Genomic DNA, 52,492 nt, shown 5'->3' on the forward strand with positions numbered 1-52,492 from the left:
TTATAAATTAATTTTTTAATTATTTTTAATATTTTATTTTAATTATATCAAGTATTTAAAATATTTTTTATTTTAATAAATAATAATATATACTATATCTAAATTTATTTCAAGAATATATGTTAAGAATAAGACTGGACATGCTGACACGTGATGGTATTTAGGTGTGTCCAAGCGTGTCCGGAGAAGAATTTTTTTGCTTTTTATTAAGACATGGTTAGACACAACAGACACGCGTGTCCGACGAGTGTCGGTGAGTGTCGTTTTCGAAATGTGGCCGACACGCAGACACAACAACTTAGCAAAGTGTCCGTGCTTTATAGAGATCAGTTAATATCATTTACATTTATATAGCATAATTGTGTATTTATTATAGGATTTTGTATTTTTATTACTTTAATTCTTTTAAGCACGTATATATACTCTTGTATATTATACCATTCGATTCACCCTTAATAATACATTTTTTAAATTATTCTTTTATTTTTAACACTAGTTAACTGATTATTCAAAAAAAAAATTTGTTGTACCACTAATTATAAACCTTTTGTGGGACGCTTTTTCCAGGTTGCTTCTTTCTCCAACAACCACAACCATGTCTTATTATCACTCCACCTTACTGTATATAATTTTTTTACAAGTGTAATTTTAATACTGAAAGTAATTAGTATTATAAGTATTTTATATATTCATTTAATGTAAAAAAAATCATCTGGCCTTTTTTTTCTTTTAAATAGCCCTTTAAAGAGTATATGAAAAGACAGTTACACCAATATATATATATATATATATAATGCTAAAACAGTAAAACTAAACAATTTTCTTGTAACACATATTAATATAATACTACAAATCTCTTTTTTAAGTTATACAAACAACTACTTTCGACTTTGAAGTTTGAAAAATATATAAGTACATAAAATTAAAAAAAATGTATATATAAATTCTTAATAATAAACTCAAAACAGATTGTTTGCTACTTTGCTCCGGTGCCTCCTTTACCAATACTCAAACCTACTCCAAACCCTGAATAATTGCTCTCTCTCCGTGCCCTTCGAACCCTCCAATAATATAATTCCGACACCACTCCTCTTCGTGTTGGAGGACCCATCTATAATACAACATCTCGTTGTCATTTATTGTTTGGACACAAGAACCTATATAATTTTTTTAGAGTATATACTCATTTTGGTACTCAAAAAATTTAGATTAGACATTTTAGTTCTCAACTAAAATTAATTACTCGATTGGTCCATAACAATTAATTCCGCCAATTACTTAGGTCCTTTATTCCGTTAACTCTAACGGAGAATAAAATAGTCCCTGACAACTCTAACAGGGGACAAAATAGTTCCTGATCTCCTCTGTTCAGAAATGACACTATTCTCTCCCAATTTCCATCATATCTCGCATAACACTAGCAGTCTAACACTGTAACTTCAAACTACACAATGCACACTATAAATTTAATGTTCACAAGAAAAAAAATTCTCAACTTCTTCTCAACCAATTCATACTCAAAAAACTAATGCCTATGTCTCTCAACTAGTTATCGTCTTTGATGGATCCCATAAATCTAGACAGCAAATCTGATTTGTTAAGACCTGTCGTCGTCGTTGCCATATCTCTCCTCCTCTGCCCTATCATCTCCATAACCACATTGTCCACCACTCCGATCGCTTCCTTCAGCTTCTTTTCCAAACCAATGTTCAGTAATCGCTTCAGTTTCCATATAAGCGGCAATGACGATATTGCTCGTTGTACTGATAGCTTGAATCCGAGGTCGAAGCTATCTGCCAACCTGGACTCTGGAAAAGAAGGAATGAAGTACTCGGTATCTATTTCAAATGAGAATTTGCATATGATGTCAAAGGAGAATCTTCTCATGATGTCCTAATATCCAACAATCTATATTGCTTGCCAGAGAGTGGAGAAATGTGTGCCCTTGGACTAGTTGTGGAACTTGGTCTTGAGGATGTCGTGGACGTGTCGGGGTTGGAGGTGATGTTATCAAAGACGTGAAAGTGGATGCTTTTGGTGGGTGAAGTGCAGAGGAGGTGGATGTACCAGTCACAAAGATTTAGAAAGTGTGTGGTCCATGACATGTTGAAGTAGGTGCAACACGTGTGACAATTACACCATGGCTTAATCTTGGAGCTAAAAAGGAGGAAGGAAAAGATGGAAAAGAAGACTATGAAGGTAAAGAAGGAGAGTATGAATGTTAGGGTTATTCGAGATATGATAAAAATTGATGAAGAACAGTGTCATTTTCCAATAAAGAAGTCAGGGATCACTTTGTCCCTTGTTAGAGTTATCAGGGACCATTTTGTCCCCTATTAGAGTTGTCAGGGACTATTTTGTCCTCCATTAGAATTAACAGAGTAAAGGACCTAAGTGACAGACGGATTTAATTGTTAGGGATCAATCGAGTAATTAATTTTAGTTAGAGACTAAAGTGTCCAGTCTAAAATTCTTTGAGGACCAAAATGGGTATATACTCTTTTTTTTAAATAATTTATTAAAATAATACTAAAAAATTCAATCATTCACAAAAAATAATTTTAAAATATGTTAATAATAAATAAACTTTTAAAAAATTGAAAAATAGGATAAAAAATTAAATATTAGATATATATTTTAAAAAATAATTTTAGATATTAGATTTTGATATAAATTTTTGTAAACATTATTAAAAAAATAAAATCGTTTTATTCTTAAATTTTTAGTAGTTTTATCTCAAGTAATTTTTTTAAAAAAATTATTGTCAATAATCACATTATTTTAAAAATAAAAAAATCTAGAGATCAAATTTTGTCCTAAATTTTTTTTTGTATATTTTTTAAATATTTATTTAAATATTGTCACAAAAATTCAGATAAAATAGATAGGTACATTTGTTAAATATGAAATTTTTTTGTCACTTATAAAAATATAAGATTTATTAATTATTTTTATCGTATTTTCAAATTATTCAAGAATTGTTTTGTCAATAACATTTTTTAGAGACCTTTTAATAAGCGTTTGAATCTTCGGATACCAAATTAATAGTTAACTCTTTTTTTTTTAAATAAAAATGTAATATTCATCCAGAATTATTTAAGTCATTTTTTATTATCTCAATATATTTTATAATGTAAATTATATTTATATAACGTTAAATTGTTATTTTAAATTTTGGTAACTTGTATGTTTTAAAGTTCTCCAGACTCTTCTCACAACTATTATATGATTTTCAAAAGCAAGTTTATTGTGAGAATATATCTCAGTTGAAAGTTGAAACCAGTCAAGTTATAAGGATATTGATAGTTCTGATACAATTAATAATTGGACTAAATTTCTATAGTAATTTCTGATATTCATAATTTTTAAGGATTAAGTACGATTTTGATCTCTAAAGTATAGGTTGAAAATTTTTTTAGATTTCTAACCTTTTTTTGCATACAAAATCGTTCCTAAAGTTTAACTTAATTTTAAAATCGTTCTTTTTATTTAAATCTTAAATTTTATTTCCAAAATTGATTTGTTGATTTTGTTAATCACATTGTTTCTGATTCTGATTGTAACACCCTACCATACAGAATCTTATGCTTAAGTCATAATTCAGACATGGCAAGGTATTACGACCTCTAAAATAAAAATTTAGTACGAATAGTATAGTGAAAAATGATTATAACTAGGAGCCTTTTTAAGAAAAATGGGTAAAACAAAAATCGTAACTCGAAAAACGCAACACTCCGATCGATAACGTAGCGAACAAGAATAAACTAACGTGGGATTATATATATACAAAAGAGTGTCAAAAATAGGAATATCAAAACTCAAAATCCGGTTGCGAAGATAACCGGTCCGAGCATAGCAACATATATATACAAGTAAATAAAATAGGAAACCCCAAGGAAAACCCAAAGGGGCACAAGAACTGAGAACCTATTCTCCAAAATGTAATGTCCCAACTTTTTTTTACTACCATACCCTCTAATTTTATCAAAATTCCTAAATTACCCTTATTCTTTCTTTCCAACCCTAACCCTAATTTTTGTTCATTCTAAACCTCTTCTAACACACACAGTTGAGAAGGAAAGAAGGGAAAACAGAGAGGGGAAACGGAGAGGGAGAAGAAAGGAAGAAGAGGGGGGAGGAAGACGACGCCGGTTAGGGCCACACTGTTGTTGCTGTCGTCATGGTGGCTGCGCGAGGAAGACCGTCGCCGTGGTTGAGGGGAACCTGAGGAAAGAGAAGAGAACACATGGGGAAGAGAGAGACGTGACGAAAGAGGAGGGAGGTTTCGTCGCCGTCACGCCGGAGCCCTAGCCGCCGCCGTTGAAGCTAGCTTCGCCGTCATCAAACCACTGTGCCACCGAGGAGGCCGGAGAGAGAGAGAGAGAGAGGGACTTTGCGAAGGGGAAAGGAGAATGTGGCAGAGCTTGTCGCCGGAAAAAGGGGTACCGGTGGTGCATGTTGTCGCTGCTGCTGTCGTTGCTGGGGAAGGAGGCCACCATCGAGCTGTACGCCGCTGCTGGTAGAGTTGCCTCTGCTTCCGATTTAAACATCCTACCGGAACTTATGTTGCCGTTACTGTTGTGGTTTTTGAAAAAAAAAAGAGAAAGGAAGAAAGAACGCCGTTGAAGTGCCTTTATTCTGTTCTAGGTCATTTCCTTTAACTTGCCTCGTTTTCACTTTTGCTCTGCTACTATTCCATTTATGCTACCTTGTTTTCATTCTATTCTATTTCAGCCGCCATAGCTGTGATTATTGCAATGTTGCTGCGGGATTAGTTCGAGTTGTTGCCATCACTGTGTTCTTTCAATCTATTCTATTCCAACCATCCTCATCTTTTAATTTGGCATTCCGGATTTGGTCTTTTAGGTCCTTCAGGACCAAGTTGTGAGTAGGCTTTACATTTATAATTATTTGGCTTTACGTCTATAATTATTTTAATATATGCTACTTGAATTTATGACTATACTTACAAGTTATTAACAAAGGATTTGAATTTGATTTTAATAATGGATTTATTAGAACTAAATATTATTTTTGTGAAATTCGAACTTTTAATCTGCACATGAAACTATATACATGTTTGATGAAGTTTTGTATTATTTTAGAATATTCGATTTTATTGAATATGTGTTTTTGAAACATTAAAGTATTGTGAATACTCACTCATATACTATGAATTTGTAAAGTATGAAAAGGATTTTTTTATAAGAGAGTATTATTTGATTTGATTTGATTTGATACTGAATATATTTGAAAGATCAAAGATTCGTTGTATTTGAAATTATATGTTTTGAACTGGTTTGGGAGACTCGTATTAAAAAATCGTATTTAACGGCGGTTATGACGTTAACCTAGATGCATCTGACTCAGACCTCAGCTAGCAGGGGAGTTGCTAGCCTAACGTGTAGGCCACACGTTGGATCTGTTATTCCGTATGGACACACTAGAGGAAAGGGCTACCCTTAGAGGTGAAGCCGCCCAAGTGTGGACTGTTTGATTTGATTTCTGTATGAGAACTCCCTTATTAATTCACTTATTCATATAAATTATTATTTTCTAACTAAAATTATTTTCATAATAATGTTTAGTTGGTCTCATGTGAATTATAGATGTACTGTCTAGTCACTGAGTTGCAAAACTCACCCTTTTTTTTAAAAAAATATTTTTCAGGAATAAGTATTTGATTATGTGAGCCTTTTTATTCATGTGTAATGATCTGCAATGGGTTCTATTCTTTGTTGAGTTCTTAGACGTCATCTGCTCCATATGTCACAGGCAGGATCCATCTATATTTATTTATTTTATTTTTGTTCAATTGTGTAATTATTCATTCTAGAAAGTGTAAATTTATCAAAAATTATTTGTAACATTTTTCTTTATCTGATATTCGAATTTGTTAGGCTTGTTAGGGAACTTTTTTTCTTGAGCGCCAGTCATGGCTCATTTTGGGCTGTGACACAAAATCTCCTATAAGAGGAGTCATCACAGTTTGTATTATTCAATGGAGATAAAAGTTTCTAAGAGAAAATCATAAAATCAAAACAGAGTCCCAAGAACAAAGGATCTTCGCTAATCCGGAAATCTCCAGCATGCCTCAACGAGAAGCCTCGCGTCCTGCATCTGAAAACCACAAAATCCGCATGGGTGAGAACCAGAGGTTCCCAGCATGGTAACAGCTTCCACATATATAATATATAATAATAGAGAAAAGTCGAAGGCAATTTTAGAACTTCCTCCAGATAAAATCAAAGCTTATAAACAAGCTAAACCATAAAAGGGCATCTGACTAAAGATCCTTCAGTCTAACTAATACTTCCCTTTTCAATTCCTTCAAACCTCCCAACCACCAGCAGGAGTATAATATGGCAAACACAGTTATTTCAGACAAGAGATATACAAGTATGAACAGATAAGACATTTAGACAGATAGCAAGTTATATGCAGTTAAGTAGGCAATCTCAAACAATTCACATAGTATGCATATGATGAATGTCTGTCCCTAATGGCTGATGATATCATCTGTCGGTTATAGAGCCAACCCGACAAGTCTTGGTAGTTAACCATTGGACTGTCCCTCTGTCGTGTCTCCCCAACTCGAGTTATACTCAATATAAACTTGATCATAATCATGATCCATATCCATCACCCTCACTGGTGAATATTTATGAGGGTGAGCTCATCCGGGGCTTTTACAGTGCCCGGCCACCCTGACGACATAGGGTCAAAAGAGCTTCGAGTCTCAACCTGAAGCACGTGGTGGCTAGCCACTGCTTTCTCCCAGGAAAACTCTCATCTCCGATAGTGGAAGTGCAACATTCACAATTCATTTAACAACATATATGCATTTATACTTAGCCATAATCATGGCTCCGTCGTAACACGGTAATAATCCACCCATCCGGCTCACGGTTAAATCCATAACCAGCCAATTCATTAACAATTGCAGCCCTTCGGCCCACGGCATAACAAGCACTTTCACCGCCATCCTCCGCATCTCACATAATCATCTTTGATCCTCATTGATCATTCATTTTTCCCTTACTTCACTCGCAAGTTACCACATCTCCTAGCTCCTTTTCTCATTGCTAGGCATATCATAATGATTTAAGACACAAATGTTGAGATCGGAGGCTTAGAAGTGTGAACTTTGGCTTTTAAAACTCAAAAATTAACTTTGGGATGAAAACAAGGCCACGCGTACGCGTACTCCACACGCACGCGTGGATGGCCACAAAGCTCATCGGCACGCAAGCGTCATACATGCGGACGCGTGGGTTGAAAATTAGCCAAACGACGCGTACGCATCAACCACGCGTACGCGCGGGTACATTTGTGACCCAGGCACAAAACCGACACAACTCTGGCACAACTCTCGGGAAAATGGCTGGGCATTGGGTGCATCACATCGACGTGCACGTGTGGATGGTGCCTTTTTGAAAAACGGCACGTACGCGCCAAGTGCGCCTACGCGCGGAGGGTCATTCTACTAAAAATTTTCTAAGTTAAAAGCTGCAGAATTTACAAATTCAACCCCCAATCTTCCGACGGACATAACTTTCTCATTTTAAATTGTTTTCCGCCCGTTCTTCCAACGGCATGAACATCCCGGATCTAATTTCATTTCTAAATGAGTTTGGTACAAAACGGGGATCCGTAGTCCAAGTTATATCCTGTCAAAGTATGCCCAAAAATCGTGTTTTCATACAAAACCACAAGGTGCCATTTTCAAAACAAGCCATTTTCAACTCTTTTCAAAATCAACCAAAACATGCCAATTTCAACCCTTTTTGAAATCAATCAAAATGTACCAAAATCAACATCAAGCCTCCTCAACTCACACATCAACACTTCACCACAATTCACAAAGCATCATCCCACTAATTTAACACTTCTCAATCAAATGGCTAAGAGACAACACATAAACATGTCATACATACTTTCTCATCCCCATTTTCCAATAATACCATTTCCAATTAACCATTATTACACATACTCAATATCATACTCACCATCAACATGGTGTCACCCACAATTAAACCTCAATTACTCATCAAGCATATATCACAAACATGCATAATTCTCATACATCATACCATCAAGGCATCAATAATCATCATCACATATATGACCACATCATGTATCTCAACCATTCAATAACATCAACAATTCAATGCCTATCTTAGGGCCTCTAGCCTAAGTATTTCCCACCACATTACATATTAGATACGAGAAACTGAAACCATACCTTAGCCGATTTTCCAAGCTCAACCGGAGCACTTCCAAACCACTTGTCCACAAGCCTTCTAGGTTTCAACACCTCCAAGAACAGATTTTTACATACAAAACCCTCTTTCAAGCTTTACAAAATCACATAATCAAGCTCCAATATTCACATATACACAACCTAAGCCACAATCATCATACCCATACACAACATCTCAATACCCAAACATCATATAACAACAAGTTACACTAGGGTTGAGAATCTTACCACACCCAAGGTCCAAGGAGACAAGATTAATCTTCTCATTCAAGAGAGTTGGGTCCTATAACATCAAAGAGCCCAAAATCTCAATATTTTTGCTCATGAAACTTGAAAACAAGGGCTGAAAATTCAAAGAGTAAAACGTAGCTTACTTCAAGATTGGTTGTATGGATTTTGTAGAGCTCTCCACAGTGAACGCGTGGCCGTAAACGGTGTGGCAATCGGAGCTCTACATCAAAAGTTATGGTGGTTTGAAGATCAACCAAGGGAGAGAACTTGAGAGTGTGTTCTTCCCTTCCCCTCCACCATTTCAGCGTGTGTGTGTAACAAATGAGGAGAGAGAGTGCTAAAAACTAGGGTTTTGGTTTAGTTTAGTTGGGCCAAGGGCCCACTTTGGGTCTGGTTGGTCCAGTTTGGCCCATTCGGTCCAATCTTGGTCCGATTTCTATAAAATTGGTACTGAAATTCTCGTCTCAATCTCCTCTATCATATTAAGCTATAAAAATCACATTTTTGGCTTTCTAGAATAAATTTTTATTTATGGGTTAATTAGCCATTAATTAACCGGGTTTTACACTGATTCTATTGATGTTGTTCACTCTGATTCCATTCTGATTTTACTGTTCTTCGATTTCTGATTTTAATTCTATTTTGATTGTTGCTGTACTTCTGATTATTGTACTTCTAATTTTATTGTTCTTTGATTTTATTATTCTTTGATTTCTTGTGTTCTTCTGATTTCTTCTGATTGCGCTATTGATGATGAAGAAGAAGAGATGCTGCTGTGATGGAGAAGAAGAATTAGGTATTTTGGTGAAGAAGGAGAAGGGTATTTTGGTCCGAAGGACGATTTTAAAACTAAGTTAATCCTTAGGAACGACTTTGTATGAAAAAAAAGGTTGGGACGGAAAAAAATTTTCGGCCAATACCTTAGGGATCAAATCGTACTTAACCCTAATTTTTACTATTTTAGTCTTTATATCCAAAATTTATTGTATTGGTTCTCGAGATTCTGCTCTAGGCACCATATTAATCGTTGGACCCTTTTTGATGTATGTTCGACACATGGCTAAATAAAATTGTTTTATTTTGATGTTTAAACAAGACATAAACAAGATCATTTTGAAAAAAGAAATGAGATAAAACGATTTGTACATCATATGAATTTTTCTTGGTTTTTCTATTTTTGCCTATTTTAAGCATCGAAACAAAATTGCTTAATCTTGTGTCCACAGTGGCAGAGCATCCTCAGTAGTCTGTTTGCCAACTTAGCACTAGAAAAAATTCAAGGACTAATATAGTGCACGACGTTGGATCTCGAGAACCAAGTTCACTACGAAAAAAACACCAAGTGCTGTCAAAGTTACCGTCGGATTTACCAAAAAAAATTGCTAGTAACCTGTTTAGCGGCGAAATAAATTCGACCATATAAACCTTGTCGGTAACTATTTATCGTCAGACTTTTTTGTCTGCCGCTAATTACCGGCAGATTTTCGGCAGATATAAACCTTTGATTGCGAAATTCTGGAGCTCGTTACCGTCAAATTTTTTTCACGATAAATTCGACGATAATATATTATTTATTATTAACAATTAAATTAATAGCTACCGGTGGATTTAATCGACAGTAAACTTAAATTCTAATTTTTTAAAAAAATTATTTGAAAAATCCCAATATAATTTTAAATATTTAAATCTAATCATTTCTAAACTAACAATTTAACAACTTTTAGTTGAAAATTCACAAACACGTTTAAATATCAAATTTTATTATTAAGACAAAAAAAAAGAATTCAATTCAGAAGTAAAATCAGATTTAAAATGCACTAAATCCTCAATTACAAAAATTGAACAAAATTAAATTAGAAATCGAAAGAGCAATACTCATGAGCATTATAAATTAGGTTATACTAATATTACTACATTACATAAAGAATAAAAAATACCAAACTATTTATGATATTAACAATTAATTAATTTATCATATACAACATCAACCATATATTGTCATAAATTAAGCCAATATAATGGCCAAATCAAACACCAATTCATAACCAATAAAAATTTTATTGTCAATTATTATTAATATTAATCATCTGAGATCATTTTAAAAGTTAAAAAGTAAATAAGTTTTCTTAGTTACCCAAGGTGTCTTGATTCTTCAATTAAGTTTGATGGAACTTAACCTGTCAAGTTGTTGTTTTTTAGAAATATGCAACAGTCAAATAGAGTCTGAGTCTAATAAATAACTTAAAACAAAAAATCTGCACCGTCACCATTAATATTCAGTCATAAGTTCACCAACCTTACATGAACCAAAACCAAACAAACACCAAAAACACCCAAACTATAAAAGCTTTGCAAATCTATTCACCAAATCTAAAATCCACAACATCAGCCAAATACAATCATATACAAAATTAATCAACTAGCCACATCAAACAATAATTGACATTTAGCCACCATTAATCCAGAAACATAATTTAAAATAAAAACATAAATCAATAATTAACTCAGAAGATAAACAAGTTAAGATCAACTCTGACAATTAACAACAATCAACTAATTAACCCAGATAATAATAAATTTACAAAATTAATAACAATAAACAATGAGTCAATAATTACCTCAAAAATTAAAAAAATTAATATTAACTCAAAAAATTAACAGCAATCAACTAGAAGAACATAAATTAGAACAATATAGTTGGGGATCTTACACTTGTAGAAAAATAAACAAAAATTAAAGCAATAAACAAAAATTAGAAAAATAAACACAGAATTATAAAAAAAATTAAACATAGAAGAATCAAAATAGAATTTTAAAAAATCCTAAATCAAATTAGAATTAAAAAAAAAAACTAAATCTAAACTAATACATAAACTAAATCTGAAAAATAGTTAAATTTCTAATACAGACATCCTAATTGCAAATTTTCTAATAGGAACAAGGAGAAGGACAACATACCTAGAGGGAGAAATGAGGCAGCTCCGACGACACAAGAAGCAGCGGTGACAATGATGGCAGCAGTGGCAGAGCGACAAAAACAGCGGCATAGAGCGACCAACACGACGTAAGGAGTCCACGTAATCTTTGAACGCTGTTGGTGGTGGTAGACGATGGTGGAGGCGCTGTTAGAGGTGGTTTGTGGGGGAGAGCGAGTGAGGGAGAGAGAGAGAAAGGAGAAGGTTAGATAGAGAGGGAGTAGTTCAGAAATGAGAGGGAGAATGTTCATGATTCGAATTTAGGACAAGATTACCGTCAGATTTATCGGCGGATGAATCCGACAGTAATGCTTTGCGAATGACCAAAATACAGCGTCCCACTAATTCAAATCTGCGGGTAAATTGGACGGCAATGATCGCGCTAATTTTTCTTTTTTTTTCCAATTATTACCGGCGAATTTACCATCAGAAAATCAAATCTAACAATAATTTTTTTATCCAACGAATTTATTGCTGAATCCGTCGGTAAACCACCGCTTCTTTGTTAGTGGCAGAATGTGATGACCTAAAATAAAACTTTCAAAAAGAACAAAATTAAAAGTTAAAAATAAAAAGTAAAATTTACTGTATTAATTTTTTTCTTGTTAATTTATAATCAATGATTATATTATATAAAACTCAAATATTTTAGAATATTTTCAAAAGGTACATTTTAACTGTATTTATGAATAAATAATTATTTGTAACTATCAAAAGATAAATTATATTTGACAAAAATACCCAAATATTAAATTTTTACTTATTCGATTAAAAGACACATTAAATTCTTAAAATACCATTACTATCGTCATCTTCAACCTCTTAAAGATTCAACCCAATTGCATTAAAAAATAAGCATTTCTTTGGGGATAAAAATAAACACGTCAAAATCAGAGCAATAATGTTAAAGAATTATAGTAGTGTAAAAGAAATTAAAAAAAAAATTGAACCGTCGTCGACATACAATTAAGCACAAAATATGATTATCTAATTCATCTCTGAAAGAAAAGAAAGAAGAAAGGGAATGAGAATAAAATAGGCTTGGATAACAATAACAACTAAATAGCAACTCAAGTTTTGGGAAAGATAACAATAACAAAGAAAATAGAAACTTATGCCTAGATCTGATGAGAAAATAAAAAGAAGCAAAAGGACATAAAATAGCCAAAAGAACACTTGAATGAATATTCCTCCAGTGTGTGTAACAATAGCAGACGCGGCGGCAGGAAAGGAAAACGATAGCGAATCTAGCTAGGTAGCAATTAAGAAAGAGAAGAGGGAAGAGATGAAGGGAGACAAAGATGGATGTATAACGGCTTCATTATGCTTCTACTTGTTAGACGGCGATAACTGTTGTGATCTCTTTTGTCGTTGCCTTTTCCACTTTCCTTTCTTCTGCTTTTTTTTTTTCCTTTCTTTCAGTTTCTCTCTGTTTATTCTTTGCTTTCGATATGTCTCTCATCCCAGCATCCCTTTCTCTCTCTTCTTTGTTGTGGCAGGGACAACCACTATAAGAAAAATGCTAAATACCGTTGGATTTAGTGTCAGAAGTTAGCGGCGGATTTACTGGCGGATTTGGCACTAAATTTGTTGGGTAAAAAAGTTACCGTTGGATTCAATTTTCCAACGGTAAATTCGTCAGTAATAATTGAAGGGAAAAAAAAAGAAAAATTGGCACGATCATTACCATCGGATTTAAGGAGAAAAATCCGACTGTAAGGTAATTAAATAAAATGCACCACTTTGGTCACAGGCTGTGCATTATCGGTGGATTTTTTCGATGATAAAATTGACCCTAAATTCAAATTTGCGAACCCTTCCCTTCCACTTTTGCAACATCATTAACCTCACTTCTCTCCCCTTTTCCTTTTTCTTTCTCTCTCACCGCCAGCTCCCATCACCACCATTCGCTGTCATTTCGTAGTTGTTGACTGCTTTCCACGACTCCAGCCATCGTTGGCGTTGAGGAGCGTCCACCTGAAGCTTGTTTCTGCCATCGAGGAGCTTGTTTCTCTCCTGCGAGTTGCTGCCTCCATTGTTTGCCGCCGTTGCCGCTTGCCTCCGTCAGCTGTGATGTTAACCTTGTCTTTTATTCATGTATGTCTTCTTTCCTTCCTTTTTTTTTGACATTGTTGACATTTACTAAACCCTAATCCTACATTTCTCATCTCCCGATTTTATCATGTTAATTAGTTTCTTTGTTTCTTTAGATTTCATTATGATTCTACATTTGTAGATTAATTATAAAATGTTGGTGTTTAATGTAATTATCAGAGTCCATAATTTTTGAATGCATTGATTTATTGACATTGAAAGGTTTTGTCTTAAATTTTTTATATTATTATCAAAAAAATTTTAATTGATTATCCTCAATAAACTCATTAATTAACATTAAATATGTGAAAATTGGATAAAATTTCATACCAATCTCACACCATCAAATCATCATTGATGGCTAGTTGATGGCTAACAATTACAAAAATTGCTGACCCCCTAGCATTGCTCTATATATATAATCAAATTAATCAATTCAATCAATGATTCAACAATTGGATCAGCAACTCAATGATACAGTATTTTAGTTGAGTTAATTATCAACTCGATTCTAATAACTATATTCCGAAGAGATCAGTCTAATTATAATTAATAAATAGAAAAGTATAGGTAACTAAATATGCTAAAGAAAAGAGTAAAACAATTGAGCAAAGCCACAACAAAGGTTACATGGTACACAGCCAAATATGACAATAATTTTCTCTATAAATACATCCACTCACACATTGACCATCATTCATATATTAAACACACATAACACTCTTCCTTTAGCTCAGTGAAACAAAAACCACAAAACTCAAATATGGCTATAGATTTGTTATCCCCTGGCTTAATTCCAACCATAGCAACAATATTAACCACTTTCGTGGTCGTAGACATCCTCCTGCGCCATATTCGTGGCCGCCGGTATAATCTGCCACCAGGCCCAAAACCATGGCCCATCATAGGGAACCTAAACCTCATTGGATCCCTTCCTCACCGGTCCATCGACGATCTCAGCAAAAAATATGGGCCCATCATGCATCTCTGGTTCGGCTCCCACCCTGTAGTTGTGGGTTCATCCGTAGAGATGGTAAGATCTTTCCTCAAAACCCATGATGCCGCCATAGCCGACCGACCCAAATTCTCCGCCGGAAAATACACGACCTACAATTATTCCAACGTATTATGGTCCCAGTACGGCCCATACTGGCGGCAAGCGCGAAGAATGTGGGTAATGGAGCTCTTCAGCGCAAAATGCCTCGAGTCATATGAATACATAAGAAAAGAAGAGATGCGCAACCTGTTGAGTGATCTTGCCAACTCTACTAACACAACGCTGTTGTTGAAGGACCATCTTTCAACAATGAGCCTCAATGTCATAAGTCGCATGGTGTTTGGGAAGAAATACTTGGACAAATCGGAGAACGCGATTATATCCCCGCATGAATTCAACAAGATGCTAGAGGAGTTGTTCTTAATGAACGGTGTACTTAACATAGGGGACTTCATCCCCTGGATTAACTTCTTGGATTTGCAGGGATACATAAAGAGGATGAAGGCTGTGGCTAAGAAGTTTGATAGGTTTATGGAGCATGTGTTGGATGAACACATCGAGAGGAGGATAGCTGTAAAGGATTATGTTGCTAAGGACATGGTAGATGTGCTTTTGGAGCTTGGAGAGGATCCTAATCTTGAGGTCAAAATTGAGAGGCATGGGATCAAAGCATTCAGTCAGGTACATACTCCCTTTATCTCTTTCTCACGTAAATAGTAAAAATCACTCATGTGTATTAATTATTTTTAGTAATATCAAATAAGTCTCGATTCTTTACTACTTTTTTTTCTTGGCTTTCTTTTTTCATTGTTGTTCACCAAAAAAACTAGTCTCGCTTGGTTCTTCTGCCAGTTTAATGGTAAAAACTAATTTAATTTATGATTGTATTTTTTATGACTAATTTGTTATATTAATCTTTTAACAAATTAATTAACGCAAGTGTGATTTTTCAATCACTATTTTTAGCATTTATTCTTTATTTTTTTCTGCACAACAAGTCAACAACAGTCCCTCACTTTATTTCCAAAAAATAAAATAAAATATCTTTTTAAATTAGAACAAAATTACAAAAAATAACCAATTAGATAAATGCAATGAGTTATAATTCAAATGGCATAATCTTTCCATATTCATTTAGAAGTCGCAGATTCGAGTATTCCCATCTTTAGTAAAAATTAAAAAAAATTAGCTAAACATTATAGTTTCTCGTGAATCAGCAGAATTAATTAAAAATAGTTTAAATAAAAACTAATATAAAAAATATTAATTACATAATATTTCTTTTAAGAAAATTGTGCAACTTTTTTTTTTAACTACTTTAAAATAGAAATGATTGCATCACTTTGATATATATATATATATTTATCAGGATTTAATAGCCGGTGGAACGGAGAGCTCTGCAGTTACTATAGAATGGGCAATCTCGGAGATATTGAACAAGCCAGAGATTTTCAAGAAAGCAACAGAAGAGCTAGACAGAGTAATAGGAAGAGAGCGATGGGTTGAAGAGAAAGACATTGTTAATTTACCTTACATTAACGCCATCGTTAAGGAGGCAATGAGGCTACACCCTGTGGCACCAATGTTGGTGCCACGGCAAGCCCGCGAAGATATTAAGATCGACGAATACGATATCCCGAAAGGGACACAAGTGCTAATCCATATTTGGACCGTTGGACGAGACCCCAAGATATGGGACAACCCAACTGAGTTTCAACCGGAACGATTTCTTGGTAAGAATATTGATGTGAGAGGCCATGACTACGAGTTGTTGCCGTTTGGTGCTGGTAGAAGAATGTGCCCGGGTTATCCTCTTGGACTCAAGGTGATTCAATCAAGTTTGGCTAATTTGTTGCATGGCTTTAATTGGAGACTACCTGACAATATGAAGAAAGAAGACTTGAATATGGAGGAAATTTTTGGGCTTTCAACCCCAAAGAAATATCCTCTTGAAGTGGTCATTGAGGCTAGACTTCCTAGCCATCTTTATTCCATCTGAGTACTACGATTAAGTGTTTTGGAATAATTGTGAGCTTTGTGTGTTTTTATGAAGTTTAATTTCATGATGTCCCCCTCCAAAGAAAAATAGAACTACTTTTGAGTTTTGACCATATTGTTAGTATATTGTTAGTATGAATGTTTAGTATGATGTAACCTTTATCTAAATTCTATGTCTTAATTCAAAGTTAAATAAGCTAATGCACATTATGGATTTTCATCTTGGATAATGCTAGGTAAACAATTATTTTTTTAAATAATATGAACAACGGATGTTCAATTGACTGGGTGTGCAGATGGTTATCTTAATATTAGATTTAGACGGGTAATTTAAGAGTATAATGTATTTTTCCTTTATTGAATCCATTGTTCACAAAAATTATTGTTTACCTATACTTTTCATTTTCATCTCATCTTTCTTTTTAATGTTTTGTTTAAGCTTGCGACAAAAATAATACCGAACAGGTTGAAGATCATCTTAGAAAGATTGTTGGAGACTTTCAGAGCACTTTTGTCCCTAGTAGTTGCCTTCGAAACATTCCATTATATGCATAAGAAGAAGATGGGGAATAAAAGATAAATGAGGCTGAAGTTAGACATATGGCAAAGGCTTACGACCGTATAGAATGGCAATTTCTAATGATGGTTCAGCAAGCTATGATTTTGCAAGCTACACATATATCAGTACTGTGTCTTTCCAATTACTACTCAATGAATGCCTCTCAAAGGAGTTCAAGCCATCAAGAGGTCTTAGGCATGGTGATAGTCTCTCCCCCTATTTATTTATTCTATGTGCTCAAGTTTTTTCAAGATTAATGATGCAAGCTTAGGAAAGAAAGGCCTTACAATGAATCAAAATTGTTTTAGCACCCTAGATTTCTTATTTGTTTTTTTCATATGATAGTATTATTTTTATTAAATCTAGGTCAAGCAAAGCAGAGTGGGTCATTAGGCTTTAGATGTTTCAAAGCCTTCAACTATGCACTTTTATCCAAGCAGGGATGGAGATTAATTAAGAAAATGGAATCCCTGGCAAAAAGAACGTTAAAGGCTTACCAACTCGAATGTCGGGTACACACCTAGCTATATATGGAGGAGCATCTGGGGCACTAAATGAGTGTTGGAACTAGAAGGATTATGGATGATTGGCACATGGAGGAACAAAAAACTCTTTAAAGTGTGGAGCTCTCGGACTAGTTTTGGTCAAAAGCCACAGTGGACATCCTAATTGATTTAGAGACCAGAACATAAAAACATGCTTTCATATAGAATATATCCTACCATTTGAAGCATCACATATCCTAGCACTACCAATTGATATCCAGACACAACCAGACACATTTTACTTGAGACACAATAATGAAGTGTGTTTACTATTTAATCAAAGCAAAATTCCAAGAGGCAACCCAGAACAATGGAGTTCAAAGCCAGGAGGCAATATTTTAGAAATCATTTTGGAAGATAAAAAGAGGGTGGTCAATTGTATCACATTGTGTCCTAGGTGTTAGGAGTGGGAATAATTAGAATCACATCTATTCAGGAACGGTACCTAGACCAAAAAATTTTGGTTTTGCTTCCCTATTACATTGTGAACTAAGGCGGCAGGAGAAACGCTATTGAACCAATGGATCTTCTCCATTTTGGATCAAATTAAAAAACAAAGGAAATGATTATTCTTAGTTTGCTTAAACTTCATTTGGATTCCAAGGAATCATTTAATTTTTGATGCAAAACCTTCGTCGTAGCACCGCTTCTCGGAGAGCCTTACTGCCTTGTCCACTATCACGCTGGTAGTCGCAGGCTCCCTACCACCACGATCCCACAACCCATTGTTCTGGATCGGGCCTCCTCCTGTGTTTAATAAACTGAATGTTGATGCATCTTTGCTTTTGGGTACAGCGATGGGAGTTGCCATCGTCATTAGAGACTATGATCGAGTGGTTGCAGCAATGGCGACAAAGGAGATCCCAATGGTTCTGTCTATTCATGAAGCAGAGGCTTTCGCCTGTTTTCTGGGTTTGAAATTTGGACTTGAAGGGTGCTTCTTTAACACTGTTTTGGAGAGTACTGCTCTATTGTTGTAAATGCACACTTAGACTCACACGCTCAACATGATAATTTTAGTCTTCTATTTTCAAATAATAAAACCTTTTTACATAGGTTTAAGTCTTACCATTTTTCTCTTATCAAAAGAGATGATAATGTAGTCTCACATACTCTAACTTTTACCATGCCAAATATTTTGTGGCTAAATGATATCCCACTAGATATAAACACCAAAACATATATTATATTAGGAAGATATACACACAAAATACATGTATACATATTTTATTTTTGACAAATAAATACACAAAATACACAAAATATTAAAAAATCCATAATACCCCCATTTTCTACCTTCACCACCATCACCACTAAAACTTTTAATTTACCACCACCTAATTTTTTTTTTCTCAATCACCATCCATAAAACCAAAAATAAATTATCCATATATCGAAAAATTCTAATAATTTCAACAACAAATTCAATAATATTAAAAAAAACAACAAAGATGAATAATAAAAAAATTGAACTTTGTATTAGAAAAAAAAAATAAAAAAGTGGTAGAAAGAATGGACAAAAAGTAAAATTAGAGAGAATGCTTAAATAATGTATTCTTTTATGCTTAAATGGTATATTTTCTTGATCTATTGATTTTATAAATTTTATAAGAAAAAAGTGAAAAAAAAGCAAAATAGCACAAAATCAGCTCAAAAGAAGAAAAGAAGGATTTTCGGGTACACTTTAAAGTTGAGCATGATGCCAGGGCATCTTAGGTGAAGGAAAGAGGAAGGTTTAAGCCTGAGCATATAACGATGGAGAAGAAGCAATGTTGGTGGCCAAGTTGGACCACTAGCGTTGACTCAAACTTGGAAGAGAAACAGAGCACTCCGTTGTAAACAATGCTGATGCTCACGTTTGAGGCAGCGTTGGACGTCCAACGTTAACCCCAACGTGGTAAGAAGGACTTCAATTCTAGAGCTGCATGCAATTTGAGTGGCGCGTACGCGTCTATGACGCGTACGCGTAAAAAAAGCAAATTTTGGCATCCGGGCGGAAGCGTGCAGCACGCGTACGCGTAAATGAGTGTTTTTCACTCATTTACGCGGAAGCGCACGGTACGCGTACACGCCACAACCGAACGTTGGGAGTCCAAAGTTACCTCAAACGCGGCCTCCAACGTCTGCGATGCCAAACTCAGAAGTTGGAGTTGAGAAATTTGAATCGACGCGAACGCGTCAATGCCACGTACGCGCGGATACAAAAATAGCAATGGGTGCCTAAGCACACGGTACGCGTACGCGCGGGTTGGCTGACATTGGCCCTCCAACGTTGAATCAAACGTCAATAACAGCAAGCTTCCTGGTTTCGCTGGTTTATTCTACATGGCGTTTGAGTCAACGTTGACCCTCAAACGTTGACTCAAACTTGAAGCATTAGTATTCAAATTTTGCACAGATCTCTTCTCAACACAAAAGGGCAACCAATTGGAACCATCCTCAACCCAATTCCATCAAGGCAAAATCCAAATCAACAAAAGCCCCAAAGCAAGCAGAGCCCAATATTATCACTCAAAGGCACAAGAAACAATTAGATTAGGAATTTCATTTCATTTTGTAATTTGTTTTTAATTTCATTTTTGAAAAAGCCTATAGAAAGGCATCTGTTCCATTTTAGAAAGGAAGGATGGCTATGCTAGAGAGCAATAGGAATAGGGTAGAATAGAAAGTTCTCTTTGAAACACTTTAATTTTTCTGCACTTTTACATTTCAAGTATTACAATTCAATTTCAGAGTTTCATTTTCATTGAGCTTGATTCACTCTTCATTGCTTGCTTCATTGCTTTCTTTAATTTTCAGCATCCAGCCCCCTTTTACATTTTGCTACAATTTTACTTTTCTTGCTTTTTAAGTTTTGTACCCATTTACATTCTGCAATTTTAAATTCTTTGTTATTTACATTCTGTTGCTTCAATTTCACTTCAATTCACCAATGTTAGCTTGACTAAACTAATCACCCACTAAAGTTGCTTGATCCATCAATCCCTGTGGGATCGACATCACTCTTGTGAGTTATTACTACTTGATTCGACCCGGTACACTTGCCGGTGAGTTTTGTGTGTGAAATCTAATTTTTCACCTCATCAAGTTTTTGGCGCCATTGTCGGGGAGTGATTTATATCAACAATGATTAAGTGGGTGAGAAGTATAGATTAAGCATTTTCTTTGTTTTGTTCTCTGTTTTAAGTTGAAACCAAGGTGTTTGTGTTTTTGCCTCACTAAGAAATTTCAGTAATATTTACACTTAAGTAATTAAATAACTAGAACGAAGAAATAATAATGAAAAGGGTTAAGTATGATTTTGATCTCCCAACGTAGAGGCCGAAAATTAATTTCGTCTCCAACCTTTTTTTCGCTACAAAATGGTCCACAAAATTTCAGTTTGTTTTAAAAATCGTCCTTTGGACAAAAATACCCTTCCTCTTTCATCCCCAAATCAACCAAACTCAACAGAAGCAGAATAGAAGCCCAAGCCAAACCAGAACCCACCACCATTATCATCATAGTCATCATCATTATCATCAGAACTTCCCCTAAAATCAACCAAAATCATCCAGAAGTCCAAGTTGAACTAGAACCCACTACCATTATCATCATGATCATGATCATGATCATCATCAGAACAACAAAATCAACCAAAATCAACCAGAAGTCCAAGTTAAACCAGAATCCACCACCACCACCACAATTATCATCATGGTCATCATCATTAGAAGAAGAAGAAGAACAACAACAAAACTCAAAACCCACCACCACCACCCTCACCTCAGAAAATCAAAACTTAAAAAATCAAAACAATCAAAACTCAGAACTATCAACAAAATTCAAAACTAAAACTCTTCATCTTTTATTAATAAAACTCAGATGCAATTATAATAATAAAAAATTCTGAAATTCATCTTCAATTACAAGAACAAAAAATCCATAAATATAATTACCGAAACAAACGACGAGACGAGGTGCGACAGCGAGAAAAAGGTGCGGCGAGACGAGGGCAACAGTTAAGGCGAGGCGATGACGTCGGCGAGGGCGAGGAGGAGGAGCAGAAACAGCTCGTAGCGCACGGTGACATCTAGTGGCAAGGACTGAACGACGAGGAGTAGGAGCTGCGGTGGCCCTTAGCTTTCTCCCTTCCGATCTCTCTCTTCTCTCTCAGCTTTCTCCTCTCCTGCTCTCTATTTTTCCTTCCGATCACAGGCGGCGGTGTGGCGGTGCGGCCTTTCCTCCCCTCTCCCCCGGATTCTCTTTCTCCCCCCTCCCCTTCCTTCTCTTTCTCGCTCCCCCTCCCCCGATTCTCTTTCTCCCTCTGATGCCTTTATTTCTTTTTTATTTTATTTTATATTTTTTAATGAAGAGTAATTTAGTAATAAAAAAGGGTTAATACTCAAATTCGTCCCTGAAAGGTCACTCATTCTTCACATTAGTCTTCAAATAATTTTTTTTAGTCATATTAGTCCCTGAAAAATAAAATGTAAGTCAAATTAGTTCTTCCATCAGTTGGATGATGACGTGTCATGCCACGAGGCAGGCCAGTGACACGTGGCACGCCACGTGGCTGCTCAGTGACACGTGGCAGGTCAGTGACACATGGCAGGTTAGTGACACGTGGCATGCCGCGTGTCACTTGACATGTAAAAAAGTTTTTTATAATCAAAATAGTTCTTGAAAGTTCAGACGTAAGTCATTTTCATCCCTAAAATTTTAAAAATTAATCAAACTAGTCCTTATATAATTTTTTTATAATATTAAATTTAAAATATTTTTTGATACTACTAATTTTAATATTATTTTTGAAACCTTAATAAACAAAATTCTCTTTACATAAAATAATAAAAATAACTAAATTTTTTTTTTAAATTATAATTTTTATTATTATTTAATTTATATAGTAAAACTCAATAATTATTGAAAAACTAATTTATGGAATCACTTTTTGAATTTTAATATTCTCATATAATTTTTTAAATATTTTATTTAAAACACAAGAAATTTTATTTTAATACGAAGCATATCAATTTATATAATGTACTAGTGCGGAGTAGCCTATGTTATGCATAGGTATAATGTTTTCTATTTCATTTTTGAAATTAAAAGAAAAATTATATAATCTATCTCAAACATATGAAACACACAAAAATTTATTATGATCTTTGCACATATTACGCTTAAGAAGCAATTCGTTTAGCATATATATTAATAATAAAGCAACAAATAAATTTTCAATATTTTGTAAAGTTTGGAATTGAAGCAAAATTTGTGGATCTTCTTAAATTTTGACTCTAAATATCACTACCATTACATCTTATATGTAAGTAATACCGTAATGGAAAAAAAAGATGTAGTAAAAAAAATAGTGGTATAACTTTGTTTAGGTTAACATATATAAATTTTGATTTTGAGCATATAATAATGTAATAATGTAAGAAAAAGGTTTTAGAATAGAAAAGAATAAGAGAGATTTTTCGAAGAATTAAAGGAGAGAGATAATTTTATTGAAAAAATTTTTAAGAAGAAAAGATACAATTACTAATGTTTTGTTTGTCAATTACATTTTTATTAAAATTATTAGTATCAAAAAATATTTCAAATTTAATATTATGAAAAAAATAAAATATATATATAAGAACTAGTTTGATTAATTTTTAAAATTTTAAGGATGAAAAAATGACTTACGTCTGAACTTTCAAGGACGATTTTGATTATAAAAAACTTTTTTAAATGTCAAGTGACATACCACGTGGCATGACACGTCATCATCCAAAGGACAGAAGGACTAATTTGACTTACATTTTATCTTTCAGGACTAATATGACTAAAAAAATCATTTGAGGACTAATTTAAAAAATGAGTGATCTTTCAAAGACGAATTTGAATATTAACCCAATAAAAAAATAAAATTGATAAAAATGACGATTTTAAAACAAACTGAAACTTTGGAGACTATTTTTTAGCGAAAAAAAAGGTCGGAAATGAAATCGATTTTCGGCCTCTACGTTGGGGACTAAATCACACTTAACTCTAATAAAAAAATAGATAATATTTTAAATAAATCTGTGACTTATTTATTTAATTACAGTTTAAAAAAATAATATTCTAATAACATATCAAAATTAAACTCTACAATTTATCATCTAATAATAAAAAAATATCTTCACATAAAAATAATGATAAAATCTTGGGAGTCACTCACATAAAGACGTTTAAAACGTCTTTTTTTAAAAGACGTTTAAAACGTCTTTTTTTAAAAGACGTTTAAAACGTCTTTTTTTAAAAGACGTTTTTTAATAATTAAAATTTAACTTATATAATCAATCAAATTGTGTTATTTTTATCAAAATTAGACCAAACAAATCAATTTGACTGAAAAATCGATAAATCAAATCTTGAATCGATCTAAATTAATATTCTTTTTATAGAAAATTATTAGAATACTCTTATTATAAGAAATGACTAAAATATTTGTATTATATATATTAATTTTAAAAGTTTTAAATTCTAATTCTATGATGGCATAGAGAGAAGAGAAAGATTAGAATTTAGAGTTTTAAAATATATATTAGAAATATTTTAAATCATTTTCTATAATAGGGGTATTATAGTTATTTTTATAAAAAAAATATTAATTTAAATCGGTTCAAGATTTGATTTATTAAATTTTTTGTCAAATCAATTTATTTCATCTAATTTTGACAAAAATAACACAGTTTGATTGATTATATAGGTTGAATATTAATTATTAAAAAAATATCTTTAAAAAAATGTTTTAAGCGTCTTTAAGTCTTTAAATGAGTAGATCTTTAAAATCTTTATATTTGTAAACATTTTGTGAGACGCTTTTTCCAGCAAAACATCATTGGTTCTTTGACTTCTTTGACTTCTTTCTGTAACAACCCCAACCATGTCTTATTATCCCTCCACTCTACTATTATATAAACATGTTATTTATAAGTTTAACTAATACACTAAGTCACCAGTATTATAAGCATTTGATTTAATTCTCATTATTCGATGTCAAAAAAGAAAAAAGAAAGCAAAACATAATCATCTAACCTTATTTTTCTTTTAAATAACCATTTAAATAGTATATGAAAAGATAGTTACACCAATAATATATTGTCCTAAAATTAAATAATTTTCTTGTAACACATGTTAATATAATACTACAAATCTCTTTCTTAAGAAAAATTGTTATACAAAAACAACTATTCTCGACTTTGAAGTTTAAAAACTATACAAGATAACTACATAAAAATTTAAAAAAGTATATTATAAATTCTTAATAATAAATTCAAAACTGATTGTTTGCTCCAATCTCCTTTACCAAGATTCAACCCCACGCCAAACCTGAATAATCGCTCTGTCTTGGTGCCCTTCGGACCCTCCAATAATATAATCCCAACACCGCTGCTCTTCGGGTTGGAGGGACCAGCTACAGAACATGATGCCGTACTCGTTTGGTCACACAGGAATTAAAATTTGGTATCTTTTATACTGTCTACATTTTACTGGCAGAATTCAAACATAAAATAGTGTATCTTATCATACTTTATTTTTACTTTTAGACAAATTAGACACCATATTTATAAACATCAAGAATATTTTCTTAAATTTTTTCCCAACATTGAGAAATATTTAATAGTTCTTTCTCTTTTATTATCTCAATATATATATTTTATAATGTAAGTAAAATTATTTTTATATAAAGGCTAACTTGTTATTTTATATTTTGGCAACTAGCATGTTTGAAAGTTCTCAGAACTCTTCTCAATCACTATGATATTTTGAAAAGCAAGTTTAAGAACTGCGAGGAAACATCCAAGTTGAAAGTTGAAACTAGTCAAGTTATAAGGATACTGACAGTTCTTTTACAACCAAAATTGAGTTTAAATTGACTAAATAATTCTCTATTTAGGTGGCAAATATGATAAAAATAAGACTAATTTAAAAAGAAAAAAAAAATAAAAATTAAAATTAAAATTAAAAAAGAAGTAAAATCATTTAAATCTTCTGCCATTATCTTGGATAATAAAACTGTGAAAGAAATAAAAAAATGCATTTATGTCCGAATATTACTAAGGTCTTGTAATGATTAGATCAACTTTATTTTTTTAATTATTGTATTCACACTTAGACAAAAATTGTGTTTATTACAGCCTTATAAGGTCAGTAGAAAGAAAAGAAATTATCCAAAAAAAATAGAACTCAAAACGAAAGGACCAGCCAATGTTGAAGCAATTTCCTACTACTTGCCTTTCCTCTTTATTCATGAAGTCAAGGTCAAGCACTTGAAACGAAAAGAGTAAAATAATGAACAAGTCTACAAAGAATCTAAGGTTACACAGTACACACATACACAATAACACAACCAAAGTTAGTTAATTAGGATTAAGCATGCATCACACGGCAATAATTTTCTCTATAAATACATCCACTCACACATGTACCTTCATCATTCATATATTAAACACATAACATTCTTCCTTTATCTCAGTAATCCAAAAACCACGAACCCAAATATGGTTATAGATTTCTTATCTCCTGGCTTAATTCCAACCATAGCAACAATATTAGCCACTTTTGTGGCAGTCGACCTCCTCCTGCGCCATATTCGTGGCCGCCGATACAATCTGCCACCAGGCCCAAAACCATGGCCCATCATAGGGAACCTAAACCTCATTGGATCCCTTCCTCACCGGTCCATCGACGATCTTAGCAAAAAATATGGCCCCATCATGCATCTTTGGTTCGGCTCCCACCCTGTAGTTGTGGGTTCATCAGTAGAAATGGTCAGATCTTTCCTCAAAACCCACGACGCCGCCATAGCCGGCCGACCCAAATTCTCTGCCGGAAAATACACAACCTACAACTATTCCGACATAACATGGTCTCAGTATGGCCCGTACTGGCGGCAAGCGCGAAGAATGTGCTTAATGGAGCTCTTCAGCGCGAAACGCCTAGAGTCGTATGAGTACATAAGAAAAGAAGAGATGCGCAATCTGCTGAGTGATCTTGCCAACTCTAATAACACAACAGTGTTGTTGAAGGACCATCTTTCAACTCTAAGCCTCAATGTTATAAGCCGCATGGTGCTTGGGAAGAAGTACTCGGAGAAATCAGAGAACGCAATTATATCACCGGACGAATTCAAGAAGATGCTGGACGAGTTGTTCTTGCTGAACGGTGTGCTTAACATAGGGGACTTCATCCCTTGGATTCATTTCTTGGATTTGCAGGGATACGTAAAGAGGATGAAAGCTTTGGCTAAGAAGTTTGATAGGTTTATGGAGCATGTGTTGGATGAACACATTGAGAGGAGGAAAGCAGTGAAGGATTATGTTGCCAAGGACATGGTTGATGTTCTTTTGGAGCTTGCAGAGGATCCTAATCTTGAGGTCAAACTTGAGAGGCATGGCGTTAAAGCATTTAGTCAGGTACATATTGTACTCCCCAATCTCTTTCATCCTACTTTGTCCCCTAAGATAATGGATTAGAAATAAGGAAGGGAAAATGACATTTTGTTGAATTATTAGTGTTTTTAAATCATTGTCATAGTGGTCATCCCAGGAAAGTTGTCCAAGTTAAACTATCTTAACAATAAATAAATAAAAAATAAATGATAGTGGGCGGATATAGTAAACTTTGCTATGAGGTTAAGCAAACTTTTCTATTACCAAAAAAAAAAAAATAAATCTTAAAAAATAAGACATTGTTAAATCTGTAACTTTTCTTAATTACTTTCAAAAAAGGATTGATTGGATCATATGTGAAACGATTAAAATTGTGACCAGTATATATTTCATGCATCAAATATGTAGAGGTTGAAATTGAGACTAAGTATAGCATCTTTTGAAATAAAAGGGGGTAATATTTGCTCAACGAACTTTTTTAACTATGAACAAGAAGAAGCAAAAACAAATTTAACAAATATTCATGCTCAATTCGGAGTTACATTGTGTGTGTATATATATATACACTTAATAACACGATCTCTTTGCGCATTGATTAGAATCACCTATTTCATTACTTGCACCGTTGATACTAAAAAGTTTGATTGAATAATTTGTTGATCCACTTTGATATAAATATTGAGTAGGATTTAATAGCTGGTGGAACAGAGAGCTCTGCAGTTACTGTAGAATGGGCAATTTCGGAAATGTTGAAAAAGCCAGAAATTTTCAAAAAGGCAACAGAAGAACTAGACAGAGTGATAGGAAGAGAGCGATGGATTGAAGAGAAAGACATTGTTAATTTGCCTTACATTAACGCCATCGCTAAGGAGACAATGAGGTTACACCCGGTGGCACCAATGCTGGTGCCACGGAAAGCCCGCGAAGATATTAAGATCGACGGCTATGATATCCCGAAAGGGACACAAGTGCTAATCCATGTTTGGACCGTTGGCAGAGATCCCGAGATATGGGACAACCCAACTGAGTTTCAACCCGAACGATTTCTTGGTAAGGATATTGATGTGAGAGGCCATGACTATGAGTTGTTGCCATTTGGTGCTGGTAGAAGAATGTGTCCGGGTTACCCTCTTGGACTCAAGGTGATTCAATCAAGTTTGGCTAATTTGTTACATGGCTTTAATTGGAGACTACCTGATAATATGAAAAAAGAAGACTTGAATATGGAGGAAATTTTTGGGCTTTCAACTCCAAAAAAATATCCTCTTGAGGTGGTCATAGAGGCTAGACTTCCTAACCGTCTTTATTCCGAGTACTAGGGTTAAGTGTTTTGGAATAATTGTGAGCATTGTGTGCTGCTATGAAGTTTAATTTCATGAACTCCCTCTCTCCTTTCCCCAAGAGAAAAATAAGAACTACTTTGGATCATATTGTTATGATGGTCAATAGGACCTCCAAAACTTGTAAGAGATGGTTATGATTTTTTATCTATAATCATGGTTGCAGTATCTAAATTCTACCATTTTAGATTATATCTTTTTTTTTCGTGATCATTGATTATTCTATGTTACGCGTAAAAATTATGACCATACCTTAATCTATAGTCACGATTTTAGTGTGACCATAGCTTATCTATTGTCATTCTATTTTAAAACCGTGACCATAGATTAGGCTGTAGTCACCTTTTTAAAAAACTGTGATCATAGTCTACTCTATGGTTACTCCTGTTTTAAACTGTGACCATAGCTTATTCTGTGGTCACTCTTTTATATAATAGTAACCATAGTTTATCTATGATCATCCTTTTTTAAAACTTTAACCATAGCCTTCTCTATAGTCATGATTTTAGCATGATCATAGCTTATTTATGGTCACTTTATTTTAAAACTGTAACCATAACCTATTCTATGGTCACTCCTGTTTTAAACCGTGATCATAGCTTATTCTATGGTCACCCTTTTATATAACCGTGATCATAGCTTAATCTGTAGTACGGTTTTAACATGATCATAGATTATCTATGGTCATTCTATTTTAAAACCTTGACCATAGTCTTTTCTATGGTTTTTCTTTTGTAAAATGGTCACGGTTTGAGCGTGACCATAACTTATAATTCACTCTATGATCACCCTTTTGAAAAATCGTGACCATAACCTTATCTATAGTTACGATAAAAATCGTGACCATAATTTATCTATGATCATCCTATTTTAAAACCACGAGCATAACTTACTCTGTTTTTTAAGATTTAATTTTTTTAAAAAAAATATAATCATTCTAGAATTATGATCATCACAAAATAAGTCTAAAAAGGAGAAATTCAAGAAATCTAAATCATAAAATTTACATTATAAGCTAAATATGTTTTTAGTCCAAATAACACATTAAAATATGACGTAATTTATTCATTACATATAATACGAATAAAATCTCTTAAAAAAAGTACAGAAGACATAAAAATATTAAATTTAGATAATTAAAATGTATATGAGACCCATCCTGTTTCATATGAAACATAATATTTTTTCATACCATATCTTCTTGTTAGCAAAAGAAACAAATATATTAAAATAGAACAAAAATATTTTTAATGACACAGAATAATTGAGTAATAAATATATGACATAACTTTAATAAGTCAATCAATATTAAAAAAGACTATATTAACAAGTCAATTAAAAATAAAAAGGTACCCGTGAAAAAAAAAATTTTCAATGACAATGAGGGAAGAAAAAAATATTTAAGTCAACTAATGTAGTTGTGTCTTACTCTATTTAAAATCCGATACCAATATTCTAAGTATACCATCCTTAATGAGCTTCTTAGTTGGAGAATTGGATTTGGAGGGAATTGGGAGAAACGATGCTGTTTGGGTGAGGGGTTTATAAAAAAAAATTGAAAAACTGTGACCACAAATATGTTTACCTCACTCCTCAAAATTTAGTGACTATTTTATAAAATCGTGAATATAAATTTTTTTAGGTCATTTTTTTTTCAATTGTGATCATAAATTTTTTTAAGGTATTCTAAAATTGTAATTATAAATCTTTTTAAGTCACTTCTAAAATCGTAACCATAAGTCCTTTTAGGTTATTATTTTTTTAAAAACTATGATTATAATTTTTTTTTGTTACCTTCAAAACCGTGATCATAAATTTCTTTAGGTTACTCTAATATTGTGATTATAAATCCTTTTAGGTCACTCTTATTTAAAATATCGTGATTATCTTTATAAAAAATTTTTGTTGGGTCTTGATTCTTCGATATTTTTATAGTCGAATAAATTTTTAGCACTAAATTAGTTTATAATTATTACATTAAATTTTGTTACAATATTAAATAAATTGATTGCTATTATTATTTAATAAAAACATAAAATTTTAAAGAATTTTAAAAATTTTCATATCAATTTTTTATATATAAAAAATTGATGTAAGAATAAATTTGTGTAATATAATAAAAATTTAGAGACTAATTTAATTAAAATTTGTAAAAATTTAAAGTATCCGAATATAAATTTTGTAAGAATTGATTTGTGATATTATTATTATTGAATTTTAAAACAGGGTCTTTGCTCTATGAAAATTGTACTAAAATACAAAAAGTAACATCAGCCAACAACCTTAGACAAGACAAGGTCATCAAGCATATCTAAAAATTCGAAGGCTTAAAAAAAATCACATCAATAATGCAGAACTAGTTGGACCCCATGTTCAACCAATGATTTATCTCGTACATTTTCAAATATATATATATATATATGGGTCACACTACGGTTTGGCAAACTTCGGTAGCTTAAAAAGTTGGCGGCTTGGTTAGATATAAGGAAAGAAAAATCATTCATGTTGGACCTTCTTTGTATATAGGGGGTTGGTTTTTGACTCCTTAAAACTTTTTTTTTTCTTAACGAATCCTGCAACAAAAATAGAGAAAGAGTTTTAATACCAATAACAATATATTAATTAACTAAGACAAAACAAAATATTAATTAGCTAAAATATGGATTTAATTGATATAATTATTTTTTAAAAAAATTATGGCATATATGCTTTTTAATTGATGAAAAAAATTGGTAACTAATTTCATATATTATAATCAAAGAGAGCTTTTTCTTGTATAATTCAAAAAGATTAAAATACTAAATTGGTTTTCTACGTTTGGGTGAAATTCTGTTTTGGTCTTTAAGTCTTAAAGTGTTCTACTTGAATTAAAAAAAGTTTCATTTAGTTTTAATATAATCCTACTATGAGGTCAAAGTTAAATAATGAACGGAATGTACTACATAATAGCAGTATAAGAATAAGATTGATAATATGGAGAATAAGTACAAGCTCCAGAGTCACAAAATCAACCGTGAATGTCTCAATACATTTATTTATCATTCTTCTTACAATTTAAATAAAATATTTTCTATAAAACTAAAGAGAATGATAAATGAATGTATTGATGCATCCACGGTTAATTTTGTGCCTCTAAAATTTATACTTGTTCTCCAGATTATTGATCTTCTTCTTGTACTGCTGTTATGTATGATATTCTATTAATTATTTAATTTTGATCTCACGGTGAGACTACATTGAAGCAAAATGAAAATTTTTTTATTCAAATAAGACACTTTAAACTTTAAGGACCAAAATAGGATTACGTCCAAATATAAGAGACCAATTTATTAAATAAATCTCATTTATTAAATTATATATATAGATAGTGCATATAGAGATATGACCATTGAACTAACTCATTTTGAGAATTATTCCTAATGGTTATAATTACCGTATATTTGTCAATAGGATATTCTCAATTTTATCCCCCCGTCAATTTTATTAATGGATCTCTAACGGCAGGACAACATTGAGTCTATTTTGAAACGTTAGAGACTTAAATAGGAAGATTGAAACGTTAGGGACAACTTTAAGACTTACCCCAAACGTTAAAGACAAAAACAATACTTTACTCTAAATTAAATATGACCTAATTAAATAGGAGAAAAAATTGAAGGAGTTGAAATAAACCAAATATGACACAAGTTTTTAACTCCCTCATATGACTAAAATATATTATAAGGGAGTTGAATTGTGTTTTTTGGTCTAATTAAGAATCAAAGACAATATACATTTTAAAAACATAACAACTTTTTAATTTTTTATTTCAAATTTGTTCACTCATGTAAGTATCTCACTTAATTACGAATTTAAAAAAAAATTTCAAGTCAATTTCACCACAGTCAAACCTAAGATCCATTTACATATAAACATTACATAATTAGACTTTTTTTTATAAAATTTATCTTTGTTTATGTTTTTTAGTCATTTTAAGACATGTACCAGTATATAAATTAAATACTATTAGAATTTAGAAGCTTTTAACATATTAATAAAAAAGTAGTTAAATAGTATGTAAATAATTAAAAATATGCCAATTTTTAAATGTACTTAATAATTGAATAAATAAAATGTTATTATTATTAACAATTTTAAGTATGATATATATACGACACAATATAAATATATGAATAAATAAATTTGCAAGTAATTAAAAGGGATACAAAATCATGAATAGAGAAATGGTAATAAGTTGAATTAGAATATGAACAATAATGCTATATAGCCACTAGCAAATATTATTATTTTTTATCAGTAATAATTTGTATCTATATTTATAGATATCTTATATATAGAAGCATATAATTTATATCTATATTTAATTATTTATTAAAATTTTGCACACATGAACTAATACAGTTTGTATCCATATTTTTTAGAATTTGTATATATAAATTAATAAAATTTATTTGTTAAAGGTAATTTAATATTTGTACTGATTAAATAATAACCAAAACTATTAAAAATTGTTAACCCAAAAAATTTCTCTTAAAATATTAATTTATAAATAAATTAAAAAAAAGTCACACATAACTCTTTTTTTATTTTTGAGTTATACAAGAAAAAAACCTCTTTTTGATATATAATATATGAAATTAGGCACCAAATTTCTCCATCAAAAAGTGTATATGCTTTAATTTTTTTAAAAAATAATTATATCAATTAAAATTAAATTTATATTTTAGTTAATTAATATTTTTTTGTCTTAGCTAATTAATATTGTTATTGATATTAAAACTCTTTTTTTATTTTTCTTACAGGTTTAAGAGAAAAAAAAAAACAATTTAAGGAGTCAAGGACCAACTCATACAGAGAAAGTCCAACATGAATGACTTCCCCTTACTTGTGCTTAACTAAGCCGCCAACTTTGTAGACGACTGCCACTTGCCAAGCTGCTTTGCCACTATAAAAATAAAATTGTACACATGTTGCAAGAAGAGAGATATTATGAGAATATCTGTAAACTTAAATCTGTACAGTATAATTCACCATATATATATATAAAAATATTTTAAGTGCATCGGGAGTATTCATGTACCAATTTTTTTAACCATTGATTTAAATTATAAAAAATATATATAATATATATTAATTAAAATCAACGGTTAAAACAACTAGAACACCGATAAATAAAATATATATTTATATATAAATATATAATGACTAATTATAATTAACTTTTTAAAATATATTTATTTTTAACTTTATAAATTCATCAGGTAAATTTTTTTTTTAATTTTTATTTTAAAGAATTCAATCATTGGGGACAAATTTCAAATTTATTGAAGTAACTTGTTTTTATATAAAAATGTGAAATTCACATATAATTATCTTTATATGTAGTTAATAGTTGAGAGTAAGATTTTGAAAATTGGATCAATCATCGAACCGTTTTAATTATTAGTTCATTGGTTTGCTGGTTTAACTATACTCCAATTAAAAAAATCGTTTCATATCAAAATAATAAATAAATTATAAATAAACATCTTAAAATATAATTATAATCTAATATAAATCTTAAAATATCTTTTAAATTTAAAAAACTGTATAAAACACCATCAACAAAAGTTATATGATTTTATTAAAATACAGACACAAAAATTAAATAATAAAAAATGTCTAATGTCAGCATAAAAGTTTATCATCAATCATTAATATTATGGCTTTTCATTCACTACTTATAATATGATATATTTTCAAACTAGATTTGTTTCTTCGTAAATTAGAAGTCACCTTTAAAGTCTAAAATCATTCCACCAAAACTATCTCAGAAGAAGATCTGCTTTAGAAATTCTTGAATCCTTAAGCAATCAGGGCTTCGGAGCAAAAACATTAAAATAAATTATCATACTCCAATGCTACAAATGCAAAATACCACATAGAAATCCAATCAGAAGCAAAAATGGCAAGATTAAATAAAAAATGATTCATAATCATAAGAAAATAACAAAGGATCAAGAAACAAACAACGGCATGCAAATGCATTTAGAATTTTACATAACACAAACAGGTAGAAGCAGCAAAAAAATGCAGAAAAGAGAAAGTTATCTTGCTTAAGAGTTCTAGTGGCGAATTCAATGCCAATGGTAGATTTGGACACCAAAAAAATTAGTTGCGCATGAACCTCGAGAGAATGTTGGATTTGCCAACGCTAGAGTCATAGATAAACACAATCTTGAAGAGGTAATTGTACTCGTAGTCCACCTTGCGAGCCATGAGATGTTTCTTCTCTTTCTCCGATTTCTCGAACCTAAAACCAGAAGATCAGATCCAGCGACAAAAAATAAAAAACAAAAAAAATGAAACCGAGTGTTCATTCAGGTCCAAAGTCGCACCACGGCGGCGCGTAGCTGCACACTAAAAAAAACCCAAAACAAAACAAAAGGTGAAGCCACAAAGTGAAGAACAAGCGACCCAGCCACTGACCTTCAAATATGAAACACTTGATAAAAAAATATTTATGAAAAGAGGATAAAAATAATATACATTGCTATTACAAGATATATTAATCTAAATTTAAAAAAATAAAGGTGTACATTAATTATTCGAATATAAAAAAATTAAAAGTTACATATAATAAAATAAAATAAAAAATAGTTTTTGCAATAGTTTTTCATTATTATTTCTATAAATAAAAAATATATATTCTAAATTAGTAAATTAATCAATTGACTTTAAAAATTTATATGCAACATAATTACATATAATAAATAGAACGAAAGATAAACAAATAAATAATAAATATCACTAAATTGAGAATAAAATAAAATATATAAATTTATGAAGAGAATAAAAAATTAGATGAATATCTAAACTATAATTGTTTGGATAAAAATTTGTAATTGAAAATATCAAAAAGAAAACAATGACATTAAAAGATACATAGAGTCATAGAGATTAGAGTTATATAAAAAAAATAGAGAATTTAAAATTTACCTTTAAAAAAAATGATCATTAGAAAAGGAATAGAAAAAGAAAGTTATACTCTATGAAAAGGGTTTAAGAGAATAAAAAAGTGATGACAGTTGAAATTTGAGAATGAGAGAAGACTAAATTCGATTATGTTAACTAATAATTAAAATAATAGAAAGATAAAATAAATTTAAAACTTTAAATAATTGGAATAAATTAATTTATAATGGGATCATTTAAAATTTAAAATGGAGATATATTATTATATATGTATATTTTTTTAACAAAATTAAAATAAGAGTGGGGCAAGTGTCCCCATCAAACTACGTGAGTCTGTCCCTGCAAATGATGGCAAGAAGATAAAAACAGCAGATGGGCCGAGAGTTCACGGAAGAAGAGAGCAGTGGTTAGAGACTTGGGAGGCTGTGGCTACATGGACGGACAGCGGCAGTGGATCAACGGACCGGTGGCAGCAGTAGCTAAGGTTGGATATAACACCTGAATTTTTAAAAAATTGAATAATAAATTATTCATGATTTATTATTTTATTTAAAAAAATTATTCCCTTAAAAGTAATTAAATTAATTTTTATAATATTTTAATGGGAGTAAAAAAAAGAAACGAAACATAGTTTATATGTATATATACATGTATATAACGAATACCACCAAATCACCATTTATTATATTCATCACCTTAGTTCTATATATATATATATATATAACCGTGAGCCTTTAAGGGAATAAAAAAAGAGAGATTGAAACGTGGCTCATATGCATACATATATACACATATAACAATGACACCTCACCATCCTCACTAATCAAAATCTCCACCTATCCCCTTTCATTAATTCATTATTGCCACGGACAGGGAGAAGAAAGAAAGGCCGAGAGAGAGGGTGAGCTTCCATTCTAATTTCTTGAGATCCTAACTCTAATAAAAAATCTAATCTGATAAAATTATTTGTATTCTCCTTTTTTATATATTGGCGTTATTTTTGTTTGGTAGAAACTGACGATGACGTAACTCCTCTTTCTCTTGAGTTCAGCCAATTGGAGTTCTAAGAGACAGACAATTTTTGACGTTTTTTTCTTCAGCAACTCGGTCAGAAACTTTTTTCAAACCTTTCGTTGATTTTAATTTCATATAGAGGTAGAGAGTTTGTTTTTAAAATTAAATGTTTTAATTTAAGGATACCAAAAAAGCTTATTGAATAATTGCAAATAATTCATAAGTGTGTTGTATTACTAATTAATGAGGATTGGTTGATTTATGGTTGTAAATAGTGTTTAACTAGTGTTGTTTGTCAAACTGAAACATGAATTGAGTTTGAATTGAGATTGTATTTGTTACTGAAATTTTTAGTTATGTTAATTTTTTGGTTTACTTGTTTATCTGAGATTTATTTGATGATAGTGAGCTCTACTGCAAACTGATTTAGGAATTGTTGGTAATTGAGTATACTAGCTGATTGGATATTGTTGTATTGAATTTTTAAAGTGAACCGTTAGTTACTAAACTGAAATAAAGTAGGATGATTACTAAGAAAATAAGGGAGCTCCAAGGGGCATTGAAGTCTAACTTTTTTAAGAGGATGTTTTGTCTAAATATTTGTAAAAGCATATGAAAAAGTGATTTTGTTTTGAAACCTGATTTAAATATGTATTTACATTAAGAAGCAAACTTTGTATTAAAAATCTTATTTACAGGCTTATTTGAGAAACAGTTTTGAAATTGAACCTGGTTAGCTTTTAGATTTATAAAATAATTTGGCATTGGAATTGGAATGTTTGATTTATCAGGGATGATCTTTGAGAATCGAAAATTATTTGGTTGGGACCCTAGAAGGGCAGCATAATAAGAATTTTAGAGGAAATGCTGTTGAAATTTTATAAAATCTAAGGTTTTATTAAAAAAGTTATTTTAAAAGATTTGGTTTTGGAAAATTAAATTATTTGAGATTTATTTAGTTGAGAAAAGGTGTATTCTATTTTTAAACTCGATTTATTAAGAAAAACATAATGTTTTAAATCCAATTCTGTAAGGAGAGATTTTTTTTAAGTGTTGTTTTGAGTTCGGTATTTTAAGAAAAAGAATCTCTGTCACAAGAGAGCAGAGAACAAGGATTTAAAGAATATATTAACTTAAAGAGATTGTCTGCCATAGGAGAGCAGATGTGATATTGTTTGGGCCTTAGTGCCAAATATAAAGTGGGGACGCCCACACACTAAGAACTGTTTTCCAGATGTACGCTTATTGATTCGAAAAGTCACATTGTATGCGGCCTAGCCGTACGAATTAAAGTCACACTGTATGCGGCCTAGCCATACGACTTATAAGCACACTGTATGCATCTGGAAAGCCATATATGGGACTTGTGCCCGGGTAATGTCGGAAGCGGGTAAGCAACCGACATATGAGCTCATGGCCTGCGTTAGGGATAGACATGCATCATGTTGTTTGCACATTTGCATTTGATTGTGCTTGCTTGTCTTATTTATTTGTGATTGTGCTGTTTGTCTTGTTGTGACTTGTTTGTACATTGAATTGAATCTCTTGCTTGTACTATTTGTTTGTGAATGTATTAAAGTGATTACGAAATGACATTTGACTGAGGATTAACTATATGGCTAAGAGACGGGTAATGTGACTAGTTTTATATTTAAGATTTGTTTTGAGTTAAGAGATTTTAAAAAGAGGTAATTAGTTAGCTAAAGTAGAAAGAAGAGTATTTTCAAAGGGTTTGATAAAAATAGATTTTTATTGAGTAAAGTTAATTATTCGCACTTTATTTCATTACTTTTACGGCATTTCCATTCTCTACTGAGAATGTGTGGCATGTTCTCACCCCAAAATATTTTTCCCTTTCAGTGACAGGTTCGAAGGTTCAATATGAAGCTGCGGATGAGTGGTAGATTTACTTGTGATTCCCATTGTTTTCATAGAATTCCCTTGCCTTTATTGATTAGGATTTTATTTTATACAGAGGGATATGAATTGTATCTAAGTTACATTTGAATTCATTTGTATGATATTCATTATTATTAATAACTATGTGACTAGTATTATTTGGAGATCCTTGATATATGATTTTAATTAATATAAATAAAATTTTTCGGCTTTTCCTAAAAATTGAAATGTGAAATCGAACTAAAGGCTCAGTATTAAATAGTAAATACGGAAAATAGGTCAGTAATGCCTCACTTCTGGTACGATCATGACGTGCTAAAAGTTAGGGTGTTACATTATGGTATCAGAGCAGTTCTTTCCTGTTAGAGTCTGGGAATGGCTGACTATACTTCACTGCATACTTTGAGTGTCTGTCATGCAATAGGACTTGTCCTAGTGACAAGAATTTAAATTTCAGATGCATAGTTGTTTGTTGATTAATACTGTTAGTCGACCGTTGTATTTCTCATAGTATTAGGTCTGGCCAACTTAATACTGATGATTTTTGTATACGGAAACACTAATGGATTATCATAGACAAAATAGAAATAATAGATTATGCGAATCACAGGATTTGGAAACGTTAGAAGTTACGTTTTAAAGATTCGTTTCGACGTAAACTCTTTATTCGTACTATATGACTTGGTGTGATCTCTTCTTTCATTGTTTTTATTGGAATTCTTTGTTTCAAATTCCTTCCTTAAAATGTGATTTGAATACTTTTTTCAGTCATACCTTAACGTTTCTGTATATTTGAATACTTTTTTCAGCCATACCTTAGCATTTCTGTATATCTTTGCCTAATTGTGATCCTATTTGTTCACTTGAGTTTTTTTTTAGTATTTATCCTTGACATTGCTTATATTTTTTTGTGGATCTAGTTTTTTTTGGTAGATTTTGGATTTATTTTATTGTATCATTTTTCGAGAACGAAAATTTTTGTAAGATGGGTAGAATATAACATTCAAGTTTTTGAAAAATTGAATAAGGAGTTATTCATGATTTATTATTTTATTTAAAAAAATTATTTTCCTAAAAGTAATTAAATTAATTTTTATGATAATTTGAGTTTAAAATCTATGAGAATTTTTAAATTATTTTTTTATTATAATAAGATATTTCAAACAAATATATATATATATAAAAGAATTATTTATTATTATTATTATTATTATTATTATTATTATTATTAAAATTTAAAAAAGAAAAATACACATATAAGCATTTTTGGCTTACAAGTTATACAAGTTGCCCAAGTCCAATGATACCTCGCCATCCTCACTAATCAAAATCTCCACCTATCCCCTTTCACTAATTCATTATTGCCACGGACAGGGAGAAGAAAGAAAGGCCGAGAGAGAGGGTGAGCTTCCATGAAAACCATGAGTTTTTGACTTTAATTTTTTGAGATCCGTAACTCTAATAAAAAATCTAATCCAATAAAAATATTTGTATTCTTTTCTTGTACACATTAGCGCTATTTTTGTTTGATAAAAGCTGACGGTGACGTAGCTCCTTTTTTCCTTGAGTTTATCCAATTGGAGTTCTAAGAGGTACAAACAATTTTTGACGCTTTCTTTTTCAGCAACTCGGTTAGAAAGTTTCTTCAGACATTTCTTTAATTTTGATTTCATATGAAAGTAGTGGGTTTGTTTTTAAAATTAAATGTTTTAATTTAAGGATGCCTAAAAATCTTATTGAATAATTGTAAATAATTCATAAGTGTGTTGTATTACTAATTGATGAGAATTGGTTGATTTATGGTTGTGAATGGTGTTTAACTAGTGTTGTTTGTCAAACTGAAACATGAATTGAGTTTGGATTGAGATTGTATTTATTGTTGAAACTTTTAGTTATGATAATTTCTTGGTTTGGTTGTTTATCTGAGATTTATTTGATGATAGTGGGCTCTGTTGCAAGCTGATTTAGGAATTGTTGGTAATTGAGTATACTAACTGATTGGATATTGTTGTATTGAATTTTTAAAGTGAACCATTGGTTACTAAACTGAAATAAAGTAGGTTGATTACTGAGAAAATAAGGGAGCCCGAAGGGACGTTGAAGTCTAATTTTTTAAGAGAATGTTTTATCCGAATTTTTGTAAAAGCATATGAAAAAGTGATTTTGTTTTGAAACTTGATTTAAATTTGTATTTACATTAAGAAGCGAACTTTGTATTAAAAATATGATTTACAGACTTATTTGAGAAACAGTTTTGAAATTGAACATGGTTAGCTTTTAGATTTATAAAATGATTTGGCATTGGAATTCGAATGTTTGATTTATCAGGGATGATCTTTGAGAATCGAAAATGATTTGGTTGGGACCCTGGAAGGGCGGCATAATAAGAATTTTAGAGGAAATGCTGTCGAAATTTTATAAAATCTGAAGTTTTATTTGAAAAGTTATTTTAAAAGATTTGGTTTTGGAAAATTAAATTATTTGAGATTTATTTAGTTGAGAAAAGGTGTATTCTATTTTTAAACTCGATTTATTAAAAAAAACATAATGTTTTAAAACCAATTTTGTAAGGAGAGATTTTGTTTTAAGTGTTGTTTTGAGCTCGGTATTTTAAGAAAAGGAATCTCTGCCACAAGAGAGTAGAGAACAAGGATTTAAAGAGCATATTAATTTAAAGAGATTGTCTACCATAGGAGAGTAGATGTGGCATTGTTTGGGCCTTAGTGCCAAATGTAAAGTGGGGACACCCACACACCGAGAACAATTTTCCAGATGTACGCTTATTGATTTGGAAAGTCACACTGTATGCGACCTAGCCGTACGACTTATAAGCACACTGTATGCATCTGGAAAGCCATATCTGGGACTTGTGCCCGGGTAATGTCGGGAGCGGGTAGGCAATCGACACATGAGCTCATGGCCTGCGTTAGGGATAGACATACATCGTGTTGTTTGCACATTTGCATTTGATTGCGCTTGCTTGTCTTATTTCTTTGTGATTGTGCTGTTTGTCTTGTTGTGACTTGCTTGTACATTGAATTTAATCTCTTGCTTGTACTATTTTTTGTGAATGTATTAAAGTGATTACGAAATGACATTTGACTGAGGATTAACTATGTGGCTGAGAGACGGGTAATGTGACTAGTTTTATATTTAAGATTTGTTTTGAGTTAAGAGATTTTAAAAAGAGGTAATTAGTTAGCTAAAGTAGAATGAAGAGTATTTTCACAGGGTTTGTTAAAAATATATTTTTATTGAGTAAAGTTAATTATTCGCACTTTATTTCATTATTTTTATGGCATTCCCATTTCCTACTGAGAACGTGTGGTTTGTTCTCACCCCAAAATGTTTCTCCCTTTCAGTGACAGGTTTGAAGGTTCAATACGAAGCTGCGGATGAGTGGTAGATTTACTTGTGATTCATGTTGTTTTCATAGAATTTCCTCGCCTTTATTGATTAGGATTTTATTTTATACAGAGGGATAGGAATTGTATCTGAGTTACATTTGAATTCTTTTGTATGATATTCATTATTATTAATAACTATGTGACTAGTATTGCTTGGAGATCCTTCATATATGATTTTAATTAATATAAACAAAATGTTTTGGTTTTTCCTAAAAATTGAAATGCGAAATCGAACTAAAGGCTCAGTACTAAATAGTAAATACGAAAAATAGGTCAGTAATACCTCACTTCTGGTATGATCATGACGTGCTAAAAGTTAGGGTGTTACATTGGAGAAGGGGGCTTGTGTGAGAGAGTGAGTGAAGACCGAAGACTGAAGAGTGTGAGATGTGCAACTAGGGATGGATAGTTTAAAGTTTAAACGTTTAAGCAAAAAACAACGCCGTTTTTACCAAACTGGCCAGTTTTCGATCCGATCCAACCAACCGGTTCCTGGCCGATTCACCGGTTTTCTTTTTTACAGTTTTGTATGCTCGACCGAACCGTTAATGCTGCAGGTTTGCGGTTAGATCGGTCCGACCGATCGGTTCGATTTAATTTTCAAAATCTTGGTTGAGAGTTATTAGATAATAATTTACAATATTATTACACATGCAAGTCTTTTTGACAACCAAGTCTAAGTAAATTGGTCAAAATGCAACAAAAATCAGTTTTATTAGTGAGAGCGTGAATACACGCTCCAACTCCCAGTCACTAACGTGAATACTCATATCCTTCTTCTTTGCATTCCTTCTCCTTCGCGTTTTTCATTCTTCTTCACATTCCTTCTTCTACTTCTTCACGTTTCTTTTTCTTCTTTGCGTGTTTTCTCTCCATCGTCGTTTATCTATTGTTGTTGTCATTGCTGCATTTTTTCTTTTTTTCTTCCTTTTCTTTCTAGTAATTTTGCAGCATTGAATTTTCTTCTTCGTTTTTAGTTTTATTACTCTTAAGAGAGTGAAACAAGAATAATTATGAGAAAATGAAATAAGAAGAAGAAGATGAAAAAGGAAAAGATTAAAAAAAAGAAGAAGCAACAACAGAAGATAAGGAGAAAGAAGAAGAGTTTTGAATTATGCAGAATCTATTAGAACAAATAACAACAAAATTTCTTAACAATAACATATAAATTTCTTAATTTTCACACCGAACTTTTATTACAAAAGTACAAAAATGTCTTCTTTAATGCTGTATTTTTTCTTTTAATTCTTTTTATTCTTCTTTGTCTTTTTCTTTTTTATGTTGCTCTTATTTCTTCTTTTAAGAGCATTGCTCTCATATTAGACTTGAATGAATATGTTTGTAATGTTTTATAATCTTATTTAGTTGAATGAATGTAGGTTCCTCATCTTTCTAGTGATTTTGTAGCATTATGTGTTTCTTTTTCTTTGTTTAATTTTTTTTATTCTTGTTAAGAGAGTAAAATAAAAAGAATCATGAGAAGGTAAAACAAGAAGGAAAAGATGAATAAGACAAGAATAAAAAGAAGATGATGATAATGAAGAAAAAGAAGGAGAATGAGGAGTTTTGAGTTATCATTAAGTAATTTTAGTGTATTCTGGATTTAAATAATGTGCATTTTGGTATGTACTTGTTTTGAATTGAGTTCGTTTTTATGATGTCATCATTAAGTAATTTTGGTACATTTTAGATTTAAATAAGATGCACTTAATATGTGCATGTTTTGAACTGAGTTTGTTCGTGTATCGTCAGTAATTTCGGTGCATTCTAGATTTAGTTCCAATACATTCTAAATTTAAATAAAGTGTATTTTTAGTCTGAACTTGTTTTGTATTTAGTTTGTTTGTATGTCGCCATCATTAACAAATTTTGTTACATTTTAAATTTGAACTGTTATACACATAAAAGGAAAAAGATGATGATGATGGAGTAAGAGGTGAAAGAGGAAAAGGAAGGAGGAGATAAAAAAAATTCAAATGAGAAAAGAAGGAGAAGGAGGAGATGGAGTTGGTGGCATGGTAGTGATGGCGACGACAATAATTAAAAAGAAAGATAAAAAAAAGAGGAGGAGAATAAGACAACAATGATGACAATAACGATAATAATAATGATAGAGATAGAGGAGAAGGAGGAGCAAAAGGAACGAGAAGAAGAAATTTAAATGAAGGAGGAGGAAGAAGTGGTGATGGTGACAGCAACAATAATAACGAAAGAAGAAGAAGATGTAGCAGCCAGAGACGGAGCTTTGAGTAGACAATGGGGCCATGACTCCTCCCAATAAAAAATTGTAACAAAATTAGTAGTTTTTGTCTAAAAAAAAAATAAAGTTAGCTCATTTGGTTAAATTGATATTTTTCTATTTTGTTTACCCGTGTTCAATACTCATCTTCACCACTTACTTATTTTTGTGTGTTGAAATTGAAATAAAAAGACCCTCTTTTATTTCTTCTCTCATACATTTTTATTTTATGTATTATTTTAATTTTAAACCAATCGTAACATAACTGGTAGAAATACTAGTTGCTAATAAAGAATTATTATTTTATTTTATTTTTAAATATTGTTGAAGTATTAACATTGTTTACATGAATGAATTTGGATGTTTTAGTGGCTGAAAAGTTAATATTTTATTTTGTTGTAATATATTATTTGATAGATATAGTCAAAGATGAAATTAATTGTTCAAAATTTTAAAAATTAACTTATAAATTATAATTAATTTTATATAATTTAAAAAAACCTACTTTTTAAAAAGAAAAAAAATATTTTTGTGTGAAAAATCGATTTTTTATACAAAAATCAATTTTTTAAAAATTAATTTTTATTTTTTAAATTAATTTATTAATTTTATAATCGGTTAATAATTAATTTTATTATTCAAAATTAGTTTAGTTTATTAACTTAAACTAAATTTTTTGTTAATCAAAATCAAATTTAGTTTTTTTAGTTAACTTTAACTATATGCATAAATATTTATAAATTTTATTTTAATATAAATATTATTGTATAATTCTTTTGTTAAAATTTTTTACTCCTTTCAAAAGTTTTATTCAATCTCCGCTACTGGCAACAGCAACGTGGGTGAAAAAGAGGTGCTCATGAATTAAAAAAAATTTTTGATAACAACTTATTTGAATTTGGTTAGATATTTTATTTAGTTGCAGAATTTTTTTTCAATAATTTAGTCAAATATTTTAGTTATTTAATCGTTTTTCAACTAACAATTTTACATAAAGACAAATATATGTGATTTTCACCGCATAAAAATTGTTGATTTCTTTTATAACTTGTCTTTACTTGTAATTCGCCCCAGCAAATTACGAATATGGCTATATTTCAAAACTATTATTGATACGTATTTTAAATATTTGTGATATAAGAAATTAAAGAGTTCTAGTATTATTTAGTAGTTATTAATTTATAATTTTAAATATTAGAAAGTTTAATTTAATTTCATGTATTTTGATTTTGGTCATTTAGTTATTATTAGGTTGGACTTTGTATTAATGAATTTAAGATATTTTTATTTTGATCTAATAAAAATTTATAAATACCTCCTAAACTATTGAAATAAATAAAACGGAAAGAGTACATAAAGAGTACGCAAAGATAATAAAACTGTGAAAGAATAATGAAGGAAAATAAAAAATGAAGAAATTTTATTGATTGTTGATTGATTGAAAATTGTAAACTATGAAGGTAAACCTAAGTAGGGGTGTTCGCGGTGCGGTTTGATTCGGTTATTTAAAAAAAATCATCCGATTCGATCGTTTATTAAAACTGCGGTTCAGTTTAGTTCGATTTTTTTGTCAAGATCATCTGAACCAAACTAAACCAATTAAAATCGGTTTAGTTTGGTTCAGTTTGTTCAGTTTTTTTAATTAATTCAAAAAAAAATGAATATGAGCACATAGCTCATCATAATGATACAAAATTAAAAAAAATCATATAAAACATAAAAAATAATGATACAAAATTAAGAAAAGAAAGAATCATATAAAACATAAAAAAACTTTAGGATCAAGAATGGATACAACTTCTATAAAATATAACAAGGAACAATCATAATAAATAAAAAGCTAGATTAATGAAAAAATAATCCAATCAATCAATTTGTTGGTGATCTTATATTTACAGATTTGTTTGGAGGAGCATTACATGTCCATCAGTTCTACCTTCAGTTTCACCAATGTTATCCCTCATACTATGATGAAACTGCAAAAATATCACAGATACAACATTAAATATCAACACAATAGTGAATCAAAACCAAAATCAGAATAACAATAAATCATTAAATCAATAACAAGTTAAAAGCAAAAAATAGCAGCAGCCATGAGACCAATAACACAAGAAGACTTGTCATGTTCATTGTACCCTTTGCACCATATTCGAAAGTTTCAAAAACAGATTTAGAATTATTCCACCAATGAAAATTTTCACAATAACAGCGACTATTTATTATCAACCTCATCACACCAATAATTCATTAAAACCACACAAATACCACCAAAATCACATTTGGAGTCTCCACTTTTTAATTAACAGATTACCAAATTCAGATTCAAATCAATTACAAGCAGCAATAATAAGAATATTCAATTAACAATAACAGTTAACAGTAGCAGCAGCAATAATAATGATTAATTAACAAATTAAAATCAATAACAATTAAAAATAAAAAAATAGTTAATAGTAGCAGCAGCCAGCAAAAATTAGAAGAAGAGAGAACCCTAAACCAAAAAGTAAAAAATTAATAGAAAAACAGAGAAAATCAATAAGCAAAAAATAGCAAGAGGCTGAATCAGAAGTAAAACAACCAACCTTACTCATGCTCCATTCTTGATGATTTGCTGATGTAGACAGAGTCACAGAGTGCAGGGAGGATGACGGAGAGAGGCGTTACAAGGACGACGGCGTGTTGCTGCGGCCTTCGTGGATCCGTGGAGGACGATGGCGTGCTGCTGGGAGAGGACGACGGCGTGATGCGTAGAGCCGTGCCGGGGAGGACGACAGAGAGAGAGAGCGGTGCTACGAGGAAGGGAGAGGAAGAGAGAACAGGGCCACGGGACGCAAGTCACCGACAGCAATGGCGGAGGCGCGGAGCAGAGCGAGGACGAGGAAGGGAGAGGGCAAAAGGCGCTGAAAGTTGAGAGGATTGGAGGCAAAGGGGAAAGAAGTTAGGGTTATGTTGTTGCTGCGGCTATCATTTGGGCCTTTGTGGGTTTGTTTAATTTAGGTTTTTCAAAAAACCAGTTCGGTTCGGTTCGGTTAGGGTTTTCTATATCAGAATCGAAAACCGAATCGAACCGTAAAAAAATGCAAAATCTTATTTTTTCGATTTTTTCGGTTTTTGGTTTGTTCGGTTATCGGTTTTTTGGTTCGGTTAGTCGGTTTTGTTCGGATTGGATCGTTTTTGAACACCCTTAAACCTAAGTATATATAGAGTATTGGCCTATGAAAGATAAAAGCAAATAAAGATAAGATAAAGATAAAGATAAGATAAGATAAAGACTAAAATTATAATTGAATTTGTGTATTCTGTTGGGCTAAATTTGTGGATCGTGAGACCTCTTTATTGTTGTCATGGGTTAAGGTGAAAGAGTGGTTTTGTAACACCCTAATATTCAAATTCTTATGCTCGAGTCATAAGTTAATGATACTACGGTGATACGACTCTCAGGTGGATTTTTAATATATAAATATAGGTAATTTTGAAAAGAGTATTAATCGAGAAGCCTGAAAAAGGTATAAATAAAATCGCGAAGACGTATCACTCACGTTTCGACAACAAAAAGATAAACCGTGAAGCCGAAAGCGATATACGGACAAGGCATAAAGGAGATTAAGAGATAGATAACAGATAGATATATATAACATAAGTAAATAGCCACTAGTTGTGACCCGCGAAGTTTAGGCCGGCTAGGGTATAGTATGAAAGTAGTTGACAACAGTATATCCTAATCTCTCCCAAAGAAAACATGAGAGCCTCTATAGGCAAGTTCAAAAGAGTTCAATACATAATATAATCTTTTCAAAACAAAGGTGGAAAGATTCTAAGCAAAACACAAAGTAGAGAAAATAAGGATCTTTGCCGTCTCTCAGACAACCCACAACTCACTTCTGAGCACTTGGACCTGTATCTGAAAAACAAGAGATATATATGGAACGAGAACCCCGGCCCATGGGTTCCCAGTACGGAAAAGTGCCAAATAAATACAATGCACTGCAATAAAAACTCACTAAGCATCCTAAAATTCTTCACCAATTATCCACCCTAGGTTCTCGCTAATCCATGAATAGCCAACTGTCATAAGGGAGTGCTAAATCTAATTCATGTTTCACATGTTTCCCAACTCCCTGACTCTTCCACGAATCAGACTCAGAATCATAAGCAAAACCATCACCAGTTGTTCTACCTCAGCAATTCTATATCAATACATCATACCCTCACCTGGAGCTAGTGAAACCACATCACTGCGTCTACCCAGGGAGCTCAAATTATCTCATTCAATGATCATCATCATTATCATGCAATCGCATCATCAATTCATCTCATCAAGAACAGCCCTCAACATCCACCGACACCAGCATGAGGGGCCTCTCAGTTGTACAAACACAAGCAATACAGGCAAGTAATACACAAATAAGGTACAAGTAGAACAAGTAGCACATAATCAGGTAACATAGCATATATGGTGTAGAAATCCAAAACAAATAGGCAAACCCAAACAATTCAAACATATGCAAATGATGTATGCTTGCCCTATGGTTGATGATATCATCTGTCGGTTATTCCATCCGGGTGGTATGGCCTTGGAATTCTCAAAGAAACCTCCAAACAACTTCCTAGACCCATGCCATTTGGTTCCACACCAACTATTGCTCTTGAATTTTGAGCTTACAACCGTCATGAGCTTAGAATGATGTTTCCAACCACTACACAACTCTCTTATACTTTTGACTCCACAAAGAGCTCTAAGTTGACCATCATTTTCAATTAAACCATATTCAAGTGAGAAAGTAAAGCTTAGGGATAAGAATTTTACCCACTTGAATATTATGTTAGGTGATGGTGGCTTGGGAAGGGAGACCTCCCCACACTTAGACAATGCAAGGTCTACTTCTTTAGGCTCTTCTTTAGTTATTTCCACATCTTCACAAGCTTCTTCAATTTCAACCTCATCCCCTTTGTTACGTGGCTTGGTGTTGTCTTCAAGAGCTTCATCTTGTTTAATGGGAGGTGATTCAACTTTGGATAGGAATTCATTGATGAATGAGTTCATCTCTTGATCAATCTCTTCATATTCTTCAATTTCAATATATACCATGCCAACTTTTTCCTCTTGGTAGCTCTCTTTTGATTCACTCTCTTCTTCATAGTTCACCAAGGGTATGGGAGGTTGTGCACACTCTTCTATAATTTCAACTCCATGTCCAATGGGAGAGGATTCCATTGTAGAGAGAAATTCATTCATGATTGAATCCATCTCTTGATAAGCCTCTTCCAAGTCTCCAACGATGATATGCCTTGGAGGTTGCGCACCCTCCTCAACATCAATATCAAGCTTCTTGGGAAAGTGCTCCATGATGCTACATTCCCATGGACTTTCAACATCCCCTAGATCTTCAACCACTTCTTCCTTTTCTTCAATGATCATAGGCTCCTCCAATTGTTCCAACACAAAATAGCATCCCTCATCCCCCACCGGAGTTTTCAATCTCTCCTTCATGCTTTGCTCTTCAATTGATTCTCCATATGTGGCTAGGGAAGCACCTTGAGTGTTCAAACATTTGTAGGCTAAAGTATGCACTACCTTGGTCAAGTTAGTCACAAACTCTAAGGTGTTCCCTTGCATATCCGCTTGTCCTTGAAGTAGCAATGTGAGAGAGTCATCTATTGGGGCTTGGGGTGGATAAGAGGGTTCATTATTTTGGAGAGAGGGTTCATAGTAGGAAGGTGGTTCTTCTTGGTAAGGGTATGGAGATGGCGTGCATTGAGGTGGTTCTTGAGAGTAATTGTGTTGGAATGGTGGTGGTTCCATGTATGGTTCATATGGTTCATAAGGTGGTGGGTATGGTGGGTAAGGATTGGGGTCATATGGAGGGTTTTGGAGATATGGGGCTTGTGAGTATGGTTGAGCATCATGTTGAGGATAAGATTCATAGGTATATGGTGGTGGTTGATTGTTATAAATCACATGATAAATAGAGTAATTGTAGGAGGAAAAACACTAAATCCTCGCGTAAAAGGCATCTAAAAAAGTGTACTAAGTCGGAGAAAATAGTAGAGTTTTCGACTTACTAACAATCTCATTCACCAAAGAAGATGCATGATGAAACGTTGTCATCGGTTAAGAATTTCTTCTCGATAAAAGAAATCACTTCTTTGCAAGTATAGTTCCAAACTGACAAACAACCTTCAATCAAAGTTTAATTTTGTTTGTCACAAGTTCAAACCAATAAAAATAACCGAGAGTATTAGATCTCGGGTCGTCTTTCAAAGAAATTGCAGTGAGGTATGCGTGTAATCGGTTATGAGATTCAAGGGGTGGTTTGCAATAAGAAGACTACAATCTAAATAACACGAAATTTAAATGACAATAAAAGTAAATCAACAACTAAAGATAACAATTACTAAAAAGAGGCATTCATGGCAAGGATTGAGAATCAAGACTTTCTATCCTAGTCATTAATTATAATACAATAATTTTCAAGAGTTAAGCCTATTACGTTATCTTCAACATCGGAAGAAAGTCAAATAAGCCTAGTTAATCCCAATTCATAAGTAATGTTAATGGATACAAGATCAACTAATCACTCTAGATCACCAACCAAAATTGGGTATTAATGACTCAAGATTACCCAATTTCTCTTTTTAAACAAAGAATGCTAAAAAATTACTCTAAAACCCAACCAAGCATTTTGTCAAACACTTGGAAGTCATAAAAGGAAAGCATGGTAAAATTGTAAGAAATATAATATCTAAAACTACCCAATGTAAGAAATCAATAACAATAACTCAAACAAGCAAGGAAAGAACATAAAACATCAAATTGCATTAAGTGAAATTGAAATTAACAAGTGGGTTCATAAACTAAAAATGACATAAATGAGAAATTAACAAAAGAAACTAAAAGAACAAAGATGTAGAAACAATAAATTGCAAGGAAAACTAAATGAAAACAAGAAATAAAACCTAATAGAGTTTGACCTAATTCTACCCTAATTCTAGAGAGAAGAGGAGGCTTCTCTCTCTAGAAAACTACCCTAAAACATGGTTTTAAGCTACACTAATTGCTCCTCCCTTGTTCCCTCTTGAATTTTCCATCAAATAGCTTCAAAAATGAGTTTGATTTGGGCCTGGATGGCTCAGAAATCGCTCCTAGCATATTTACTTTAATGAGGTCACGTGACACTTGTCATGCATACGCGTAGGTGACGTGTACGCATCACCTGGTAGATTTCTTTCCCACGTTTACGCGTGGGCCACGTATAGGAGTCACCATGAATTTTGCAAACTCTCATTTCTTCATGAATTCTCCACTTTGCATGCTTTTCTTTTCACTTCTTCCACCCAATCCTTGCCTTATGAATCTGAAATCACTCAACAAACATATCAAGGCATCAAATGGAATTAAAATGAATTAAAATTAGCTAATTAAAGGCCTAAAAAGCATGTTTTCACTCTAAATCACAATTTAGGAGAACTTCACAAACAATGCTATTTCATTGAATAAATGTGAGATGAGATAAGTTGATGAAATCCACTAAATTCAACACAATATAAACTACAAAATTGGGGTTTATCAACCTTCCCACACTTAAACCAAGCATGTCCTCATGCTAAACTCAAGAAAGAGACAAGAAGTATCAGTATCTATTCAATGCAAACTATCTATATGCACCCTATCTAAATGCAATTTATTTAAATGAATGCAACTACTTGGCCAAAATAAATCAATTTCCAACAATACATATATAAACACAAGGGCTAAAGAAATCATAATCAAATTAAATCCACAATTGAATTGAGTTATTGAAAAGAATTATAAACTTGCAAGAAAAGAGATGATCATAGGTGACAACATGTAATTGAGCAATCGAACCCTCATCGGATGTGTATCCACTCTAGTCGCTCAAGTGTATAGGGTTGATTCTCTCAATTCTCCTCTAATCATGCTTTCCAAGATTTGTTTTTCATCTAACAATCAACAATTATTCAATGCATGCATACATGTATCATGATGTCTTTTCTTTAGGTTGTAATGGGGCTAGGGTTAAGGTAGGATGCATATTTGGTCAAGTGAGCTTGAAATTTGAATCTTTGACTAACTTAAGCTCTCACCTAACACATATAACAACCTATAAAATTCAAATGCTAACCTAACTACCCATTCTTCACTTTTTCACACACTCATGCATTCTTTTTTTTATCGCATTCCATATGCATTGATTATTATTGAACTTTTCTTTGGGGTATTTTGTCCCCTTTTTATTGCTTCCTTTTCTTTTTTCTTTTCTTTTTCTTTTTCTACATTTTTTCTTTTACTTTTTTCTTTTGTTTTTCTCTTTTTCCTTTTCCATATTATTTTTCTTTTCTTTTTCTTTTGTTTTTCTCATTTTTTTTCTTTCTATATGCAAAAATCTCAATGCATAAGGTTTTACATTTGATCAATACATGAGTATGTACCCAATTCCCAATATTTTTCAATAACAATACAAAATTACCCTTTTATTCACCCAATGTCCCAAGGTTCCCACACTTGAATGATACTCACATACACTAGCCTAAGCTAATCAAAGATC

The 52,492-nt window shown here is 32.0% G+C and overlaps 2 protein-coding genes across 2 annotated transcripts; both read left to right on the forward strand.

The window, feature by feature from the left end:
• The first annotated feature begins 14,258 nt into the window (after positions 1-14,258).
• LOC107464837 (trimethyltridecatetraene synthase) lies at positions 14,259-16,789 on the forward strand. The gene is made up of 2 exons (XM_016083796.3): positions 14,259-15,241; positions 15,930-16,789. The coding sequence occupies exons 1-2, from the start codon at positions 14,327-14,329 to the stop codon at positions 16,557-16,559; spliced, it is 1,545 nt and encodes a 514-aa protein (XP_015939282.1). The 5' UTR covers positions 14,259-14,326; the 3' UTR covers positions 16,560-16,789.
• Positions 16,790-26,103: 9,314 nt separating this feature from the next.
• LOC107464866 (trimethyltridecatetraene synthase) lies at positions 26,104-28,577 on the forward strand. Its single transcript, XM_016083820.3, has 2 exons — positions 26,104-27,093; positions 27,756-28,577. The coding sequence occupies exons 1-2, from the start codon at positions 26,179-26,181 to the stop codon at positions 28,386-28,388; spliced, it is 1,548 nt and encodes a 515-aa protein (XP_015939306.2). The 5' UTR covers positions 26,104-26,178; the 3' UTR covers positions 28,389-28,577.
• The last annotated feature ends 23,915 nt before the right edge of the window (positions 28,578-52,492 follow it).

Source organism: Arachis duranensis, chromosome 9 (assembly GCF_000817695.3).
Source record: "Arachis duranensis cultivar V14167 chromosome 9, aradu.V14167.gnm2.J7QH, whole genome shotgun sequence".
NCBI classification, from domain to species: domain Eukaryota; kingdom Viridiplantae; phylum Streptophyta; class Magnoliopsida; order Fabales; family Fabaceae; genus Arachis; species Arachis duranensis.

Bases quoted from the DNA above. Each gene is read 5' to 3' on its own strand.
- LOC107464866 (XM_016083820.3), top strand. From the start codon at position 26,179: ATGGTTATAGATTTCTTATCTCCTGGCTTAATTCCAACCATAGCAACA. The intron at 27,094-27,755 runs GTACATATTGTA...AATATTGAGTAG, and splicing joins GCGTTAAAGCATTTAGTCAG to GATTTAATAGCTGGTGGAAC.
- LOC107464837 (XM_016083796.3), top strand. From the start codon at position 14,327: ATGGCTATAGATTTGTTATCCCCTGGCTTAATTCCAACCATAGCAACA. The intron at 15,242-15,929 runs GTACATACTCCC...TATATTTATCAG, and splicing joins GGATCAAAGCATTCAGTCAG to GATTTAATAGCCGGTGGAAC.